At 39.4% G+C, this 60809-nt stretch overlaps 11 protein-coding genes and 2 long non-coding RNA genes across 19 annotated transcripts; 7 read left to right on the top strand and 6 right to left on the bottom strand.

Annotated features, from left to right (window-relative positions):
- Positions 1-255: 255 nt before the first annotated feature.
- LOC121052570 lies at positions 256-926 on the top strand. Its single transcript, XR_005809490.1, has 2 exons — positions 256-430; positions 603-926. It is a non-coding gene; the product is annotated as an uncharacterized LOC121052570 (long non-coding RNA).
- A 6461-nt stretch (positions 927-7387) lies between these two features.
- Positions 7388-12560, bottom strand: LOC112201000 (probable protein arginine N-methyltransferase 6). Its single transcript, XM_024342004.2, has 13 exons — positions 12238-12560; positions 12079-12144; positions 11903-11971; positions 11591-11626; positions 11371-11436; positions 10805-10873; positions 10576-10653; positions 10259-10337; positions 9345-9439; positions 8827-8911; positions 8386-8582; positions 7992-8110; positions 7388-7901 (listed from the first exon to the last, which is right to left on the bottom strand). Exons 1-13 carry the CDS (start codon positions 12490-12492, stop codon positions 7859-7861), a joined length of 1257 nt encoding a protein of 418 aa, XP_024197772.1. The 5' UTR covers positions 12493-12560; the 3' UTR covers positions 7388-7858.
- A 2139-nt stretch (positions 12561-14699) lies between these two features.
- Positions 14700-18331, top strand: LOC112197914 (mitochondrial import receptor subunit TOM40-1). The gene is made up of 11 exons (XM_024338880.2): positions 14700-14885; positions 15188-15269; positions 15353-15455; positions 15558-15653; positions 15762-15812; positions 16246-16311; positions 16541-16642; positions 16885-16953; positions 17020-17103; positions 17345-17440; positions 18054-18331. Exons 1-11 carry the CDS (start codon positions 14780-14782, stop codon positions 18108-18110), a joined length of 912 nt encoding a protein of 303 aa, XP_024194648.1. The 5' UTR covers positions 14700-14779; the 3' UTR covers positions 18111-18331.
- A 252-nt stretch (positions 18332-18583) lies between these two features.
- Positions 18584-19355, top strand: LOC112197915. The gene has a single exon (XM_024338881.2). The coding sequence runs from the start codon at positions 18712-18714 to the stop codon at positions 19177-19179; it is 468 nt and encodes a 155-aa protein (XP_024194649.1). The 5' UTR covers positions 18584-18711; the 3' UTR covers positions 19180-19355.
- Positions 19331-22794, bottom strand: LOC112197913 (calumenin-A). Its single transcript, XM_024338877.2, has 6 exons — positions 21936-22794; positions 21730-21832; positions 21570-21635; positions 21034-21207; positions 20841-20937; positions 19331-19832 (listed from the first exon to the last, which is right to left on the bottom strand). Exons 1-6 carry the CDS (start codon positions 22492-22494, stop codon positions 19707-19709), a joined length of 1125 nt encoding a protein of 374 aa, XP_024194645.1. The 5' UTR covers positions 22495-22794; the 3' UTR covers positions 19331-19706.
- A 511-nt stretch (positions 22795-23305) lies between these two features.
- Positions 23306-26172, bottom strand: LOC121052575. Of its 4 annotated transcripts, XR_005809503.1 has the most exons (5): positions 25947-26172; positions 25114-25415; positions 24958-25050; positions 24394-24453; positions 23306-23877 (listed from the first exon to the last, which is right to left on the bottom strand). It is a non-coding gene; the product is annotated as an uncharacterized LOC121052575 (long non-coding RNA). The 4 variants fall into 4 exon arrangements; XR_005809504.1 differs by having other exon boundaries at positions 24958-25524; XR_005809502.1 differs by having other exon boundaries at positions 24958-25415.
- A 168-nt stretch (positions 26173-26340) lies between these two features.
- Positions 26341-34349, top strand: LOC112197198 (probable inactive serine/threonine-protein kinase scy1). Of its 2 annotated transcripts, none has more exons than XM_024337798.2 (21): positions 26341-26619; positions 26727-26825; positions 26909-27060; positions 27192-27264; positions 27367-27489; positions 27726-27834; positions 28538-28617; positions 28784-28865; positions 29468-29607; positions 29687-29797; positions 29962-30078; positions 30208-30297; positions 30427-30480; positions 30650-30724; positions 30826-30901; positions 31044-31143; positions 31403-31472; positions 32141-32214; positions 32912-33021; positions 33176-33427; positions 33691-34349. In XM_024337798.2, the coding sequence occupies exons 1-21, from the start codon at positions 26494-26496 to the stop codon at positions 33969-33971; spliced, it is 2394 nt and encodes a 797-aa protein (XP_024193566.1). In that variant the 5' UTR covers positions 26341-26493; the 3' UTR covers positions 33972-34349. The 2 variants fall into 2 exon arrangements, with proteins under 2 accessions (XP_024193566.1, XP_024193565.1); XM_024337797.2 differs by having other exon boundaries at positions 33688-34349.
- Positions 34350-34993: 644 nt separating this feature from the next.
- LOC112197717 (transcription factor SRM1) lies at positions 34994-40301 on the top strand. 3 transcript variants are annotated; one of them, XM_024338516.2, is made up of 3 exons: positions 34994-35149; positions 36503-37265; positions 39510-40301. In XM_024338516.2, the coding sequence occupies exons 2-3, from the start codon at positions 36892-36894 to the stop codon at positions 40009-40011; spliced, it is 876 nt and encodes a 291-aa protein (XP_024194284.1). In that variant the 5' UTR covers positions 34994-35149; positions 36503-36891; the 3' UTR covers positions 40012-40301. The 3 variants fall into 3 exon arrangements, with proteins under 3 accessions (XP_024194284.1, XP_024194285.1, XP_040374282.1); XM_024338517.2 differs by lacking the exon at positions 34994-35149 and adding an exon at positions 35646-35706; XM_040518348.1 differs by lacking the exon at positions 34994-35149 and adding an exon at positions 35804-36015.
- Positions 40302-41177: 876 nt separating this feature from the next.
- LOC112199817 (UDP-N-acetylmuramoyl-tripeptide--D-alanyl-D-alanine ligase-like) lies at positions 41178-42615 on the top strand. The gene is made up of 3 exons (XM_040518349.1): positions 41178-41382; positions 41696-41782; positions 41976-42615. The coding sequence occupies exons 1-3, from the start codon at positions 41272-41274 to the stop codon at positions 42339-42341; spliced, it is 564 nt and encodes a 187-aa protein (XP_040374283.1). The 5' UTR covers positions 41178-41271; the 3' UTR covers positions 42342-42615.
- Positions 42616-44572: 1957 nt separating this feature from the next.
- On the top strand, positions 44573-45869 carry LOC112200197 (GEM-like protein 7). The gene is made up of 2 exons (XM_024341220.2): positions 44573-45011; positions 45213-45869. Exons 1-2 carry the CDS (start codon positions 44798-44800, stop codon positions 45683-45685), a joined length of 687 nt encoding a protein of 228 aa, XP_024196988.1. The 5' UTR covers positions 44573-44797; the 3' UTR covers positions 45686-45869.
- Positions 45870-46080: 211 nt separating this feature from the next.
- LOC112200195 (F-box/LRR-repeat protein 4) lies at positions 46081-48122 on the bottom strand. Its single transcript, XM_024341217.2, has 2 exons — positions 47373-48122; positions 46081-47146 (listed from the first exon to the last, which is right to left on the bottom strand). Exons 1-2 carry the CDS (start codon positions 47704-47706, stop codon positions 46245-46247), a joined length of 1236 nt encoding a protein of 411 aa, XP_024196985.1. The 5' UTR covers positions 47707-48122; the 3' UTR covers positions 46081-46244.
- A 381-nt stretch (positions 48123-48503) lies between these two features.
- On the bottom strand, positions 48504-52112 carry LOC112200194 (transmembrane protein 53). Its single transcript, XM_024341216.2, has 6 exons — positions 51865-52112; positions 51398-51670; positions 50421-51253; positions 50163-50268; positions 49343-49548; positions 48504-48969 (listed from the first exon to the last, which is right to left on the bottom strand). The coding sequence occupies exons 3-6, from the start codon at positions 51155-51157 to the stop codon at positions 48699-48701; spliced, it is 1320 nt and encodes a 439-aa protein (XP_024196984.1). The 5' UTR covers positions 51158-51253; positions 51398-51670; positions 51865-52112; the 3' UTR covers positions 48504-48698.
- Positions 52113-52338: 226 nt separating this feature from the next.
- LOC112200196 (FAD synthetase 2, chloroplastic) lies at positions 52339-55095 on the bottom strand. Its single transcript, XM_024341219.2, has 5 exons — positions 54793-55095; positions 54410-54462; positions 53678-53813; positions 53088-53263; positions 52339-52962 (listed from the first exon to the last, which is right to left on the bottom strand). Exons 1-5 carry the CDS (start codon positions 55041-55043, stop codon positions 52436-52438), a joined length of 1143 nt encoding a protein of 380 aa, XP_024196987.1. The 5' UTR covers positions 55044-55095; the 3' UTR covers positions 52339-52435.
- Between the last annotated feature and the right edge of the window lie 5714 nt (positions 55096-60809).

The raw sequence follows: 60809 nt of genomic DNA, 5'->3' as shown, positions 1-60809 counted from the left end.
CGCTGCCCAGAAGTTGTCTGGAATGCCTCTACCGTTATTGACCGATGAGTTGATTTTTTCTTGGTCCGCTGAGTTAAGAAATTTCTTTGAGAATGTTGAGGTATACGAAAAATCGAATTCGTGGACACGTAGTTTGTCTAAATCGGAGTTATTACGGGGAAGTTGTGATTGAATAATTGAAGTTACTATTCTTATTTTCTTAGTTTAATGGTTTTTAAAAGAGGAAAGTGGGTAAATAAGAGAGAGAGAGAGAGAGAGAGAGAGAGAGAGTGAGTGAAATCGGGAGAACCCGACTCCAGCCCCCTCCCCCTTTTCTTTTTCTTTCTTTCGGACCCGGAACCCTTTTTCCGGTGAAATCACTGCCGCCGGACCACTGCCGGGCTCGACACCAACCATCACAGGATCCTCTCTTCCTCCTCTTGTATCTAAGGTAAGATTTTCGACTTGGGTAGTTTTGTTTTGGGGGAATCGAGGAGGAAATTTCCAGAAAAAGGGGGAGTCGGAGATTGCTTCGATCTCTGATTTTCGAAGGTTTTCGGCCAGATTTCTTTGGGGTTTTGGTGGCTGGGACGGTACTAACCTTCATCCCTAACCTCTTGCAGCTTCTCACGATCGGTGGAGGAAGAATTGAAGGTGTTTAAGTGCTTGAACAATAGCGTGAACAGTAACTGACGAAGTCTTGTTTTTGGGATTGAATTTCCGGCTATTTCTGCTTGTTTTTGGTTGTTGTTGCAGGTATAGAAATCGTTGGGATTGTTGTGGAGTTTGTGTGGGTGTAATTTTCTTGGCCGGTTTGTTGGTGGCGTGTAGAGGCTCCAGCAGTTCATTAGGAATGCTTTACTTCAGTTGTTAAATTATACTTAAATGTTTGGGATCCTTGATTGTCACTGTTTTTGCATAATTTGGTGTTGGTTTTGGTTTCTGAATTTTATGGTCCAAAACCTTGATTAAATGCTCTTGGTTATATTTTTGTATTGAATTAGTGTGATGAAAAATTGGAAAAGTGATTGTGGATTGAAAAGAAAATTTAAGAGAGAACTTGGAAATTTTGGGGAAGGATTTATTTTATAATTTGGTGGTTAAATTATGGTTGAGGAATCGAAATTAAAATCGGTTGAGTTGTTAAAGAGTTTCGAGGGCATTGGAATTGTAAGGAATTCCGAAATTTGAGAATTGAATCCTAAATTGGAGAATTGGTCGTTAGAAGAATTTTGTGTAATGGGTAATAATTTTAGAAGGATTAAGCTTTATTTCTTAGATTAATTCCTTATTGAGGTTAATTTTATTCTGCCAATTAATACAGGACGTACTGAGCCTTCAAGCGAGGGGGACATGGGCAGGCAGCATGATTAGCTGTGAGACTCACCTGTGAATGGACTTTTGTTTTATTAAAATGATGCATGCAGCATGGCATTAAATTTATAACTTGAATATGGTATATATAAATGTGGTTTTCGTGGAAAGAAAGGAGTTTAAAGAAATGAGTTGGCAAGGAGGCTATTTTCGGCGCATGCGTACATTACCTAGTCGGCAGTCCCCTCTAGGTAATAGTCTGGTCGGCAGTCCCCTCCAGATGACATGAGGTAGTTAGTCGGGAGTCCCCTCTAACCACTGCCTCCTAAATCCGGTCGGCAGTCCCCTCCGATGCGTCATCTGGGCGGTAGTCCCCTCCAGACGGCATGAGATGATTTGACAGTAGTCCTCTCTAGTCATCAAACAATTTTCATGAATGGATGGTTTTCAAAGGAATGAGTTGGAATTGTTTTATAAATCTCGCTGCTTGTCGGATTTTTATTAATTAATGAAAAATGGGAAAGCATTCAAGTATTGGTTTCATAACTTATTTCAGTTCTGTCCACTCACTCTAACGGATTTTAAATGTTTTCCCCTGGGTCCTTCGGTTTCAAATGCCCAGATTTCAGATTTGCTGAGATCGCGTCCAGGAACTTGGTGGCATATATAGGAATCAGCGCTTCCGTTTTGACTGTAGGTTAATACTTATTAACCTACCTGGTATGATATCGGCTTAGTTATGTAAAACTGCTCTGATAACCATTTTAATTTGGAGAATGTTAATGCTTGAGAATCTGTTATCGTATTGTAGTTAAGGTGACATTCGTGCTTTCGGAATGTAACATATAGACTTGGAATGTAAATCTTGGAATGTGTATATTGAGTATGAGTTTAGTTTTAATTATGTCCAGGCTTTGTAAAGTTTTGGATAGTCCATTTTAGGGGAGGTTATTCCGATTTTTTGGTAGGATTTCACTTAAAGTGGGCCCCACAGGCTTGTACCCGAGTTTCGGGGTGAAATTTGGGTCGGGTTCTGTCAGCCGTCACGGCCTGAAACGCTGCAGAAGATCGACGTCCGCACTTTAGCGAAAGTGCGGACGTCCGTTTTGGAATGGGCCTTTTATATATATATATATATATATATATGTATATATATTTGAATACTTTTACTAAATAATCCAAATGACAGAATAGAAAATTGTAGCTAGCGCGCATGTCCGATGTTTCCACTATTATATATCGATGGATGATCAATATCCCACTTCCAATATGCATGTTTCTTAAATAAATACATGCACAAAATGTATCGACAAGCTAGGTTGATTGAGTATGAGATTAAACAATTATAAAAGAAGAAGAGATTAAGATACGCAGGGATATTCATGAATTAATGCTTGTTAATAGGACAAGACCAACCAAAATGATAGGATAAGAAATTAGGGTTTGTATATAGAACAATAATCCAGCTAGTAGTGGATGGATTTATCAGAGAATAGAAAATTATCTTGATTGAGCACGATCGATCGACATTCCAATAATTGTACCATTATGGCACCTAAAAGTTGTCCTCATTTTTAATATGTCCATGTTCATCTTTCTCTGCGTCTCCTTCTCTCCCGCTCAATCACTTAATAATGCATGTTATAAAAGTCATCAAGATTTTTGATGTCTCGTGAAAGATTATTTTTGTGATAGGCAAAACTTATGCAATCAAGCAAATTGATCCAATAATTGATTATGTATTAGCTTCTTGACAAATGAGCCGGTTAGTATTTGGCGATCTATCATAAGAAATGCCGGCCAATTCATTCGTAAATAACAATATATATTACACATGCCTACTACGTAATTACACAAGTAATCAACGCAATATCACTTGATGTGAACCAGTAATATATAGGTGCACATACGTATATTAATTTCTGCATGCAAGAATAATTGAAGAATCATATACATTACTAGGCTAATTTTCACGTTTTAGGCGTTGAATCAACCTCAACAATTGAGGGCGCATTGCGTATTCTATAGAGTTATCAAGATGCTTCATAATATTGGGAAACCGGTCGTCCCCCAAGAAGCAGCAATTCTGCTGCTGCTGTTCCTCCTCGTCGTAGTACCAGTGACAGATTACTCTAGCAACAGATATCACATATAAACCGCAGTCGTACAGATTTGTCTGCTGAGGCATAACATTCTCTTCTCTAAACCAAGGATCATTATCATCATCCTTATCACTAGTACCAGTCTCTTCATCATCTCCATTATTATTAACCAAGTAGTTTTGCAGGGCATGCCACACCTTCTTCCAAGTCGTATCCCTTGTCCTTGTATTCTTCGTAGGATGATAATTTGTATAGTGACGCAAGCACTTCTTATGCAAGCTGTAGCCCCTAACACCCCCCAGTATATTCTTCTTCTTGTGATAATTTCTAAATTGATGAAACTTGTTAGAGAAGGTGCGCCCCATCATAACAAAAGCCCCCGATACATTCTTCTTCTCCTGCTTCTTCTTATGATGATGATCTCTAATTCGCAAGTGCTTAGAGTAGTGCTTGCCGATAATAGACCTAGTGGTGGCAACCAAACTACTAGTCCCAAACGTTGGTGTTTGTGTTGCTGCAGCTGCCACATATTTCTTAACTGCTCCGTAAAACTTCCTGGCAACCAAGCTATTCAAACCCCCCAAGCTGTCGTAATGCACAAATGCATTGGATTTTCTGTAATACACCAGCAAACTCCAATGGTTTCCGCCATCATTTTGGCTCATGTCTTGATTATCATTCACCGTGAATATCACAACTTGCTTTTCACCAAGTTGATTAGACTCCTCGAAGTCTCTAAAATTAGCCTCCGAATTCTGAGAATTTGCCAGCCAAAATGAGACTGTAGGTGAAACCAGAAGGATGTCATCATCACAAAGGGAAGAAAGATAATTGAAATAGAATTCAATTATGCAATCGTTCAAGTAATGTGGGCCTCTAAGCAGTGCCAAGTCACTCATTCTCAGCACAACACTTTCGTAAGTAAGGACCTTCGGATCCATTGAGCAAGCACAAGCAAGCAAAAGGAGAGCTTATTAATGTTTATGTAGTCGGAAAAGGCCTGAAATATTCCAGTGATCCATGTAGTCAGATAAAAGAAAAAGATGAGAGCTATTATAGAACTGTTTACGCTGTATGTTTCCGTTTCCTTTTAGGATTAGGTCAGGATTTTCTAAATTTATTTTGTAAGGATTTGGTTTCATGCAGGATCGGGATTTGGTTTCCTTGCAGGATCGGGATTTCCTTCTCTGTCAATTAATTTGCTACTTGCCCGCCATGTAATATAGATTTCAAATTAGCATATCAAGTAAACTCAAAGCTTGAGCTCAGAAGGTAACAGGCTAGCAAAATATTATGCCTTGTAGGAGAAGAAGAAGAGTTGCTATAGGCCAATCTAATTGGTGGAGCTTGAGCTACGCTTATTTTTCTTCACCTAAAAGTCTAAAACCAATCTAATTTTACTGAGCTTCGTTTTTCTAATTTTCTGTCTTACACTTTTCTTCCCCCTTGAACTCCCTCCCAAGTTTAAGAGAATCTGCATATCATCAAGTAACTGGTAACAGAAATATGTTCAGCAGTTTAACGCCTTATAAGATAGGGTTCTTGACCAAAACCCCAAAAATGAGCCAAAGTTATCCCACTTACCCCAGCAATAGATTTTTATTTCCATTCGGTAGCCATAGTTCAGCAGTTTAACGCCTTATAAGATAGGGTTCTTGACCAAAAGCCCCAAAATGAGCCAAACTTATCCTACTTACCCCAGCAATAGAATAGTCATTTCCCTAAACCCAATTTAAAGGAAAATGATTATTCTGCCCTCTGCTTAATTAATAAATTACATACTGCCACTCGGTAATCTCTTTCTCATCCCCGATCTCTCTCTCTCCCCCCAACTGACCTCTAGCTCCGGCAATGTTCCAGGCCCTCCGGCGCTCCACCCAGCCCTTCCGGCATTTGCCCGTTGACCCAGGCCCTCTGGACCCAGCGTCTCCAGGGTACGACATAGGCCCTCCGGTGCTCGACGAAGGCTCTCCGAAGCTCGATAAAGGTTCTCCGGTGTCGATGAAGGCTCTCCAGCGCTAGATCAAGGTTCTCCGGCGCCAGATTTTTATGGCATCGAGCTCTCTCTCCTCTCTCCCCTCCGATCTGACTCTCTCTCCTCATTTTTTTATTTTTTATTTATTTTATTTATTTTTTTGGTGGTAAAATGGGGCAGAAGCCCAAAATGAAAGGAAAATGAAATAGGAGATGGCTGAGTGTGCGGCCTTCATGCTCTGGAGACGAGCTCATGCCCTTCCTGTTGTGTATTTGGTGTGAAGGACGAAGAAGGACAGAGCTACTTGGTTGGTCTCCCAAGTCCTAATTGAAGTCAAGGCTGCTGATGGTTGGGCCCAATTTGTTTCTGGGAAGATTTGTGTTAGGAATGAAAGGATTTGAGTAGGTAAAATGATGTGACTGCTTTGTATCTATTGCATTTAGTTTATGGTGCATTATTAGCAATTTTATGGTTCCCTTTGGATAGGAGTAGAATCTGAAAAAGATTTTTTTTAGGAGGCAATAGAGGTCTATTGGGGGGCAATAGACGTTTTTAAATTGATGTAATCTCCTCGTTTTTTCTTTAATCAAAGTTTTATTTGTGTAATTTTAGAAAAATTAGTTCTCATTTCGGTAATCGAAACGTCTATTGGGGGGCACTAGACCGAAAGTTCTATTAGGAGGCAATATACGTCTATTGGGGGGCAATACCGAAGATTCTATTGGGAGGCAATAGATGTCTATTGCCCCTCTATTGGGGGGAAATAGATATCTATTGGGGGCAATAGAGGTTTTCAGAAAAGTCCGATGGGCGGTGGCCGGTGACCGAAATCCGGCAAAAGTTGGCCGGAATCCGAAGACCGGGGCGGCCGGTGACCGGGCTCCAGCGAAGTCCCCTATGGTTTCTCTCTCTTCCATTCTCTCTCTCTCTCTCTCTCTCTCTCTCTAAGTAACAAAGGTGAGGGTAAAATGGTATTAAAAAACCAAAAAAAAAAAAAATCTTAATGGGACATTAGGGAAGACCTCCTTAGAGTGTTTTCTCTCTCTCTCTCTAAGTAACAAAGGTGAGGGTAAAATGTTAAAAAACCAAAAAAAAAAAATCTTAATGGGACATTAGGGAAGACCTCCTTAGAGTGTTTTAGGTAAGAGAGAATTAAAAAAACTTAATGGGGTAAGTGGGAAAAAAATCTCTAGAAATTGGATAAATGGACAAAAACCCTATAAGATAACCTCTAACTCCAATAGCTTTCCTATAATTTTTGTATTATAGAGAAGCAAAAGTCAAACCTTTATCCTATTTTTCTTCTCTAACTCCAACAGATTCCCTAGTTTACAGTAATCTATAAAATCTCTATATTCTTCTTTAAAATTTTGGAGTTTGCTGTAAATATAGGGAATTTGATTTTCTCTCTCCTCATTTTCCCTAAAATAGAGATAGTTAGAGCAACTCCAACAGCTTCCCCATATTTAGATTTTTCTCTACTTTAGGGAAAAATAAGCCTCTTTTGCTCCAACAGATTCTCTATAATTATCTCTATTTTAGAGAAAGTGAGGAAAGAGAAAACCAAATTCCCTATATTTACAGCAATCTCTAAAATTTAAGGAAGAATATGGAGATTTTAGAGATTGATGTAGAATAGAGAATCTGTTGGAATTGGAGAAGAAAAAGATGCTAAAGCTTTGACTTTTGCTTCCCTATTATACAGAAATTATAGGGAAGCTGTTGGAGTTGCTCTTATAGGGAATCTATTAGAGCAAAAGAGGCTCATTTTTTCCTAAAGTAGAGAAAAATCAAAATATAGGGAATCTGTTGGAGTTGCTCAACAAGCTCAAACACAACTCCCAACCCCAAATAAAGTATGATAAAGTGACCCTCACAGCGTACTTCTATTACTTCTTAGTTCTTACACCCCTGCAAGGCAATAATAAGACAGCATGTTAGGAAGCTGGTATACTGGATCCTCTCCTTTGTATTGTCTTACGTCTAATGCATAAAAGGGGAAGAAGAAGAAATGCTATAGGCCATGTCAATCAAAATCAATAATATGAATAGAGTAGAACAAAGTGTATTGTTGTAATTTGTTACAGATGATGTCACTCACAAAATTTTAGTTAGTTGTCTGGTCAGTACACAATTCCTAAACCGCACAAGACTTGACAATGATACAAGTACATGATCCCTTTGTCACAGCTCAAATCTGTGTCTGAACTGTAACATAACCTCAACAAATATATCTGTATTAATATTCTTGAAGCACAAACACAGTTAACATCAAATTTTTCCTAAAAGCTAATTCACCTATGTCTCTAATAAGTAGCCTTTTCTTCGGGGCTTTGCAAGGAAAAGTTATTGCAAGGACACCCAGAAGTATCTGTAAAGAATCAAGGTCTGCGGAGAGTTGGGGGATTCAAGAAAGAGAAAAGTAAACCAATGTAATGACTTTCCCATGCTTCTCTTCAACTAACCACACAGAAAGCAATTAGTAGAATCACCTCATCACTGACTCTTTGACAAAGGATCTTCCACCCGAGCTGCAAGAGCAAAGATTAATTATGAGAAATTCAAGCAATCTGCAATTCGACTAATGATAAAGAGACAATGGCTTCAAGACTAAAACTCACGCATATTCGAGATGGATATTCATGAATCGACGATTTTCTTTGCTTTGTGATAATGTAACGGAACCTTCAATCAGTTGATCTTGCTCCACCTCTATTGGGTCATAAAAGTATAGCACAGTCTGCAATAGCAATTCATTAGACAAACCTAAAGAAGCTGACTGGTTATCATATATTATATGGGAGGAAGGGATAACTACAAAAGAACATACTGAGTTGCAAAGAGACTGAATGATCCTCTGGATACTGGCAAAAACTAAATATCATTTATTTTGAAAATGTTTAAGCCTTGTAGACCCTAACCCAGCTGGCTAGGCCAAAAGGTGCGCATGTGGGGTCAAAAGAACACCATCAAACTCAAATGGTACTGAGGCCAAAAAAAAAAAATGATATGTACCTGTTGCCAATGCGTTGGGGGGTCCTCAGGTGCAGTCGACAGCACCAACGCATCACTGGGATTTGCCCGTTTCCTCCTCTGCTGACCCTCCACTGTATGATTGTTAGGAAGTTGGGATGGTGCATGATTATTTGTGAGAGCTATTGCACGTCCATTGAATTCAACGTCAAACCAAAATGCAAACCCATGTAGTGGAGCTGTTAATTAAGGAATAGTTAGGACCACAACTTCATCCACTAGAAAATGGGATAAAAAGACTATACTTAACAACTGGAAAAAAAAAAAAAAAAGCGTTCTTAATCCATAAACCCAAAACAATTAAAAAAAAAAAAAAAACCATTGCCTCACATCAGGATTTTTAATCAGAAGAACCCCATCAAAGTTTGAAAACAATAATATGAACAAAATTGAAATATTAGGTGGCCAGAGAGAGAGAGAGACCTCGCATCATTGATTTGAACTTATAGCTTGTTGTAACAGATTCCAGCTCATGAAGTGAAATTTTATGGCAGTCCACATGCTTAACCTACACCCAATCAGGAACAGCAAGATACATTAGATCATACAGAAACTTAATCCTCATGTAAAGAGATTTATTATCAAGCAAAACGATTGACATCCACTGAAAGAATTAACACTGCTGCGATGGACTTTTAGGTCAAAGCATCAGTTAATGTACCACATCACGTTGGGAACTGTTAAATTATCTTTTGATTCATCAGCAACTTTAAGCTGTAGGCTTCTTGCAATACCAATAATTGCCACTACATCTAGATGAGAGTCCGAGTATTTAGAACTTTCCAGAGAGAGTAAAATAGTCATTGCGGAAACAAAAGAAAAAGACATACAGGAAAGTTGAAAGAAAAACCATCGACAGATAAATCATTTCAAGAAATCATAAGTATGGAAAACTATAAAAACAAATGATTATGTGGAATGCCTCAATTTAGAACACTCACCACATGTGGCCATGTTAAAACATTCTCACCCACGATTGTCTCAACACATGGCTCTTCAAACGCACATTGCTTTGCCAAAGGCAACATGGCAGACACTGGAACAAAAAGAGCAGAAGAAATGCAAGACATGAAGGACGGCATACATGTAGTATTAGAGAAGTAGCAGTAACAGGTAGCAAGAAATTTCATTCAGCATTTGAGCGTCAATAGGCAAAAGTGTAAGCATCATCTCTTCAAACTGAAAAGGCCCAACTCAGTTCGGCAACCTATGACCCCTACCCCCTTGATAGATCCTCAAAAAGTACATACGAAAGAAGGATACAGGGGTCAACAACTAATTCTTAACTCTGATACCACAAGCTATAAACCATGGATAACAGTAGCGAACATAATCTGCCCGATGATCCAAAGCATCGTATTCAATTTTTGCCAAGGAGACTAACGCCCAATTATTTTCCTATTGTCGACAAGTAAGACTCCCAAACGTATCAAAAATTCTTAGACGATACAAGTAGAATGTGTCTAAATGAATGTGACTAGCCTGCTACTTAACCCACATTGTGTGTTGTGCTTCCTCCTGAACTTTTAAATTAATTATAAGTCTGTGGGGATAGGTGTCGCTACCGATTGTTATGTCCCGTCCACAATTCAATAGATGCTGGTAGAATCTGAATAGGGTTTAAACTACTGATTCAGCAACCTCATTCAGTATCTACGGGAAAAGATATATATTGTATAGACAATCATATTCAATGGATCTGCTTTCACAAACAAGGATACAAGAAGAGGAACTTACAAAACCCGTAACACATGGAAAAAAAGCATCGTCTTTACAGATCCAACAAACCAAATCCGTGGAATTCCAAATTTTTTCACAACTGACAATCATGTTAGTAAGTAAGGTGTGTACTCACTATCAATTCCATAAACATTGCGCCAGAAATCAATGCTTTCACTGTATCTATCAGCATGTGTGATAGGTGCTATGTACAACTGCAAGCATTCAACAACAAAATCAGCATGATGGAACCAAATTCATTTAGCATCTAATGTTGTACAAAAATGTCCTTGACGAAGCCGCATACTTTAGTTGATAATACACAAGTTAACGACATATGAGGTTGACATGATCGTCAATCCAGTGACATTAAAGCAGCGACCGTGAATAGATCTTATAACTAAAGATGTACAGGTCACAACAATTGAAAGACCAAAGGATAAATAAAACTACCGTTGCATTTGAAGGAAGTATAAGACCTCCAGGTTTTAGCCAGCGATCTCTGGCTGTAATGACACTTCCAAGCATACTCTGTGTTGAAAAGTAAGCAAGTCAACAAAATAATTTCAAACCATATATGCCCATGTATGTAATTCAGAGGTACAATTATAAATGAGCAGTAATTATACAAATCAGTGACCAACATTTTAAACATATAATATGCAAAACTTTTAAAAGCTACCTCATACAGAAGCATGTATCCCATCCACTCTGAAATTATAACATCAACCTCCTCATCAATATCAACATCCTGCAGAACTAAAAATGTTAGCCGTAACATTGGTTGGCTTATACATGTGTAAGTCAGATTAATAAGTCGGTGCAAGGGAAAGCAAAGTCCTTATGAGAATACAATAAAGGTTACTTTTTTCTTTTTCACAGCTTCCAGTAGAAGTTGGGGTAGTAATGAGCTGCAATAAGAACCTCTCCCCCTATACATTTTACTCACATTGTAACCATTTCTCGATACTGATCTACTCAATTCCATCCTAGATAAGTAGAAACTTTCTCTATGGGACCCATTTCCACAACAAACAGAAAACAAAAATGACAATGAACAACACAAACTCAGAGGCCAGAGAAAATAACCAACAGCTTTCGTCCCATAAGAAATAGAAAGGTACAAAACTTGTGACAATTGTTATCTAATAAAATGAAATAGATATCAAAGCCTGCTCGACTCATGAGCTTAATACTAATAAAAAGTAAAATCAGATCAACAAACTGGCCTGGTGCCTACAAGCCTACCTCAACTCGCCCATGTAGTACGATGATGGTATCAGATAGATTGTTTGCTTTTACAACTTCATTTGCCTGCTTAAAAAAGAAGCAGATCAATCGGAATGCCAAACCCAATCTCAAATCCATTTCTTACATAGTGCATTTTCATGACGAGAAATTTGGGTATTTTAAAAACATAATGTGTATACAGTTATGTTCATAAGCATAAAGTGAAACAAGAAATTACCTGCACTGCAATGTCACTTGCATCGACAGCATATACCTGTAAGACAAAACATTGGAAAAATATTTATGCACAGAGAAATATATAATTCCAAGATGACACAACATGGAAACGGCTAATCCTAACTTACAAATATTAACACGAGTACAAAATGAAAGAAGAGTAAGAAAATAAATCATAATCATCAAGTATGAGATGAAAGAAAGAGGAAGCTATGGTGGGAAAATGTTATGTCTTAGTATAGGATGGAAACATAACAAGACATAAACTTGTTGAATTAATATGTAGAATGCAAAGATAAAGTAAAGAGCTTACACGTTTTGCTCCAGCTTGAGCGCAAAAGATAGAGAGAATTCCTGTGCCACAGCCAACGTCCACTACCACCTGCAAGAGAAGAGAAGAGAAGAGAAGAGAAGAGAAGAGAAGATCAACAAATAACACTTGAGAGAGAAAAGAGTGATTAGTTGTTGGAAGACAAGTTTCTGACTCACTTTGCCAGCAATACAACTCTGGTGCTGCATAATTGCTGCCCTGTAAGTTTCAGTGCGCACACGATCCTGTATGTTACTGAATTAGTTAGCAGTAGCAGTAGAATTTCCACTCGAAAGCAAAGCAAATCAAAACCCAAAGAAAGAAAGAAAGAAAAGAACCTTGATCATCTCTTCGTGGATGCCAACGTGGGCGTAGGAGTGGAAATAGGCCATGTCGAAGTCCGTGCAAGGCGCACCTTCCGGCTGCTTGGTAGCCTCAGAAACCCTAATGTCACTTCCATGGCCGTCACGTGACCTGCCACGTGGTCCCCGGCGAACTCTGTTCATTCCTTGGTGGTGGTGGTGCTGGCGCTGGTGCTGCGGCGGCTGTGCATAGTAGCCGTTACTGTTACTGTATGCGGGGTTGGAGTTCATTGTTTTTGGTGCCGCCAACTCGCCTACAGGCTAGGCTACACACCCAAATTATACAGAGCTCACACAAAAAAGTATGCGCCTTTTAAATACTTCCTACCCTCTATGCCAACAATATATTATATATAAAAATTATTTTCTGCTACCAAACCAAAATTAATAACCTTTTTTTGTTAAAAAAAAATTCAATATTTTCAACCCAAAAAAAAAAAAAAACAGAGATTTCTTTCTTCTTTTATGTTGTGCCATCTAAATGCCATTATGCAACAATAGCAATGGACACGAGATAGATTATGTATTTTTTTTTCCTATCATATTATATTCGTAACACGCCTAACTTATTATTCAATATTGAAGTTGATTTTGGTAATGAATGGATAATCAGTGATGACATACGCTCAAGGTTTTTCATACTCTTTAGTTTTTGTCTCTGAAATTCATTAGTGTAACAAACAGAGTAGCTAAATTTGTCCTCATATTTTATCACAAGTTGTATTGGATAAATAACACATTTGATTAATTTTTTGGGTCCTTTACTCAAGCCCCAAAATGAGCAAAAATTATCTCACTTACCTCAGCAACAGATTTTTATTCCCACTAACTCAATTTAGGAGAAAATGATCAATCTACCCTCAGTCTAATTAAATAATTACACAAATGCAACTCCTCTCTCCAACAGTCTAGAACGTGCATTCTCTCTCCTCTCTCTCAGATCGCCTTAAGACAATTCCGGATCGTTGGTCACACAGTCGACTGTGGACGAAGCCGGAAAATCCATGGCCACCATCTCACCTCCGCGGCCATCTTCGGTCTGCCCAAAACCTTCCACCGGCGGCTCCAAATCTATGCCAGATCGGCTTTCACGACATCGCCGAAGCTTAGCTCGCTCCGGTTGCTGTGTGACGTGGACCACTGTCACTATCCCAGCCTTGATTGCGAACTCGATTCTGATTCCAGCCAGCTCCACGTCCGAGGCTCCCAGATAGATTCCAACGAATCGGAGACTCCCCGAATCTCAGTCCAACTCCTCCTATTCCAGCCTGTAGAAGAATGCCGAGATTGGGAAGATCGGCGGTGTCGTTGTCGTTCAGGTCACGGGTTAAACTCCACGCATAAGGCAAAGAAGCTCTGGTCCGAGCTACCTCGCCAAAGGCAAACTCAGGCCTTGATGCAAAGGAAGAAGTTAGGATTCCGGTCTGCAACAGTGGAAGAAGGGAGAAGAAAGAAGACTAGGTGCCCAAATATTATTATTATTATTTTTTTTTAGTAATGGGACAGAAGGAAAGAAAAAAAAATTGAATGTCTATTTGGAAGCAATAGGTGTCTATTGGAGGGCAATACACGTTTTAAAATTGATGTAATCTCTTCATTTTTTTCTTTAAACAAAGTTTTAGTTGTCTAAATTTTGGGAGATTAGTTCATTTTCTGACAACCGAAAGTTCTATTGAGGGACAACAAACGTCTACTGGGAGGTAATAGACGTCTATTGAGGGGCAATACATGACTGATAGGCGTCTATTAGGGGCAATAGACGTCTATTGAGGGGCAATACATGGCTAATAAAAGTCTATTGGGGGGGGGGCAATAAATGTCTACTGGGGCAATAAATCTTTTCGGTGAGGTTTTCTGAAAAGTCTGATGGGCGGCGGTCGGTGATCGTAATCTGATGATAGGTGACCGGAATCCGGTGAAAGTTGGCAAGATTCCGGCGACCAGTGACTTGATTCAGGCGGCCGGTGACGGGGCTCTGGCGAAGTCTCCAATGGTTTCTCTCTCTCTAAGTAACAAAGGGGTGAGGGTAAAATGATATTAAAAAAATCTCTAAAAATTGGGTAAATGGACAAAACCCTTAGTTTTTATCTATTTGCCATGATGGTAATCAATTGAAATAGGTTCAAAACACGAGCTTTATATGAATATAACAAATTGTGTCTTTCTATAAATATAATTAAAGTTGATTTTGATTTAAAGTTTGGAGTATGAATAAACCAAAACTATGGCTAGCCAATTAGTAATGAGTAATGAGTTTATTTTGTGCATTCAAAATTGTGTTTTTATTTTTCTGAACTAATTTTTTTTTAGGATTTTGAATGAATTTTTGTCTATCTCCTGAAAAAAAGGGTATATTTTTTTTCTCAGGTATTATTTGACCGGTTACTCATGTATTTTGTTACGATGAAAGGAGCGGTGAGGATTTCATAGCCAACAAAACCCAGCAAGAATGGACTAAACCCCAAAAGCCCCCCACCCCCAGGTCTGCGTCTGTTGGAAAGCAAAGCAAAGCAAAGCAATGGCGGGTGTTACTAGTACGAAGCAGAGTGAGGCAGCCGAGAAAGTCGACTACCGCAACCTGCCCTGCCCCATACCCTATGAAGAAATCCACCGCGAAGCCATGAGTTCAGTATCCTTCTCTTGAACTTGCCACCATGCCTTCTTCTTATCTCTCATTTCTTATCCATTATCCCCCCTTTGCTCCTTTCAATTTTATTTGATCACTCCTATCTAGTTCGATCATGCTCTACACATCTAGTTGCTGGATTCTACATTGGAATTTCATGGAATAACAAACAAAAATTAGAGTAGGAAGATTTCAGTTTCCCATTATTTTGGGGGCGGGCCTCTAATTCTACTGAATCAACCACTACCTTTGTTTTTGCTCTAGCTTCTCAGTATTAGTATTTTGCTGTTTGCATGGCAGTGTCTTTAAAGCCAGACCTTTTTGAGGGGATGCGCTTTGACTTCACCAAAGGACTAAATCACAAGTTCTTCCTTAGCCACAGGTCAGTCTTCTCTTATGCATTACATATTCTTTTTATTTATTTATTTATTTCTTTCTTGGCTCTTTTGATCTCCCTCCTATCAGTGTATTCATGGGACCTACAACCATTCCTTCTCAAACTCCTGAAACCATAAAAATCCCTACTGCTAACTATGAGTTTGGTGCAAATTTCATAGACCACCCAAAGGTTGGTAGCCGCTACCACGACTACTTGTTCGTTCACAAACCTCTGATCAAAATGGTGGAAGCATTCATTTTTGTTTTTACACTTTGGGGTTTCATTTTTCAGTGCCTGCTTTCTGGGAGAGTAATGACAGACGGAAGACTCAGTGCAAGAGTGAAGTATGACTTGAGTGACAATTTCACTTTGAAGGCTAATGCTCAGGTCAAATTTTGTTGGTTTCATTTTCAGACTACTCTTCCTTTGGTTTTTTGTTTTTGTGTGTGTGTGTTTAGAAATGTGTAATTAACTGAGATTCTTTTCCCTTTCCAGCTTACAAATGAGCCACACATGTCTCATGGCATTGTCAATGTTGATTACAAGGTCAGATCAATCACTCTTAACATACATATGTATTATATATTCTGGCATTTTAGTTGTTTTCTGATCCTTATATAAACTAAAGAATTGCAAGTGCCGACGTCTATTTTAAATTAATTAAAGTATCATGCAGAAATAGTTTACACTGTGGTGCTAGAAGTATATCTTCAATCTTCCATGCATCTCCTCTATAAATGTTTTCAAGAAAGATATCTATTATCTCCATATCTATCGTTCTTAGAGTTGGAACTTGCTGTCTTGATCACTGTATTCTGTTCTTATCTTTTCAATTACATGTTTCTGTTGTTCGGAAAGGACCTAGTGCGATAGGGCACACCAGCTTTGTTATATGTCAAATTAGGTGTAGGAGTACATGCTGATTCTCGTTTGTGATATGATGTTCCCAGTGATGACATTTTTATTTTTCTTTGTACAGGGTTCAGACCACAGAGCCCAAGTTCAGATGGGAAATGGGACCCTAATTGGGGCGAATTACGTCCAGGTAAATCATGTACTTTTCCGTCTCCTCCAGACAATATAGAAACTGGTACCAAACAATTTGATTTTGTGCACATGTATTGCAATAGGGGTATCCACTTATCTTGAAATAATCTTAAGAGTTCCATATCTAAACAATTGGGATGTTTTTAAACTAAGCCACTGCAGATGCTTTATTCAAATATTCGATTAGAGACAAGAATTTCTGATTGAACTTGCTTATACTTGTGCAGTCTGTGACTCCACATTTCTCTTTGGGTGGCGAACTATTTTGGGCTGGTCAGCATCGAAAATCGGGTATCAGTTATGGGGCACGATTCAACACTGACAAGATGGTATTCCAGCTTGGTTATTATTCCAGCTTTGAAATTACTATCTTAGGTTTTGCTGGTGCTTTCTTGGTTTCTTAGTTTCAGTTTGTTTTTTCCCTTCAATTTATTTCTGTGTTTTTAAGGGATTTAGAGTTAGGACATTACCCCAGATCCCAAATTGACCTGTTTTATGTCAATAAAAGTCTGTTTCTAATTAAAAAGTAAATTGCTTTATGTTCATGGGGTGCTCAATGTTATATCTTTAGGTTGCTACGGGGCAGGTTGCTAGCACTGGAATGGTTGCATTGAACTATGTCCAGCGAGTGTCTGAGAAGGTAAGGAAATCTGTATTATTCTTGTGTTGTTTATAGGTCAGTTATTCTACTGTCTTAATTATGCAGGTTTCACTAGCATCAGACTTCATGTACAATTACATGTCAAGTGATGTCACAGCAAGTTTTGGCTATGATTACATTTTCAGACAGGTAGATTCTGCTACTGCAATCAGACTATTATTTTTTCAGTTAATGGTTAAATTTGCAATTTGTATTGGGTAGAAAGTACTCACCTGAGTTAACCTGCCCTTCCCAAATGAAAGGTGGCATTAATTGATTTTCTTGCCTTGTTATTAACAGTTTCCTTGTATATATCACATTAACCTTGATTTGCAGAATGGCAATCACAAAATGATATACATATATAACCAATTTGTTTTGCTTGTTTCAGAGTCGTATTAGAGGAAAGATTGATACCAATGGCTGCACAGCTGCTTTTCTGGAAGAGAGATTAACTATGGGTCTTAATTTTATTCTTTCTGCAGAGGTGAGAAACTTACTTGTTTAAGTCTATACTCGAGTGTTTTAATAGAATAGAATCATTGAGAAGGAAATATTTTTGAACTGAGATCTTGATTATTCATGTGCTTGTGTGTCAACATACAAACTGAGATTCTTTTTTTGTTTCATTATTCCTACAAAATTGATGTAGAAAAGCTTTGTCTAGGTGCAATGAAACACAAAATCAATCTTGTGAATTGAAATTTCATTTGAGTTTGTCAGCAGCCTCCTGCATCTTTGAATTGTGTAGTTAGGCTGTATGAGATGTTTTTCCATCAACCAGTGCCATCAGTTATGCTTTAAATACTTGTTGCAGTGGCTTCCTTACTGTTGCTACACCGAGATATTGAGGATGTGAAGCTGAATCTTCTATGTAGGAGATTTGCTAACCCATATGCTTTGACGTTACAGTAGATGCTTCATGTTGATCCTTTGTCTTCAATGAATAAATCTCCATAATCTTAAACCTCTGAAAAATATAGGCTTTGAACTTTAATTGTTGCCATATTGGGTTTGCTGCACATGTAGATGTGATGGAGAGATGAATCTTTTCCTGCTCTAAGTTATATTTCCTAACTTCAGAAATGTCTACTCTGCAGATAGATCACATGAAGAAAGACTACAAATTTGGGTTTGGGATGACAGTTGGAGAATAGATATAGGCTGTGAATCTGTACTCCCAAATCTTATATGAGGGGAGGTATTCTGGCATTTTTCCCTTGGTCGAGTTACAGTTTTGTGTAGAGGAAGAGGTTCTCAAATAGCCAAATTCAATTTGGGTTTAACATACTTGTGTGATATTCAGGAAGTAGTCTGATAAGTGTAGTGTTATGTGGCAAAAGATTTTCTTGGTATCTATATTGTTCAATTTTCTCCATCTCCGGGAGTTCATTATGGTTTCCTTTTCTGCTGGTATTCACTATTCCAAGGAAAAAAACGAAAGGGAGAGCAAAGTACTACTCTCAACATTGTAAAGTTTGTTTGTGTTTTTTTTTTTTTTGGGTTAAAACAAACAATTAAAAGTCCAAAATTCCAAATGATATATTGATTCGTAAATCAAGGAATTGTAAAGAGTAAATCACCCTACATCTATTATGATAAATTATAAATCAAGTGATTGTGTGGTGGTAAACAATGTTTGGGCTTGTAGCTTTGTTTTAATTGGGAGGGCCTAATAGCAAGGACGGATCAACTAGATTTTGAGGGCATAAAAGAGCTACCAGCGACGTAAGAAAGAGATAAGAGAGAGAGAGAGAGATGAATAGGAACAAGGGGAAGACAAAGACGAAGACGAAGAAAACGGAAAAGGATGAGGTTGAAGAGTTGCTCCAAGCAGCACAGGACGATATGCTGCTCGGTCTATCCGTAGACTCTCACATATCCCGCCTTTCTGACGTGGACCGCCGTTTCCAGGCCCTCAAACTCAAGTCTCCGACTCCACCTAAAGTTGCCGATGCTAATTCCAGTGCGCCTGCTGTCACATCGATTCAAGTGGATGAAGAGCTCAAAGCAGTCCTCGGAGATGACCTGTCCACCAGATTCGCAGCTCTCAAGGCCTCAGTGCCCATGCCCTCCTCTTCTTCTTCCATCATCGCCGCCAGCTCGGCATTGCACGACGACGACGACGACGCTGTTGATGAAGATGATGAAGTTGAAAAGTTGATACGGTGGGCCAAGGACGCCGCTCGCCTTGACCCTTCTCCACCCTCCGACGATGAAGAATGACCATGGACAGAACGCATCATCAATTTGAGGCTTCAGTGCTTTTTCTGTTTCTGTGTACTTCTGTTTCTGTGTATCAGTCTTTTACTTTGACGGGTGAGACTGGCTTTGTTTGGTTTACACCAAAAGCATACAAGCATACATTCTTCTTTGATTATAACAACATCAAAATTGAACTCCATTTCAACTGCTAACAAATGAGGATCACAATTGTTTTATCTAGTGTAGTAGACAACTGACAAGTAAGTGGGAAGGTTCTTCAAATTAGCCACCATTCTGAAAAGCAACCCCCAAGGATGAAGAGCACTTTGGAATCCCACCAAACCCAGTTGGTGTTGCTTGAGTTTCAAGAATCAACTCCTTCCATTCTAACTCATTCCATATACATATATTTAGGAAAGAAACAAAAAATCAAAATCAAAACCAAAACAAAGATTTTGAATCCTATCCAATTTGTGGCAGTAATTAGGTAGTCTGGAAATATGCAACTAAAAGAATAGGGCACAATAGGCTCTGATGGTGGTTGAATATTAACGGAACTCGTCATGGAACCCATAGTCCTCTTCATCATCATCATTGAAAATGGCGCTGTAAAATACATATGGGTTCTCAATCATCTCGCTCAGTGACAAGCCCCCATCTTTATTTGTATCTGCCTGCAAGGTCACAAAAGTGATACGACAATACAATCAATTATCAAAGCTCATCCCAGAGTTAGCAATTCATACTTGGCAGCAAGCACATCACAACCAGAGCTATCTGTATAATTAATTGCAAGTTACTTATAATAAATGCAGAATGCATATGATAAACATTACCAATAGAACTCTTTCTTCCACATACAGCAGGACTTTACAATACATCATCTTCCCATTTTTCATACCCTTCTAAGCTTTACCTATGCAACACCACATCTTTACCGTGGAACTTCATCTGTTACAGTCACTATGTAAAGGTTCCTTTTCTTTTTTCCTCTCTGATATCTCTAAAGAAAATCAAAGGAAATTTTTTTGGGTCTGAAAACGTAGACTTTGGCTGTCCTAAATATTGGAGATCTTGGCAATATAATTTGCACCATACTTATTTCTCGAACTGTTTTTCAACAACCGCATGATTGATAGCTGATAATCCCATCTTATAATGTTGAAATCTACTGGCAAAATGATGACAAGAGAAGTAAAACAGAAAACAAGGGAAGAAGCGCTCATAACTTCTCGAATACAAAACAAATAAGCTGCTATTCCTCAACCACTATAAACTGCTAGCAAATTTCAAAGCCATATGTACTTCAATATGGTTTTTAGAAGAAAAAGAATTCTGATATTCACAGATCCCCAAAACCCACTTTGCGGACCTGAGCTCAAAACTGGAGCCTCCTTGCAGAGATAAATAAATAAAAAATCATTTAGCGTTTAGACTACAGCTTCCTTTAGCTTTGAATATGGCATGGTTCAAAGAAAATCACTAAAATTTTGATAATTCCCTGGCTGCATACTCATGAAATAAAACTTAAAACGATGTCAATTTCACAATTAAGAATATTATTTGATCAATTTACATATATGAATCATCAGCGTACATCTAGAGGACATAGCAAGCACCGACTGACAGGTCACAGGTCCGTTAAAACCAAGAAAGAAAATACTTTTTATTAAAATGAATACCTGTGATATGATGTAATCTGCTTGTTGTTTCGCATAGTAATGTTCTGATGGATGTATTTTTCCAATAATGGGAAGCAACTCAACATCTGACAAGTATCTATGAATAAAAGAAGGCAAACCCAAGTAAATAAATAATAGTGAAAAGAAAACCCTCAAGTAGCTCAGAAGAATTACACATGATAATAGCAATTACCCGTCACCATCTTTGTCAAGCTGTGCAAACAAAGTTTTAGCCGGGGCCTCCATCAAATCATCAGACTGATGTGTGGAATTGTGATCTTCTTCATCATAGTTCCTCACCAAATCAAAGAGGCCATGGAAAAATTCTTTGAAGTTAATCTTTCCATCTTTGTCTGTATCCCTCTCTCTGAGGAAGCAAAGGAATGAGCAACCAATTAGACAAGCTAGGAAACCATGTTGGAATGAGATCAATTCAAATGACAAATGAAGTGAACTTTACTAGAAAAATGAATCAGCCATTTTGGAAGTCAACAGAGAAAGTTACTTCGACATGAACCACCCATGAACTGGAGTTTTTTTTAGTACAAGTAAACACAGAAGTTTGAGAGTTGAAGCAAAAGACTTTTCAATCAAGTTACTTTCAATGGCTGGTCCTGAGGTGTACCCCAAACTACCTGCAAACTTATGGTGTGCCCTGAACTATATCTTTACAAGCAGACATGAGCCACATGGATACTAGACTTCCAAAGAAGAGAAATAATAACATACCTTACTTCCTCCTTGCACAACCACTGAAGTAGCTTTGGGTTTTTGCTGTCAGCCGGGTGCAGGAAGCTAGAAAAAGATGAAGGAGAAAAAGCATCAAGATGAAAGAAGTAAGTTGAAAGAAAGAAAGAAAGAAAGAAAGAAAGAAACAAGTAGAACGCACTCATTGAACTCAGTTAGATTGAGAAGACCATCTCCATCTGCATCTGATGCATTAAAATGCTCTTCTTTCCACCAGCCCATATCATAGCCAAATGAGTTGTTATCTGATACATGGTTCCTTTTTAATTATATGATTGGCAACATATATATATATATATATATAATAGTGGGGAAGGAAGGAATGAATTGAAATAGAGAGCTACCTACCTGCATTCTGAACCCAGCTAGGGGGTTTGTACTCTTGGAAGGAAACAAAGCCGTCACGATTCTTATCATGAAGCTCCATATCCCTCTGAGTCCTATGCAAAACTTCCCTCTGAGCCTGGTTCAGGTTCCAGAGAGTCAGCTCGTGCTCGGTGATAAAGCCATCGACGGGGTCCACATCGACCTTGGGGAACAACAAGACCAGCCTGTTGGTGACATTGAACTTGTCCTCGTCATTCAGGTAGTCCTCGGCGTCCATGAAATCCTCCCACTCGGGCTGGGACTCGGCGGCGGGGGCGGAGTCGTGGTGATCCAAATCGAGGTCGAGGTCGAGGTGCTCCTTCTCCCACTTGCGGTCCTCGCGGCGGCGCTCGATGTCGGCGACGAGAGGGTCGAAGGGGATGGGATTGTGAGAATGGTGGAGGGGAGGAGCGAAAGTGAAGTTGGAGCGGAGCTTGAGGCGGCGGTGGCGGTGGTTGGCGGGTTTCTTGGGGGACCAGGAGATGAGAAGCAACACCAGGAGAGCTATGGTGATGTATATCAATACCGACGCCCTCCCCATTTCAAGATTTACTTACACTAAGTAATCAAATCAAATCTCTTTCTGTTTTTTTTTTTGAAAAATCAGGAATGAGTGTTTAAACACTCAAAAGTAGAATAGAGTGAGAGGTAGATGATGCGGAGAGTGTTTGACTGATTGGACTAGGTCTCTCTGAGAGGAGAGTCTCTACTCTGACCAAGAAGAGAAGAGATTCTCGAGAAGAGGAGAAGTTCTCGTCTGAAAATCTGAGAAAAGAGAAGAGGTGTCGTCTGCGAGTCGGGATCTGCTTAGTGTTTGTTTGTGTATGACACCTGTTTTCCGTCTCCCGAACGAACTTTATTTATTGTTTAACTATATTAAAAAAAAAAAAACTGGACTTCTAAAGGTTAATGATGGGGCCGTTAAGTTCGAAGCTGAGGCCCAAACCAGACTAGGGCTATGTTTGGTACGGCTGGGCTTTTCAGAAAAGCTGGCTTCTGCTTATTTCTGAGAATAAGTGGCTGAAAAGCAAAGTAGCTGAGTGTTTGGTAAACTGGCTTTTTATAAGAGCTGTCAGTGGCAAAAGCAGTGACAAAGTGTTTGGTAAACTCAAACTGGCTTGTGCTTTTTGTTTGTGGAATGACTAAATTGGACATGAGAGATTATTTTACTTTAATTGTTTGATAATACAATGTTGTTCAAATACTCTTGTTATTATTTTTAATCTTTATTATATCCTTATTAATTTTTGTCGACTTTCAATTTTTATAAATTATGATAACCATATGATTAATATTAGACAATTTTAAAAATAACTTATACAAATATATTAGTAACATTGACATGCATCAAATGCCAGTCAAATTGAAGCGTTCACTTTTATTCCAAGAAAAAATATATAGAGATGTAGCATTGATTAACTAATATCCAACATCAATGTACTAAATAGACAACAACATAAACATGTTCACTAAAAGATACTACCAAGTCTAAATATTAAAATTGTGGCCTTATAAACTACTTCCTCATCTTCGTGTTCTTCCTCGTCCTTATCCTTAGGCATATCATCATCCATCACTATAATTATATACAGTATAGCCTCGGACAGTAGCAACTTGACCCCCAATCTGCTCCATGTTCCTCGAAAGCTTTTCCATTGTACTTGTCAGCTAAGAAGAAGAGATCTCTGCCTCTAAGGATCATAGACCAAACAATGAATGGCTCTGCCCTTCATGACCTCTACCCATATTCACCAAGATATTTACTTGAATAACTTTTCACTTTTAATTACAATTCATATACTTCTTCATTTAAGAGGTTACTCTTCGGTTCCTTGAATAACTTTTCACTTTTAATTACAATTCATATACTTCTTCATTTAAGAGGTTACTCTTCGGTTCCAATAGAAGCTTTCCTAAAAGATCACTGGAGCACACATTAGTTAAGCAAACATTTTACTGAGACAAGCACTATCATAATAAGAACATTTATGGTATAATGCGCATCAAATATTTTAGCTCCAAATGTAAAGAGACCATAACATAAAACTTCAAGACATTACTGAACTTTGCAAGAAAGTTATAAGGCCCGGTCCAAGAAAGTAATGATGAAGGAAACTGTACATAACTATGATCTAATGGTCTTAAAGAAAGAACAAGTTGATTGCTGAAACCAAATAAAGCTGAAACACACAATTTAAGTCCTGTCCAGCAGTTGCAGCTATCCAAACTATCAGCCAAAATACACCAATAATAATACTATGAAAATAAGAAGACAGTTCAGCTTGGAAACCAAAAAATCCACAGCTATCCTTAATGTAATAAAACTGACGAGAAAGAAAACAAAAATTTTAAAAAGTAGTACAGAGAGAGAGAGAGAGAGAGAGAGAGAGAGAACTGATTTCCTTAAATATGTAGTTTGTACAATAAGTAATAAACTTACAGCTCTAGTGGATGTCCTAGCAGGTTCGATGCTGTATTAGTACGTGGCCGGATTGAGCTCCTGAAAAAAATAATTAGTGGTCATAACATATTCTTTTGGCTTTATACGGATTAGGATATATATACCATGCCACCATTATCTTGAGCTATTTAAGTTCTATCATGAATTTGCAATGTTGCAGAACTTTGCCCAAAAACTTTCTTTTCAAAATTCAAACCACAAAAGGGCAGCAGCAATAACACAAAGGGAGAAGATCGAACACAACAATCTAGTTCTTCTATATATAACCACCCAACAAGCATTGACTCAATTATATTTTCCTCCCTGACTCAATTACATTCTTTGTAAATTAGGACCAACTATGCAGCGAACATCATGAGCTTTATACATTTGATGTCTATGATGAATCATATCAAAATGTGAAAGCTATTACAACCTACTTGGCTACCTTCGCCTCAAAGTTGTCATCAATAAGAATATTAGCAGCCTTGAGAAACTTAGAGTCAACAAGAATATTGTATGTAGTTCCCAATATAAAAAAGCTAGCACTCAGAGAGAACTTACAGTCCTCATGGAGATATGCCAATCCTTTTGCAGATCCTCTCAGAGACCAGATAGGCAGATACAATACATAATACAGATCCTCAGCTGGTCCATCTTCAACCCAATCAATATAGTAATAAAACTCTATGATGTAAATTCATATATAAAACAACTGACCTGAATTCTAGCTAACTTGGAATCATATTCTAGTAATACAAAACAATACCACCATGCCAGATCAACACATAAACCACAATGCAGGGAAAAGAAAGACTGGCTTTATCAATAGTCAGCATTTGTGATTTCGCCCAGTTTTCATTCTAATTGTGGAAGTCCATTCCCAAATATCTTCTTTGCATAAGCTCTGAACTTGGGTTTCGGATATAATCCATCTTTATTACTGAGTATCTCCTTGCACAACTTGGCTTCCGTCACCACCAACTCAGCCCGAGTAACATGCCACTGAAGATAATTCTTCCCTGTTGCAACACCAAGGTCTAATTTTATTCCTAAATTTGAATCAAGATGACCATATCACCAGAAAAGAAGGCTAAAGGAATCATGAGCTCCCAATCATTCATAGCCATGCTGCAAAAATTAAACCAATTACCATCTCTGTATATGCCTTACTCACATGTTCAAAACATGATAGCTTGTTTCGATTACATTAATGATTCTGCGATGACTGATAATCGAATAGTCATTGTCTTGGAAATTAATTCTTGCAGCTATTCTTTGTTAATACATTAGCCCTTTCTTAGAAAAACTAGAATCGGGCATAACAATTGAAACTATATTGACACATAATCATCAACCCAGATCAAGATATCAAACTACAATCACACACCTCACTCTTAACAGAAACCCAGAACAACCCAGATCAAGATACAGTCAGAAAGCCCAGAATTTTATCGAACCCAAATCAAGAGACTATTTAATTTTAGGTTTTCAGGACAGAGAGAAATGAAATCAAACCCCAAGAAATCAAAATCACAAACAAAACTCCTTACCGAACTCGAGGTGGCCACAAGGGAGAGCAAAGGCGGAGGCGCCGATGGATGCACAACGTCGTCCTGAGCACCGAGAGAGAGAAGACAGAAAGGGAGAGTTGAGGAAGAGAAGAGGCTGGTCGTGTGTGTAATTCCTTGAAGTTCATAAGGGTACCCAATGGTATTTTGAAAAATTCATTAAACCTTCGCTACAGTAGCCGCGGCTTCTGGCTTCTAAAAGCAAGGGTCTCCTGGCTTCTGCTTTTCCAGCTTATAAGCCCTGGCTTCCAAAAGAAGCCCGCGTGAAGTTGATTTACCAAACACCAAATGGGACATTGCTTATAAGCACAGGAGGTTAAAAGCTGTACCAAACGCAGCCTAGACTATACGAATGAGATTAACTAAATTAATATAACCCTGGACGGACGGACGGACAGACAGACAGAAAGTTCCGATTGGGAATCTCATAGATTTGAACTTAAGACAAGAATCGGAGATTGAAGGAGGGCGGAGAGGGAGTATGAGAAGGGAAGAGCGGTGGATCTAAAGGAAAGAAGAAGAAGAAAGGATGTTGAAATTCTTGAATCGAGTGGTGGGTGGATCTGGGAGCGGACCCAAAGATCTGCCATACAACATCGGCGAGCCCTATCCCTCCGCTTGGGGTTCTTGGACACACTTCAGGGGCACCTCCAAGGTTTGCTTACCTCTCTCTCTCTCTCTTGTTTTTCCATCTATGTGCAAGTTTCGTAAACAAATGAATTAGGATCTGAAGACGATGATGTTTGAATTGGTTTATCTCAGGACGATGGGTCTCCGGTGTCCATATTTTCCATTAGTGGAAGTAATGCTCAGGATGGCCATTTGGCCGCCGCTCGCAATGGCGTCAAGCGTCTCCGTACTGTAAGTCCTTCCCTTCTATTCTATGCTTGCTGTTGCTGCTGCTGCTGCTTTTGAGTCCTCATATGCAATTCCTTTCTTTTCAGGTCAGACATCCCAACATCTTATCATTTCTCCACAGTACTGAAACCGAAACCATGGATGCTTCTACCACCAAGCACACTATCTACATTGTCACCGAGCCTGTTATGCCACTCTCTGAGAAGATCAAAGAACTCTGTTTACAAAACATCCAAAGGTAATAATCTCCTCTCCCGCCCTCGTTTTCTCTTTCATCCTTACTCCACCCCATTATATGGCATATATCACATGTCATTCTTCTCTGCATATCGTCTACCATGTTATAGCTTGCTTATGTATTCTTGTCAGGGATGAATATTACGCTTGGGGCCTGCACCAGATTGCTAAAGCTGTTAGTTTCTTAAATAATGATTGTAAACTGGTAAGTTATAGATAGTCAGCCGAGACCACACTCTATCTGTCTCTCACTACATTTTCCGTTATAGTCTCACTATTTCACAATCTCTGGCTTTGGCTACTACAGGTTCATGCCAATGTTTGTGTTGCCAGTGTGGTTGTAACTCAAACCTTGGACTGGAAGCTGCATGCTTTTGATGTTCTTTCCGAGTTTGATGGCACCAATGAGGCTTCTGCTGGACCAATGCTGGTAAGCCCGTTTTCAGATGTCATCCATCACCTTAAAGGATGTTTTTTTTTTCTTCCTTTTTATCTACTTTGTTGGGTTATGTTGGCCTAGCAGTTGTTGGAGCGTACTTGTGATCCCTCACTGGCCTGGTGTTTGTTTCTACTAAGATTATTTGTTCTGGATAATTTTTCATACAAAGTGCTTAGAATTAGTCACAAGCTGTGATATGACTCTCACCAATTCCATTTTTCCTTCAGCAATATGCCTGGCTTGTTGGATCACAATACAAACCTGTGGAGTTGTTGAAGTCTGATTGGGCGGCAGTCAGAAAGTCTCCACCATGGGCCATTGATTCTTGGGGCTTGGGTAAGTCTCTAGTTGACTTGTAGTCTGTTAGTGAACCTGATTATTGGTTTGTTATGTTAAGTTAATTTGTAAAGGACATTTTGATGCTCCAGCTAAATTCATTCTTCGAAGATATGTAGAAATGACAGTTAAACCGTCTTATTGAGAAAAATTAATCTCAACTTCTGTTGAATCTAAAACTTCTATTGTTTTGAGGTTTGTAGTATAGGTCGTTTTGGATACAAAGTTGAGCTGAGTGGTTCCTTATTCTCTGCATCATTCTCTATCGAGAGATTTATGGAGAGAAAAAGGCTAAAGTTGTGTTTAGAAATTTGTTGTAAAGTGACAATTTTGAGTTGTTTAGTTGAAGATGAGTAGAGTTTATAGCGAAAAGGTGGAAAGTAAGTGGATCTTTTTCTGGGGTTTTTGTTGTCAAATTTATGCTGTTGTGAAACTTAGATGTATTCCTTTCCTTTATCTTATCGTGGTTGGAGGGCTACTGTATCTCTACTCTTAAGTCAGCTGATAGATTTTGAAGGTCTTGTGCAACACATTCTGTACTGTGAATGTTGTTTTATTGGCTTTGATAGTATTTTCAGTGGCCACTGATCCACTTTGAAGTATTGCTGATTATTTTGTTCTATTCAAGTTATTATGCAAATTTGGGTTCTTCGGGTTGAATAGGCTTCCCTTGAGAATCTAAATTCTTTTATAAACTTGATAGGCTGTCTTATCTACGAGCTCTTCTCTGGTCTGAAGTTAAGCAAAACAGAGGAGCTGCGAAACACTGCTTCTATTCCAAAGGTTAGCCTTCTACTGTCCGGATGAATCAGTGATCGCAATTTAGTCTTTTTAGCTTTTCTTATACATATTTATCTGATATGTGTCTACAATATGTGTTAGTTTCCTTGCAGTTGATATTTCTAAAGATTCATTTTCATTTTCATCTCTGTATTTCCTTGCCTCACAGTCTCTGCTTCCAGATTATCAGCGGCTCCTGAGTGCCGTGCCTTCTCGTAGGTTGAATACGTCGAAGCTTATAGAAAACAGTGGTGATCTTTCCTTCTTAACTTGCGTTATCTTAATATCTTTAAGAAAACTGTAGTCTTGAGTATTCTAGTCTGCTTCATAGTTCGAGGATTGATCAGCATTGGGTAATCTATTGCACCTACTAGTTTTCTGACTGGATTATCATCTATGGCTCTGAGATGAGAATTATAGTCTAGATAGAAGTAGGTAATAACTAAGTCAGTATCTTTAATATTAATGAATGTTAGCCTTCTACTTCTTGTTTGCATGATTGATCACAAAGAAAATATAAAAAGCAGTATGAATTTTATAACTATGCGAACATGTTAGCTCGATAGTGATAAATCTTACACTGAGTATAGGTCATCAGTCTCACAGTTCCTGAAGCTCCTTGTCTTAACTGAAAGTTGGAAATGGCAGAGACGTGAGCCCTTTTCTGAAAAGATGTTTGAAAGTTTTATGCTTTTGGAGGTCATACTATTTTATTTTGTTTTTTTTTCCTGTTTGTGTTATACCTAGGTTGTTTTACTTTTCTATCTGTCATGGTCTTCCTATTGTGGTGTCTTTCTTTTTCTTATCTTAGTTTCTTCTATTTTACTAAGTGTTGCAACAAAATGATTTGCAGCCTATTTTCAAAATAAGTTGGTGGATACAATACACTTCATGGAAATTCTAAATTTGAAGGATAGTGTTGAGAAAGATACTTTCTTCCGCAAGCTTCCGAATTTGGCAGAGCAGCTACCTCGTCAAATTGTGCTGAAAAAGGTATTACGTGATTCATTTAGTTGAAATATATAGTGAACTTTCAGTATCAATTTATAATTTTAACTTCTGGTTTCTACAGTTACTTCCTTTATTAGCTTCTGCCCTTGAATTTGGTTCAGCTGCTGCACCTGCTTTGACTGCATTGTTAAAAATGGGTTCTTGGCTTTCAACTGAAGAATTTAGTGTGAAGGTCAGTGTTTCAGCATTCTCTGCATTGACCTTATACATTATGAATTTTTTCTTTGACTTAAACTTCTCTTGAACTGTTGCTCTTTCTTAGTCCTCAGTTTCTTACGATTCTTCTATTCTTTAATTATTTTGTGTCACTGACGTCATATAATTATTGCTCTTTAGGTGCTGCCAACCATTGTGAAACTGTTTGCTTCCAATGACCGAGCTATTCGAGTTGGTCTTTTGCAATATGTTGATCAGTTTGGAGAATCATTATCAGCACAAATTGTTGATGAGCAAGTATGAAGTCAATGGTTAACCATATTTCAATGATCAAGCAAATTCTTGTTACATTTTGTTGCTATCCTGGTAGTCTGCGCTTTAGTACTGGTTTCTAAGTTCTAAATTTGCTTGCGCTCTTTGAATTAGGTTTATCCCCACGTTGCTACCGGTTTCTCTGATACATCTGCTTTTCTTCGGGAACTGACTCTAAAGTCAATGCTCGTTCTCGCTCCCAAGGTTAGTGCAATTTCATGGTTCTAGAATACCTGCTATCAAGGATCCCTGCTCTGATTAAATCTTGCTGCATGGTGGTTATTGGAGTTATATAATTGTTATTTTCTAACAGGTTTGTCTGTTTATGTGTAGCTTTCTCAACGTACCATTTCAGGGTCGTTGTTGAAGTATCTTTCAAAGTTACAGGTATGACTCTTCTGAATTAACGGCCATCACTAGCATTCTCTCCCTCTCTCTCTCTCTCTCTCTCTCTCACACACACACACGTGTTCTATAGTGACTGATTGAAAAATTCAACACTTCAACTGCTTGGCTTTTATCTCGTATGTTTGTCTGTTTAATTTCCATCTTGCAGGTTGATGAAGAACCTGCAATTAGAACAAATACTACTATATTATTAGGGAACATTGCAAGCCACCTGAATGAAGGGGTTAGTGTCATTGAGTTGCCACATCTACTTTTTAATACGCATACTATTGTCATTTTATCAAAACTTGTAGACATGTCGATAACATTCTTATCTAAACACAGACAAGGAAAAGAGTTTTGATTAATGCATTTACTGTTCGTGCATTACGGGATAGTTTCTCACCTGCCCGAGGAGCAGGTATCAGAATGTTCTGTTTCATTTGTGATTTTTTTTTTTACCAGCTTCTTTTTTGAATGAGTCTTGGTTTTCTTGTTCTTCAGTTTTCTCCATCAGCCAACTTATTACTTCTATCATTAATTTAAACGTTGTATTCTGGCAGGGATTATGGCGTTATGTGCAACCAGCTCTTATTATGACATCACTGAGATTTCAACTAGGATCCTCCCAAATGTTGTTGTTCTAATCATTGACCCTGACAAGTAAGTATGCTGTAGATGGGTTACACGTTTCTATTTCTCTGCATTTCTATTATGTATGTGAGAAGGATGCATAACTTCCAGTGAACTTTAACAGTTCATCAAATGCTTCTACCTTGCAAAGTCTTCCCTCCATGTCCATGTTGTACACTTTCACAATTGTACAACTTAAATAAATAATAACGTTCGATCGAAGGCATTTCAATAGTTGTACAGAGGTTTACTCTTTTTCTTTGAACCTTTTCTTTTCCATTTGAAACAGTGATGTTCGATCGAAGGCATTTCAAGCAGTTGATCAGTTTCTACAGATAGTGAAGCAAACCTACGAGAAGGTGCATGTCAAAATTCTTGATGTGTTTTGCTTCATGTGTGTTTTGTTTGGCATATGTGTATGTAGATATATTAAAAGCAATTGGATGTGCATGACAGCATAAAAGCGTACCACTTGTTTTGGGGGTGGGGGAAGAATAGGATAGCTCATGGGGCACCTTGTGTAGAGGTATATTAAAAGCAATTGGATGTGCATGACAGCATAAAAGCGTACCACTTGTTTTGGGGGTGGGGGAAGAATAGGATAGCTCATGGGGCACCTTGTGTAGCTGAAAATTTCAATGTTTAATTGTCTTATGATTCAGTACCCATATATCTATCTTTGCTGTCATCAGTGGTGCAACACTTGATGTGTTGATTCAACCTTGGTTACATTCTTTTTAGGAGGGTGAAATTGGCACCCCCCTTTTTGACAAACCACAGCCCCCTCCATGCACATATCCTTTGGAAAATTACTCATGGATGAGGGTGTGGTTTGTAAAAAAAAGAAGTGCCAATTTCAATCCCTTCTTTTTATGGTGCCACATAATCTAATCATTATGTTCCCAGACAAATATAATATGTAGAGACATGTGAAGGTTCAGAGGAAATAATAGAAACCTCTGTTCATGAGTGATGTGTCACTTTGATGTTATTTATTGACTTTTTCCCTTGCTATTTTCTTTTTTAGACAAATTCAGGAGATGCTGCTGGGGCAGCAGGTGATGGACTGTCATCAATGCCAGGAAATGCTAGTTTACTAGGGTAAGTTGATTTGTACTTTTGAGCATATCAGGACAATAAGTAAATGTATTTTGTCAACACCAGCTATGCTGCTTGGTGGGATGTCATTCTCTAATGCCTTTTAGTTGTCAGTGCCTAGTCAACGAGACAGAGTATTAACACACCGTGAGGCCAATAGACTTTTTGAGAGAGCTCCATGCAGTGTTTTTTCTCATAGTTAATGCATGTTTTGCTGAATTAGTTTTTGTGTCCTTATAATATCTTTAATTCTTTGTCACATACTTCCATCTAATTGAGTTTTGTTGTTTTTCACTTGTTGAAGAAATGGTCACCTTATATATATATAGAGACACACATCTTATGATATTTTTTTTATATATGGAGTAGAGTTTACACGAGGAACTTGTTTTCAGATAAGACTAATGTTTCAGACAAGCGTGGTGTGGTTGCATTGATGTGGAATATGTGTGCTTCTTTAAGAATATGTGTACATTGATGCAGAATATGCGTAGTGTGGTCGCATTGATATTTTAGATTATGTGTGCTTCTTTTAATAATTCACTACCTTGATGCAGTTTTATATATCGTTATAATATAACTTGGTGCTCAACCTTATTGTTTGATGTGCCCACTGCTCTATTAAAACTGCATCTTCACATAATAAAGTTTCTTTATTCTCCTGAAATCAAGTTAAAGCAAATCTATAATTATCATGTAGATGGGCAATGAGCTCCTTAACTCTCAAGGGTAAACCAGCTGAACAAGCTCCACTTGCACTTGTCAATACCAGCGCATCTCTTACTAAAATGACTTCCAATGACAGCTCAGGTACACATTTTGGTAATTAGTTTAACTTCTATTGTGTTTAGCTTGTTGGAAACAATAAAATCATGGACGATTATCATGCTTTCTGTATTTTTTTTTCTCCCTATGGTAAGGTTCTTTCGCATTTATTCTGATATTGTTTCTCTTACAATCCTAGCAATGGATACTCCAACCACAGCACCCGCCCATGTAAGTTCGACAACAGATTTCCCAGATCAACATGTACCCGAGTCCCCTACGTCCACAGATGGCTGGGGAGAGCTAGAAAATGGAATACAGGAAGAGCATGAAAGTGACAAGGATGGTTGGGATGATATTGAACCCCTTGAAGAGCCAACACCACCTCCAGCTCTTGCTAACATTCAAGCTGCTCAGAAGCGGCCGGTCTCGCAATCGCGGCCAAAGCAAGGTACATGAACTGCTGTATCAAGAAATTCAAATTTATTTACCTCTGTTGTTTTGCTGCATACTGAGTGAGAATGGTTAGAAAGTATTGCAGAAATGCATAGAAGATTACTGATAATAAAAATAATGGGTTCTACGCCTTGTTTCTGAAACACATGCTTTTTCTTTCTTCTGTATGTAATTACGTGTCAGCTTTTGCTACTCTTGTCATCTGATTTTTTCTTTGTGATGATAATTAATTGGAGATTTCTGTTTTATTTCTAGCAGCAAGTTTGCGACCCAAAAACACGGCCAAAGTTATCAAAGATGAAGATGATGAGTTGTGGGGCTCCATTGCCGCCCCAGCACCCAAAACAAGTTCAAAGGCTTTGAATTTGAAAACAAGTCAATCAGTTGATGATGATGATGATCCATGGGCTGCAATCGCCGCTCCCCTACCTACTACTAAGGCAAGACCCTTAGCGGCTGGCAGAGGCCGAGGGGCTAAACCCGCTGCTCCAAAATTGGGTGCACAGAGGATAAATCGGACTTCTTCGTCTGGGGTGTAAATTTTACAGAGGATCGAGAGAAAATATATGGGTTAAGATTTACACAAGTAAATTTTACCCTTTTGGTGGCAGGAATTGTATTTGCACTCGACTTATTAATTGATTTGTACTGGTATTCTTTTAGTTTGCTTCAGTTTTACACACAAGCCACCATCTGGTATGTAGCTTCATTTGCTTATGGTGTGAGGTTAGGTGATATAGATGCAGAAAACTGGCTATCAATTTTGTGCCTGTAAATTTGGGATGTAATTCTCGCATTCTTGTAATTAAAAGCATTGGTAGTTTTCTGCCTGCTTGCTAGATTCTATTGGTCTCTCTCTGAACTCAGGTGTATGCACGACATTGAAAAGTTTCTGCTTGCAACTTTTTAACATGAAATTTGAATGGCTCCTTTGTGGTCTTCAGTGATCCTTATATAAGATTATACGGTCTGTGTTACCCCTCTTTGAAACAATAGAAGTCAAGGATCCGAGTTTTGTTTCCTTCCTCATGCGTTCTGGGCATTCTTAGTTTGGTAGTGTTTTAGCATGGACTAGTTGACGGTACCCGAAAGAGAGAATAACTAACGTGAGAAAACGTGATGCACTATTTATACATACAAAAAGAGAAGAGCGCGCACAATTTTGACCACAAGTCCATAACAAATTGAAGGTGCTTTATGCTTTTAGCCGCAATAGTGATAATGAATGCAAATTGCAAGTAGAGTAAAATCAAATCATGTGCCTGCCTGCCGGGCTTTAGCTCGTGAACTTTGAACATGCTCTGATGTCGCCACATCAGAGAATTGGTCCATTTTCCGGCGTGGCAACTTGACCTTTTTGGGATATCAATATCATGGTCGAAAAAAATGATTTTGTTCTTTTGCTAAAAATATTTACCTATTTCCGTCAAAACGGATAATTAAAAAGTAGATTATTATCCAAATTTGAAAACCTAAAAAGGTAGGAATTTGAATAACTTGCAAAAAACAAAAATGAGGATAAAGTGGTATTTTAATAGGATATAGGACCCAAAAGGTAGTCGAGGACGGGAGGGATCTGTCTCCGATGGTTATATAGAAGAAGAAGAAGAAGAATAGCCTCTTTTGACTCTTTTCTGTGCAACAACACCACTCTCAGCAAAAGATTGAAACTTTGCATTGATTTGCAACTTGCAACTTGCAACTGCAACCAGAAAAGGTGATGCTTCTTTCTTTCTTTCTGATACACCCTCTTGCATACAATTGTCTTTTGTTTTGCTCTGCTACAAACCAACTGCATATAAACAACAACACTGGGTTTTGTGGTTTGGAGAGAGAGAGAGAGAGAGAGGCCCAAAATTAGTTATACTCACTAGAATTGCAAGTTGGGTTCAATCCCAGCTGTCTTCCCTGTACGCGCAACTAGTAGTTGTAGTTGTTGGTGATGGGACCAACTGACCCATCATCATCATCCTCTGCAGTCTGCACCTCCTTGTTTGGCTTTCAGGATAACCCATCACGTCATTCATAATTTCGTTGCGTGCCCTCTGTAATTTTCCACTCTCTTTTGGGCCTTTTTTCTCCCCCCCTCCCCAACAGACCTGACTTTGTTGTGTTTATCTATATCCTGGATTCTCCCGTTTTGTTCTTATTAGGCTTCCTTCTTTTTTTTTCTCCTATGCCAATCTCAACTGTTGTAAAATAGGCTACAGCGAATCTCAAAATTTCACTTGTGGTAAAATACTGCTCCTTGAAGCAAGGTGTTCCACACTCAAGGTTAGGATTTTACTTTCCTGTTAATACAATCTTAAACCCGTTATCAAAGTAAAGTTCCTTGCTTGTTAGTTAAAACTGTCCGAATTTGATTTCATTGGTGGCTTTGAACTCACCCTTCTTGGATTACTCTTCAAAAAAAAGAACAGAAAAATCTTACCAAGTTGGTGCATTTACGAGATTTTCAACTCATAGTTGATGACCTGGGGGGATGTTTTATTGGGCTTTTACCATTCTACGAGGTTTTGTTCGGTCAGACTAAGGTGGCTAAGCTCATCTTTGATAGGGTTCTCGATTTGGAAAGAAAAGAGAGTAAGTTGATTTTCTATAGTCAAGCTGAAAGTAAGATTCATCAAGTTTAATTATATATTTGTCTTACTTTTCTGGGTTTTCTATTCTCTTCCATAAATTGGTTTTACTCTGCTTACTGGCGACTGGTGAATCAGGAGGGACTATGTGGCTGTTTTACTGTCTGCCTTATAAACTGTAAAATTGAGTTTCAAAACGGTGGGCCTGTGCTGTTAAAACTGTTCATATCTGTGGCTTGCCGGTAACTGGCAATTTGCTTTGTTAGAATGGAAAGTGGCAGTATGATTACTATCTTTGGACTTCTGGGGTTTTCTTGTTTTGTTTGATTACTCCATGGTCTCTTTCATATATCACTGTAAAACCCTAGTTACCATTCTACTGAATACATAGTCACATTAATTTATTGACATTTATTGCGTCTTCGATATTATGGTTTTCAGATATTTCTCATGGTCTAACTGAACTTTGTTGCCTTTTCATTCATCAATAGGTCAGCAATTCAGAAGAGTCCAATTCTTGAGTTCTGTAGCAAATCACCATTGAGATCTTCACATAGCTCACTGAGTTTTGTGATTTTTATTGGGGGTGGTCTCTGGTTTAGCTGTAGTGACGTTTTTCTGGGTCTCTTTGATTTTGCTCTTGCTTAACTCTATGGTCTGACACGTCTGCTTCCCCAAATTTAGCCTCTACCATCAACAAAGTTGTTACTGGGGGTACCCACTATTCAATTCAATTTAGATCCAAGCCCCAAGAACTGTTCTTGAAGATTGATACTCTTTAGAAGGGTGTAACATAAATTGGTGAGTAGTTTTCTCTATTCCTCCTCTCTTCTTCCTGTGGGCAATACTTTGGGTAGTGGAGTCAAACACGACTGCAAAGATGAGTGTGGACGAAGCGGTTGCTAGCGCCTTGTGGACTTGGGAGCAGGATAAGGCATTTGAGAATGCCCTGGCAACTTATCCTGAGGATGCTCCAGATCGTTGGGACAAAATTGCAGCTGATGTAGAAGGGAAAAACCTAGAGGAGATAAAGCATCATTATGAACTCTTACTTGATGATGTAAGCCAGATCGAAGCTGGTTGTATTCCACTGCCTTGCTACAATTCTTCTTCCGAGGGTTCAACAAGTCATGCCAGTGATGAAGGAACCAGTAAGAAGGGACACTACAGCAGTGAATCTAATCATGGAAGTAAGGCTTCAAGGGCAGATCAGGAACGCCGTAAGGGGATTGCTTGGACGGAGGATGAACACAGGTTAGTACATAATTCACGAGTTAATTATTTGCTTGCCCAAATGATATGTTTCATTTTTGGAAGTCTCTTAATCGAACTAAAGATTGGTGACTCTTTCAAGCCCATGTCTTTGTCTTTATAGTTACTAGTAGATATACTTTTGAAATACTTTCTTAGATTTTGTCAATAGTGTTGTCCCTGTGCTCCGTGATTATAAGTTTGCTTGTCTGGTAATAACTTGCTAAAGTTGCCTTTTGATAATAGTTGGTTAAATCATCCATGGTATATTTCAACTATTAGATTTTGATCTGCAAATATGCTATACTGTTGTACCATATTCTAATAGGAAAGTGCCATTCATGAGGGAAAGATGATTTTTTAAATTTTTTTTTCGTTCTCATTCTACCTTTTCAATTTGATGTAAGGTTTGGATGTTTTTTTATTTTTTTCCTATGAAGAACCTGTTAGTGTTTTATACATATGTACACATCGGGTTATCATTATAGGTTAGTGCTTAAATCTAGAAACATGGAAGCAAATAAACATGGTAATATAACCAGCATAATTGGTTGGCTGAAATGAGAGTCTTTTAGTTAGTCTGTATCTAGGATCCTTTAATATTAAATACCTAGATTTTTATATGATTTATTGTTCAGTGATGGACCGCTGTATCCCTTGCCTCTGCTATAGCACAACTGCATTGATATTAAGGAAACCGGTGATTCTAAAGTTGGGATTGGGATTAAATGAAAGGGAACTGCCTCACCTGCCTGACTCAAATTGTGATTGTTGATAGTTATTGTATTAGAAAGACATGATCAGTAAATTTATAATTCAGCATTATCAGAAAGAAATCATTTTATATGTAGATCTACAGAACTAAGGTGTCAAATGCAGTTAAAATCTCACTTTGCTGGTTTAGGATGGAGGTCTTTCTTTAGTCCTTTCTTTTTTTCTTCTATTATCTCTATTGTATATGATGAGGGCTTGGGGTTTTAGTTCCTTTTTTAATAGTGTCTTTATCACCCTCTTCAGTAGTTCTGTTTCCAAGTACATCTTCCTTTCCTTCCACTATCAAAGATGTTTCTTCATTTTCTTTTATTTTTCATCTTTTTTTGAGTTCTGCTGTATCCTGAAGCATATGAAAAGTGTATTTTTTTAGTGTTATTAGATTACACCACGCTGCTCATACAAAAGTGCACAATTTACTTCGTAGTAGGGCAAATGTTGACCTTGGTTGCGGTATTTACTAAAAAGTGAATAATTTCATTGGCAGTCACTTGATTGACATCTAAACACTGTTGGCTTTTGGTGCCGATCCCCTATTTTACTAACTATCAATGAATTCAGTTCGAAAGAGACCTGTAAGGATCTTAGGACTGATACAAGATACTAACATTTTGAGATTCCTGGTCATTTGTAACCATTGATGCTCTATCCTGCCACAAGGGAACAATAGAGGCCCTTTATGTGTTAGTGAATGTTTGTTGAACTTCTTTTTGGGTCAGTTTTAGTAGGCATTTGGTAATGGTTCATCTTTTGTTGTCACCTGGGTTCTTGTAATATGTTCAATCTTGACAGCTTAATTGCTTACTACTCTTTAACAGGGCTTGTATTTACTTTATCCTGTTGTTAGTCTTCATCTAACAAATTCTCTCAATGAGTTCATTTTCAAGCTTTACAAATGGTCCCAATGTGTTCCATTTCTCTTATCCCTAGATTTCCATATGTGAAAATTTTGTAACAGCTTTGTATTGACAAGTTGTAGAAATTGCTATCTTAGACCAACCTTGCAATGTCTTCTGGCTCTTTGATGGTGCAGTCAAGCGTAAATTTTGCTTTATCACCTCAGGAAAGCCTCTAAGCTTCACAATGTTATTTCAGCTATGCATTTAGAGTTGATCTATTTTATCTACTATAACCTAGCTGTGCAATTTTCTGATATTTTTCTGAGAGCTAGAAAAGAAATGCTGATATTGATTATTGACCTTTGTATTGAAGTTCTGTGATAAGGGGTTTAACAGTTTGTTATGAATGGTTTATTGAAGTGCTTCAACTTCAATAAAAAGTCCGAAAGTTGTTGCCTTGATGTATGTTTCTGAAATAGACTGAAGTCATAATATGGGCAAACTATATTTATCCCATTGCAAGAGATGGAAATCTGCTGTAGTTTACAAATGTTTAAATGTGGTTAAAAATCTGTTTACTGGAGTTGATTTCTATTGTACGTGAGAAGGAGTTGTGACTTTTTGTGGTCCTTGACAGGCAATTTCTTCTAGGATTGGAAAAATATGGAAAAGGTGATTGGCGAAGTATATCACGGAACTTTGTGGTAACAAGAACACCCACCCAAGTGGCAAGCCATGCACAAAAGTATTTCATACGTCTGAATTCAATGAACAAGGACAGAAGGCGATCAAGCATCCATGACATCACCAGTGTCAACAATGGAGAAATTGCGGCAATCCAAGGGCCGATCACTGGTCAAGGAAATGGTTCTGCAGTAGGCCCATCTGGCTCTGCGAAATCAACCAAACAATCTGCTGCTGGACCCCCGGGGGTTGGCATGTATGGTGCACCAAGTATCGGGCAACCAATTGGAGGACCTCTTGTCTCAGCTGTTGGCACACCAGTGAATCTTGCTGGCCATTCCCCACACATGGCATATGGTGTGAGAGCCCCTATGCCTCCTGGAGCACTTGTTCCTGGGGCACCAATGAACATGCCCCCCATGACATACCCTATGCCTCACACGGCTCATAGGTAATATGCACCATTTGCGTATTTTAGCTTCAAAATGTACAAAGAACAGAGAGAGACCAAGTAGCTTGAGCTCTTACCTCTTGTTGGGTTGGTTATTAGGATCATTTTGCTCTTAGCCGAAGTGCTTTACTTATTAGCAAAGCACGAGTTGTTTAATGATATTTGTCTATTCTATTCTTGTACCAAATAAGCCATGACCCCCAAAGAAAATGAGGAAGAAGTGCAATGACATGAATCTGTATAGACAATTGCAAAAGAGATGGTGGTATTTATTGGTAGATTAGAAGTTGGGTATCCGTACGTTTTCTCTTATAAGTCTGGTATGTGTTTGGGAATAATATTTTAACCATTGTGTTGGATACAAGTCTGGCATCACCGTATCAGTGTAGAGCTGCTCCATTTCTTTGGCAAAAGTAGCCTCAACCGTTTTAACTTGCGAAACATCAAACTTTATACAACTTGGGACACTGGATGTGAGTCAAACTCACCATCTTTGCAACGTTGGAATTATAATTTAATTACCAAGAACCAGCCAGTTAACTTGTATTTGCGAAACATCGAACTTTATACAATGCATGTTATATCCAACTCCAACCAAGAAGAGTATTCCAGATGCATACAAAAGGCAAGACGCGCGCATGCATCCCATCAAAGTAGTATTCTTGTCCTTGTCTTAAATAATACAGCAGTGGCTTCAGAAGGAGTGAGTGCGTGTTGAGGATGCAAACAGCAGCTCACTCTCACTTGGCCTCACTCATTCCCAGCACCCCAAAACTTCAATAAACAACAGTAGTAGCGTTTGGAGAGTCTCTGAGATTGCTGAAGCTGTCAGTGGCAGGATCCTGAAATGGGGTTCTGTCCTCCAGCTGGAACCATTTCTACAGACACCAGAACCAGTGGTTCTTCGCCATTTCCGGCCAAAACTTGGACGCCCACGATTGCAATTATCCCGAGATCAAGGCTGCGAGAACTGGGACGTTGAAACCGAGGCTGATACTCTGGTTTCACTGACCAACATGGCCAGCTATGCAAGGAATAGGAGGTTCTGTGGTCAAGTTGTAGGAGTGACTCACTGGCAGTGTGGGAAAGACCATGATAGCTCTGGTTTATGAGAGTCATGGCATTGGCATGGGAATTGGAACAACCGGATTGGGGTCCTTGATCGGGATTCCTAACACGTACTGCCGGGACTGCGGTTTTGGAGTGGCCGGCAAGGGAGAGATACTGGAGCTTGCGAGGACACTTTGACAACTTCTCCAGTGCTATGGCCAAAGGGAAGATTCTCCAGGAGGCAAAGCCCGGAGACGTGTGTGTTCTCCATTTTGATGATCCATTAGTTAGGAGCCTCCTCCCTCTACCATTTGGGGTTCAAAAGGTGTCAGATGCCCTTCCCTTGTTACCATTTATTTGATCTCTCATGATGTCAATTGCAGTAACCAACAAACACATTTATTTATGATATGGAAAATTTGACCAACTTGGAAAAGCAATGATCTAGCTGGTTTAAGTAACCCCACCCCACCCCACCCGGCCCCGTGGATTTATATTTATCATCTCAGCTAAAAGTTGAACAAACGCTGCAGCAACTTTGCTTATTTGAGATGCACATCAATTTCTGTTAATGGTTACGTCTTGACATGAATAGCACAATATTCATAAAGCAGTGTATTGTTCCTTGTCATAAACAGGTGCTCTTTGGTCAGACGGCGGGGTGTGATGTTGGTTTGGTTGCGTGCGAAAGCACACACGGAGGTCTTGGAGTATCATACAGAGATGTAAGCCAATAACAAGCATTTCTGATCCGTATTAATGAAAATGAAGTTGTCGACAATGAACATTCTAGCTAATTCCCTCACTATTGTTGAACAAATCCAAAAACTTTCGTCAATCACCAGAGCTGCCTGCCAGTTATTTTGTGGTATATCATTGTTGTGATCCATTCTACGTTCACCATTTTCTCATGATAAGAAAATGGTGATATGTTTCCTTTTCAGGGTAGAATTTGTGATACCCAGTCCAGGTCTGCATTTGGCTCTCAATGCTTGTGCAGCAGCGGCAGTTGCAACTCTTTTAGGAGTTTCTCTTTCTCAAGTTGGAAGTTGTCTATCAGCATTTACTCCCGTCAAAATGAGGTCAGAGCTTGAAGTTGCTAGAAATGGAGTCAAGATAGTCAATGATGTTTACAATGCCAATCCTGTGAGCTCCAGAGCTGCCATTGACTTATTGAAGAGTACTATTGATTGCAAGGGCCAAAAAATTGCCATACTTGGTGACATGTTAGAACTCGGGCCTAGTTGGGAAGAGGTTCTGCACGTACAGCAGCCAAGGATATGAATTTGCTTGAAAAGTTTAATATTGTGTGCTCTCTTCAGCCAGAAACTTTTGCAGAGGAAATTGTGAAGAGGATAAATTGTAATGATGTTATTTTTGTAAAGGGTAGTCGAGGGATGCGAATGGAGAAAGTTGTAAATGCAATCAAAGCAATGGAAATTTGAGATACACATTTCTCAGCTGTTGATGATTTTCCTGATGTAGACAGACATAGGCAGGAATGTATAGTATACGTGCAGAGTTGTTTTAACTGAAATAACTGTTTTTGTGTGTGTGTGTGTATAGCAAAGAAATGTTGAGATTTCCTGTTCTGAACATAACTGTTTTGGCTTATGTTTCCTAAACTGCCGTCGTCTTTCATCATGAGTGCAATTGTTAATTTGTTGCTGTATTATTGCTGGCTAGCTCAAAATGTTTTGGAATCTTGCACATTGGAAAAGTTGAAATATGCATGAGTTACAAAAAGGAGCCTTCGCCCTTAATTGTGGGATTCTGAGATCTCCCAAGGACTTCAACTGAAGCATATAAATATTGGGAGGGGGCTCTTTAAGACTGTTTTATCTATATATGTATGCACAAGTCGACCTTTTTTCTTTTCTTCATGTGATCTGTTGGGCAGCGCCAACATGAACATGTGGCCGGGGATCGATTTGAATGGGGGCTGATGTGTCTTTGACGTGTTAGTCCCCTTTTTTCCACATACCCAATTTGTGAGCAGTGACCACACGTAGGTGGGTTTGCCTTTTGCCGTTTGCTTAGTGAAGTTAACTATCTCTGCTTCTTTTTTATTCCTGGGAAAGGAAGGGAACCAGTCACTTGCAGCGTCTACAAAAAGATCCGAAGATGAATAAAAAATTTCTCTTTTTTCTTTCCATAGATGAAAGGAAGAATGACAAATTGGCAATGATGACTCTAATCCAGATAAGCAATGTTATACGCGCACTTGACCCGTCAAGTATATATCAACTTTTAGCCTAGTTCGGAGTTCATTCATATACCAGAATGAAGATTCAAGAATAAAGTAGTTTTGACTTTGACCAATGATCGAACACACTTTGTTTCCCTAGCTGGATAATATGGTCCTCCTATTCTCCATTTATAACTGCCGTCACCTTTTCTTGCAACTGCAAATATATATGTCGACTTTGAGTTCAGTTAACCAATTAAGAATCAAGAATCAATATATCTTAAAGAGTAGATCGAGTCTCCAGAAATGGGAACAGTTCATAATTCAATACTCCGGAGCTCTAGAGAACGTACACTCCCAAATCGTAGTAGACAACAAATTTCAGATAACCCAGCTGCTTGCAATTTTATGATCGAGATCACTGTAATATGTTCCAGCAAACAAAGCTCCCATCTGTTATAGCTTAATTATCATGCTGAGCTGAGTCGCTGAGATAAACTGACGTGACAAATTTGGTGTCGACACATATCATGAGGGACTGCCTTTAATTACTTTAATGCATGACCAATCTTAGTAAGTGCATTAGATGGAAGAGGCAATATTGTATGGCATCAGAAAGCTGAAATGCCAGCTCAAAAGGCTTCAACGACACATCCTCATTCCTCATACTCTCTCTCTCTCTCTCTCTCTCTCTCTCTCTCTCTCTCTCTGTTAAATTATCCAAAAACAGAAAACACGCAATCCATGATGCATGCCCTCGTCTTGTAATTCATTTCTATATACCCCTATATGTATAGCCGTATATGTATATGCATGACTGATCAAAAGCTTTAATCCCCAACTAATCAGGATGTTTTCTTTTTCTTCTTTTTCCTTGTAATTAACTAATCAAGGATATTCTCTACTCAAACAATGCTAACGGCAATTTATTTTAAGGTAATGCCTAACTAATTGCCTCCCCTGTTGTCAATCTAATTAATTATTAATGGTTTAATGGTCTTCCCTCATAGAAGAAATTAAACCCCTTTTCATTTTCTAAAATATAGATTGAGGAGAAGGAATTAATTCAAGATGTACACAAATGAAGACCTGGAAACCTTGAGCATTCATGCTTTAATTTAGTGCTTTGTATTTAAAGCAAGCAATTAATAAAGATATCCAGATATATCTAGCTAGCTAGCTTTTTGAAAAAAATTATCTTTAAGATGGAGGACGTGTGTGCCTCTGCCTTTATTCTCATTGATGAGCCATACCTGACTCATGCATCAAAAAGTCTATGATTCACCAACTAGTTGCACCCCTTTAAATACATATGTGTAGAAAACAAGAAACTCATCATCCTCATTCCTCCGATCGATATTCATCAGTACTACTACAAGCTTCATTCCTCTTCCTAGCTCACTAATCGAATTTGTTTTCTGATACTAGTGGAGCTACGTACAACTTCATTAATTCTCTACAAGCTCGATCGCAACTACTTCGATCTTCTGATTAAGTGGTTACTTAAACAACAAGTGAAAGAGTTTGGTTTCTGCTCGATCGATTATCAAAGATGAAGGCTTCATTTCAGGTTCAGCTTGGAGGACAAGTTCTTGGTTATTTCCCAATCAATTCAGCAGCAGCAGCATCATGCACATTTGAGAGGTCCCCTATGAATGCAAAGAGACTCCTGCTACCTGCTCAGCATCATGTTGCTATTCAGTATGATCATGTTCCATCATCTGATCATCGTCGTGATCAAATTGGGTCTTCAAAACGGACACAAAGTAAGTAATTCCTTTCTCTTACCTCGAGCATTCTTATTAATTGTATGTCTAACGAGATATAGCCAAATTTGGTATGCCTAATCTGTACTAGCTAGATATAGGATCTCTCCTGCTTGATAAGTTCCGTTAGGATGACCTTAACTACGTACGTACTTACTTGTAAAAAATATGCTGATTAGTAATTCATTTATATGTGTGCAGTGAAACTGAGGCCTAAAATCAGTGAGACAGTGAAGGGAAAGTTGAGACTTGGGGCTAAGATTCTTAGAGCAGGTGGAACAATGGAGAAGGTGTTCAAGCATTTGTTTAGTAATAATGATAAAGCAGCAGGAGAGAAGCTTTTGAAGACTTGTCACTGTTATCTATCAACCACAGCAGGTCCTATTGCAGGCCTCCTTTTCATCTCCACACACAAGATTGCCTTCTGCAGTGACAAGCCAATCAAACTGTCATCATCGCCAAATCCAAATGGACAACTCATCAGAGTCCACTACAAGGTTGTGATCCCACTCAATAAGATAAACAGAGTAAACCAGAGTGAGGATGTGAAGAAGCCATCACAGAAGTACATAGAAATAGTTACTGTGGATAATTATGACTTCTGGTTCATGGGTTTCTTCAATTACCAGAAAGCTCACAAATATCTCCAACAGGCATTAATTTCTCAGGCTTAGTTAAGAACTTAAAAGCTACAACTGCTAGTTGTTAAATTGTGGATTCCCTCTGCTTGTTTGCTAGCTTCATCAGCAGAATCAGATCATGTAATTATACGATTACGGAGTGAGACAATTTGTAAATCAGTTACTTTTTCTAATGACTGAATGAGAAATCTTCTTTACTGTTATTTGTGTAGAATAATGTGGCTGTTCTACATACCTAGTTACCTCCACAAAATCATCAATTTATTTCCTTGATCTACCTGTATACATTGGATATTTGTTTGGAGTCGCTTTATTGTTTGGAAGGGTTTAATCTATTTGGTAATGAAAATATTTCTTAGATGCGGTACAGTCTGACTTTGTTCTGGGTTGCAGTCCTCAACTAGAAGAAACATTCAGATTTACAACACTAGACAAAAACAGCATGTTTTATTTAACCCACAACTACAATAGGAGAAACATGTTCAAATTATATATTGTCAGGGACCCATACAACACTTGACAAACCAACATTTTATCAGATTCCAGATTAAAACAGGGCAGAACTTGCAAGCTCAAAAGCAAACAGCCATTCTCAAAGAAAGACATCAGGCTCCCCTAAACTCCCGGTGAAGTTGACTTTACAAGATTGAGGAAACTGCAATCCGGCCTCATCACAGCCCCCCTTTGTAATTTGTGGGCATGACCTTACATCTAAGTATTTTAGCATCTGGCATTTCTCCAACACCATAGCTATCCCTGCCACACTGATTTTCGGGCAGTTACTAACCTTTAAGACCTTTAAGGTCAGGGTCAGCTCAACTTCACCACCATTTAAACCCTGGAAGGCAGCGTCTGACACCTCCTCGCAGCACCCAATGTCAAGAGCCTCGAGGTTTCTGCACTGAAGCAGAATGCAGCTCAAGGAAGAGTCTGTGATATTCAAACACCAATCCATCCGTAAGTTCTTGAGACTACCCTTACAAGAAGAGGAGGCCAGCAAATTTATTGATGCGTCAGATATGTCCCGGCAGCCACCAATGATTAAAGTTTCAAGATTTTTGCAGAATGTGGCCAAGGATATTATAGACTCATCCCCGACTCTGTAACAGTCCAATAGCTTGAGTGTCTTGAGAGAAGATGAACATGCCTTGGAGACACTGGAAACGCCAATGTCTCCAATGTTGCTGCATTTGTTGATGTCTAAAAACTCGATCTGTTGACATCCATTTACAAGGTCACTAAGTCCAGAATCAGAGATATTAGTACAGCCTTGGAGAGCCAAGTGTTGTAAAGAGTGACAATTGTTTGAAAGAGCATGTAATAGTGCATCGGTTATAAATCTGCAGCCGGCAAGATGCAGTGCGCGAAGGTCAGAGCAGCCCTGAGCAACAGCTGATAATCCTTTGTCTGTTAACTTTCTGCAATACGATACATCTAGAGACTGTAGTGATGAAAGACCAGATCCAATTGCAATGATTCCAGCATCCGTAACTCCTATAAATAAACAAAAAGCACTAAATTGATGAGGGTTGAGAGATTTAGTTGTCTTACTCTTATGAAGTTGAAAAGAAAGAAAAACATTAACATACTGACATAGAATGAGTGTGAGAGGCCGTGTTACCTGTTGATCAACCCAACATATATAACAGGAAGGAAAAAAAACAGCCTGCCTGAAATTGAATTGACAAGAGAGAGAGAGAGAGAGAGAGAGAAGAGAGACCTTTACAGTTTTGGAGAGTGAGGAGCCTCAAGCAGTTGAAGCCATTGGCAATGACGGAGAGATCAGAGTCGGTGACACCTGGATAGAAGGACCTGGAAAGGGACTGGGAGAGGTCGAGCTCATGAAGGCGGGAGAACCTGGCAGCCATTTTGCGGAGCATGTGAGGCCCCGCACGTGCGGACAGCCTCCTCCTCTCAGTGCTCTGCAAGTGAAGCCACCTCTTGCACACCAACCCGAACACCTCCTTGTCCCGCTGACTCTCCAGCTTGGCCAGCACCGATCGAAGCTCGTCATCTCTCAGTGCCTCGTTGATGCTTCCTCCCATTTGATCCATCCTAATCCTAATCCTAATCCTCCACTCCACACCCCCAATAATTGAAGGACTAGATCTTTTTGATTTTGGGGCTGAATTGGTAAGGAGGATTAGGGTTCTTCTCCTCTCCTCAGGAGAGAGTGTGAGAATTAAATGAAGAACAAAAGTCGTTTCGTTTCCTTTTCTCTGTGCGTGTTGCCCTTTCTTGCTATTTATTTGTTTATGCTAGTAAAGATGCAGATATAATTGGGCGTTTTGGTAAATTTGCTCCCTCCCTCATTGCGTGCTTTGAACTTTGAAGGAAAAGAAAAGGGCAAAGAGGGTGGACAGGTGGGTGGAGTGTCACTGTTACGCCAACCCAACCTTCCTCGGCAGAGAAATTCCATTTCAGAACAAGCTAAGCTAGCTAGTAGGCAGTAGCTACCTCTTCTCTTAATCCATTCACGATCTCACCAACCATACCATACACATGATTGTTATTACTAAAGCAAGGAAGGAACATTAATTTTAATAATTCCAATCACTTGTGTTCCTTCCCTCTCCCAAAAGATCGAAACACAGAGGTCAAATGATACGTTACTCGCTACAAGTGTGCAGTGCACACGAGAGGACAGTTTCTGATTACACATTCGTTCCTCAGAGACCGTCCCGTCCTCATCTATTATAGATCTCCATGATATACAAAAGACTGATTCTTTCAGAAAGATGGCTTGGCCACAATGGGAATGTAATTACAATTGCATACATAAAGCTCAGGGCATGAAAAAGCCATTGCTCAGATAACAGAATGACATTGCCTGTAATGCGGCTACAACATCTGGTACGCAATCAAAGTTCAAGTTGAGGGACTCTTCTGTATTAATGAGAATAACCTGTAGTTTGTATATTTGCTTCTACAATGTGAACAACAAAGTACCAACCAAAAAAATGAGCGCTGATGAATCAATTGGACAGCGTATACACTTTTGGAGGAAAAAGAATTGGAGTCATGGTCAGTGGCTCAATAATTTAGGTTAACGAGACTGTTTGCAACAAGTAAGCACACAGTCCTCCAGAAAGTGAGTTAGCTCAGAAGTATACAGCTTCGGGTCATTTCTGAAATGATCAACATGAGGTGTCGAGACAAAGTTGCAAGCCCTAACCTCATGTCCAGCCCTCCGCTGTTGTTTTATGAACGACTCCACAGATCCTGCAGGAATGACTCTGTCTGCAGAGCTGTAGATATATAATTGCGGACAGCTTGGTTGTCGTGCTGACAGTAAGCCCAAAACATCAGAAAGCCTCCTGCAATTCCACAAGAGGTTAGAAAAGTTCTTGCAAATACTCAACACTATACATATTCTGACATATGGCTGCTATATTGGTTTTCCTAAGATATATACACATTTCAAGGAAAAAGGATCCAAATCATATCCTTTACATCAACTACATATTTGCATACAGCCATACAGTAACAAATATGTGCATATATACTATATAAACACAACGTGCAAAGAGAAAAAGAGGAATTTGAGAACAACATCTTAACAATCACTCCAATTAATCAGGCATCTGGTTTCATTTTCCCCCCAAATAATAAAGCCAAAACTTTTTCCAGATAGACTACCTGTTTCCTATCCAAAACTAAACTAGACTGCCTAATACCAAGATAGATTACCTGTTCACTGTAGGAAGATTCAAAACCACCTCAAAGAACTTCTCCAAAACTAAAAGCAAAGCTGCCTCAGTTACTGCAGGTTTGGGTGCCACTACTTCCTTGCTGTCAACCAAAGCATCCATCCCTAACTCACTAGTGTCTGTGGTTCCTTTCGTTGCTACACTATGCTTTTTCAGTAAGGCTGCAGAGAAACCAGAAGCCCAGACCTACACAAAGACAAGAATAAGATTGATTAGACAGTCAGCAAAACAGAAATCATCAAAAGAAACCTGGGAAGCCAAAAACAACTAAAAAAGCAGATAACTTTCATGAAAGACTCAAACAGCCATTTGAAAACAGGAAAAGAAACAAAAAAGGTAACTGATAACTCATCCAGTCCCCAGAAAGAAATAGACAGGGTTAAAGAAACCGGACAACAGATAAAGGACAGTAACTGGAATGAAAGTGGTGGGATTCACAAGTACTGGAGTTTTAAGACTAATGACAAGGAACACTGAAGTAACAAGGAAAACTCAAGCTAACCAGCTCTGTAAAACAACATTGGGGAAGGTCTTGGTGTTAACTTCGGCTGTTAGAATATGATTAACCGAATTAAAGTATTGCATTACTAGTAATTTCACATGCAGTCGATTATAGTATTGCACCACTAATATACAGTAAAACATCATCCATATCTTGATACCAATGGTGACTTGGACCAAAAAGAAAAAGAAAAAAAAACATTGAGTATGTGATTGTAGATATGGTCTTTCAGTTTTTAGCAAGCATGAGTACAAAATCTGTGTTCTTTCCCAGTTGCAGAAGTGCTATTATCATTAACCTGCGGGTCAGGTGCTGCAACAGGTGCGGAATCCACAACGCAGCCCCGAATCCTGCCCATTACAGAAGGATCATGCTTCTGGAACTTCTCCAACATTACACCATACCTGTAACATGAAACCCAACAAACAAATGAAGATAAAATCTTAGACAAGCAAATCAGAGATATTAACATATCATATTGAGTTTATGCATAAAAGAGAGAGAGAGAGAGAGAGAGAGAGAGAGAGAGAGAGAGAGAAAGGGAAAGAATACTGACGTTAACCATCCGGTGTTGCTGAAAGTATGAAAAAGCAGGTTCTTTCCCTGCTCCTCTTCTAACCAATCAGCCAAATGAGTGACAAGCAGGTCAATGTGGTCTTCGACTTTACCACCAGGCTGGTATTTGAGAATGTCAGCCATGGGTAAAGTAAAGGTGATGACGTGAAACCCCTGGGAAGTATACCAGTCGGCATACCTCTTGAGATGCTTTTGCTTCGCGCCTAACCATCCCAGCAAAACGACCACAGTCCGCATCTTTGCAGATGAACAATCAGAGGTGCGGGAAACATCAAGAGCATTTGGCTCAGGCAAATGCCATGTGTAGGAGACGTCAGGGACGGAAGTGGATGATGATATTATGTCATGTTTACATGCAGCTGGGTTGGGCGCTTTGGCCAAGTGTGCAGAGTGATAGAGCTTAAGAAGAGCGGGGGAAGATGCAACCGAAGAATAGAGGGAATTGCAGTGGGAATTGGGAATTGGCAAGTTGATGGTGGGAACAGGTACTTGAATTCTGGAGATAAAGGAGAGGCTTGCGGCGAGCTTAGAAAGCGAAATGTCCGATGACAAAGTTGTCGTTGAAGTAGATAAATCCGAGGAGGAGTGGTTGGATTGGGATTGGGATTGGGATTGGTGAGAGGGCAGTATGAGGGAGAAGTCGGAAGAAAAAGAAGCAAAGCCAACAGCGGCGGCGGCGATTAGAGGGCGTTGAAGGATTCCAGACAAGGAACCCATGATGAAAATCTTAATCTCCTTCTCCTTCTCTTTCTCATGCCAATATAAACATAATAATGGAAGAAACAAGAGAGATTGGGAAAGCAAGCAAGCAAGCTGCAATGGGGGAAAAGTGAATTAAATATGAATGTTGAACAAGGAAGGAAGAGAATCAGAATTAAACACGCGAGAGAATTGAAATATCAGATCAGAATAATAATAATAAATGGAGGGCCAGGTATATTCGCGAATTGTTCTTACCTGGCTTGGGTTCCCTTGCGTTGAAGATCGGGCTGTCAAACGACGCCGCTGACAGCCCGACTATTCCAACGCGGCACCACCGACCAACAAACTCTCTCTCTCTCTCTCTCTATCCCCCAATTGTCTTTCTAAAAAGCACAAGAGATTTGCAACTCCCGGGGAGCTTACAACACCAACCAAATGATGCCACGTGTTTATCCTAGACGCGATAGCTTTATGTAGATTAGCTCTGCTCTCCAAGACAGCGGGAGAGAAAAAGACTCGTTTTATCCCCTGCGACGGTGACCCATTTGACAAAAATCAATTTCAGATTGAGAGAACAACAAACCCGAGTCCTCCGATTATATATACAAATTGATTGACTGATTGATAGTTCAAAATGAATTGAATTGAAGAGGATTGATTTAAAAAAAAAAAAATTTGTTGAATGAAGCTGAGAGATCGAGCTAGGGTAGGGTGACCTTGACCTGAATGTTGTTGATGAAATTGGTGATGAACTGTAATGGATACCAGCTACTCAATACTCTCTGCTCCTTACGCTCTGCAACACCAACCTCATTCATGTCCATACTAAATGTGATTTTACTTTAATCACAGTGCACCCAAAGAAAATACAACAACAACAAAAGAGAAGATATTTGTAGAATATTCCAAGACAATGCAGAATATCCCATCTCCATGAACAAGCTAGCACAAGTTCCGTATACTGTTGGTTTATACCAATACACATAATGCCATTGTCAGTATCTTTTCTTATGAATAGACTGACGGACATGGTTGAGAATATATGCCGCTGCATCACCATTCACCACTAGTACCCTAATTTCTGAAAAGCAAAACTGAATCATCTCATCATCATTGCAGACCTACATACAAACAAACTGTATTTCATCATAAAATCGTGTCGTGTCCAAATAGGCGGCTATAAGCTAACTCTCTAATTCTGCACGCAACAAACTAAATGTACCCATTAGCATTTCGCGCATCCAACAACCCTATCAGGGAAGGCAATCATCAAAATGAGATTCAACATATACTCTAAGATTCCAAATCACCAAATTCAATACGTAAGAGCCTCACATCCTGTTTACTACTAACTATATCATCATACATACCTACACCTACCTCATCCATTTCTATGTGGATATATGCTGTGTCAATTACTACACTACATGGCACTACTAGCTCGCCTTCATCACCAATTAAGAGATCACACTTCCCATATAGACCCTCTTTTGGACCTAAATTTAACATACACGACTTTGGAACTGACAATTTATGTCTGCTCCAACGGAAACCTTCCTGCTCCTTTGCAATCAATATCATGCGGTGTTGGCGACCCAAAAGTTGAGATACATACTTCATATCTCCTACAGCAAGGGCGCGGCGAACACGAGTAGATGAAACTTGTCCTCTGTCTTTTGAATCTGAGTTCGTGCTGATGGAGTGTTGGTTCTTGTCCATAACAGATTTTATGATGTAAGCCCCCATACCGTATTCTTCACACAACTTCACCAGCTCTCTCGCATCACCAGCTGCTTTATATCCAAATCGGTAGTTTTCACCTGCCACAATTAGCCATTGCAACCATTATTTAACACGTATATCAACTCCGGTATGCATGTTTGACTCATACGATGAAGGATACAATGATCTGCAATGCCCAATAAGTGTCTTGAAATAAATTTACCCGCCACAACCCCACGAACTCCAAACTCTTTCAATAACTTTTCAACAAATTCCCGTGGAGTGAGTTGTCGAACACTTGAAAATTGAATTTCAAACTCTGCAGGGACCATGTTACCACAATATGGAGCCCAAGTTGAAAGAACCCGCTTTCGATCACATTTGGCAACTATTGGAGCCCTGTTCAATTTACCAAGATAAGTTAACTTTGATGAATTTCTACCGAAAAACTAGAATATAGCAAGCAAACAAAGAAGTGGAGTTCCAATCTCATGAATTTGTCTCCCTATTGGAGCTCATATTAATAAACATCTTCTTCACCTCTTTACAACACAGTTTATTATTAATATATTTCTACTGCATAGAAGAAATCAGATAAAAGACTGAGAAACAAATTCAGTTCAGAGGACAGAGACAGATGTTCAATAGAGATGGCAAGGAGTCTTACCAACCTTCTTAATCTTCATCATTATTAAAAAGTGATTCTAAATAACAGGATTCTAAGGACAAAAGAACCAGAAAATACGAACTAGAAAAAAGGAAGGCAGTTCAAACAAATAATAAACAAAGAACGAGGGCGCACAGCTACAATACCTAGGTTCCCAACCCAGTACTTCTGCCATTCCAACAAATGATAAAAGAAATGGAGGTCCGACCTTTGAGGCTTGAATGGCAAGCTCTCGATGACCAATATGAAGGGCATCGAATTTTCCCAGTGCAACTATTCCTCCTAGGAACGATACCAAAATAAAAGAAACAATAAGTACATGGCTTAACTAAGCAGATGGTTATACCAATTATAAATTTTCAGTACAGAAAGCACATATGGAAAGCCTAGACATCTATAAAGAAAACTTAGTGAAAGAATGTTAGGATTGCAGCGATACAACTTGCTAAATGACCGAAAACACTTGGCAATATCGGAATGGTGCAAATGAATCGAAGGAGAAACTTCACAAGACTCGAGAGTGTTCTATGTCTATAAAAAGGATATGCGTTGCAGTTACTTAGGTATGAGAAAGCTTGTTGTACTATACTGATTTTGTATTAGTTTCTGCTCAGCAGTTGGTTAATTGATTTTAAAATTGAGCTTAGTAGAGTACTTTGAAAGTGGCGTCTCTAAGTTGTCATGAAGCTACTAAAAGAAGTGTGATAGAGTACTTGATGAATCAGCTAGGAGTAATTTCATCGACTGCAACACACAAAAGCGTTCGTACAGATAGACTAATCCTATACTTGCACAACTTAGCAACAAGTTTCTTTATACAATGTGACGAGCATGCTGGTGAACAAATGAAACAGGGAAAGAGGTGGGAAGAAAGAAACCTGCGACTGAGGACAATACGTCGGAGGGAAGCTCGCGGTCGTCTTCTTGTTGGCTTTGCAAAAGAAAAGGAATCAGAGGTTAGACCACATACAAATATATATATTGCATGTGAAGGATTCAACATCAAAACCAAACCATGATAAGCACAATTGAATCAATTGATTTACGCTGATCCCTACATTGTATCTGTCCATGGAATCAATAAGACTACAAACATTATCACCCATTCTGGGTTACTTGCTGCCCCACAAGTCTTAAGAAATACATAAAAATAAACAAAGTTGTCAATTTCATTGTGTGATGAGTATCAAAATAAGATGAAAATAAATAATTGGAAAGGTTGAATGGGAATAGGGGATGGAGGAGTGAGTAATTCAAGTACCTGAAACAGTGGGAGAGTGTAGGAATGTCGGGGGGAGACTTGGAATGAATGATAGAGCGTAAAGACGAGATTCTACGAGCAGACAAGGGTTTGAGAGAGCGTCGTACTCGTAGCCCAGCGATTCGAGTACCCAATCCAAAGCCAAAGACGAACCCAAAACCAAGTTGGGGTTGGTGGTGGTGGCGGTGGCGGAGGTCGCAGTCTCGCTGACGTAGGTGATTCGAGAGACGAGAGCCACCACCACTCAACATTATTTGCTCTTTCCCTCAAAACTCAACCCACTCGCTCAAAAGTCGAAACTCACAACAAAACCTTTTCAACATTCGTCCCCCTTCTTACTTCTTACTTCTTACTTCTTACTTCTTACTTCTTACTCTCCTCCTCAGCCCAACTTTTAGTAGTCACCGCATTTTTGCTGTTTTCTTTTTCACTTTTTCTTATCTCCCATGTTACATTTCTCTCTCCTTTTTTTTTTTTTGCTCCCTCGGTTATTTGTTAGTATTCGGATCGAGGCAGTAAAGACAGATTAATCCCCACTATAGGCATATGAACCCGATTCGCCACAAACACATGAATCCAAAGGCCAATCTAGGCACAAACCAGTGGGAGTTGAGACTCAAACAGTATACATAGGGGTTTCATATTAGGCTGCTCAACCAACTTTATTTAATTATAAAATGGATATGTTGAAGGATATCGACATAATGTGTGCCTCTTCAAACTAGGGTTTAGAGTTGTAATAGGAAAGTACCCTAAGTATACTAATTGTATTCCGATTCTGTTACCTTTTGTGTACTCTGTAAACTCCCTATATAAAGGGCTCCTATTATCAATAATAAACACAATTCTATTCTCCTACAACACGTTATCAGCACGAGTTCTAACCCTAGCTTCAGAAAAAAAAAAAAAAAAAAAAAAAAAAAAAAAAAAAAAAACCTCTTTCTTCTCTGCCGCCAACCTAAAAAAACAAGAAAACAAAAAAAAAATTTGCGAACCCGGCCTCCTCCCCTGCAGCCTACACAAACCCGCAAGCTTTCTGCTTGCTACCGCCACCACACCAGCAGCCCACGCTGCACAGACGCCCTCCTGCGTCGCTGCCCTTGCAAACCCAGTAGCCCAGCCCATTCGGCCTCCTCCCCAGCGCCCCCACGCCCAGACGCCGCCACCCGCTGCTGCTTTTGCGCACCCGTCTGCAACCCAACTGCGTACCAGCCCGCCGAGTGACGCTCCCCCGCGCACCAGCCCGCCTACTCGCTCCCTGCAGCCGCCTGTAACCTGCCCGAAGCTGCTGCCTATCTTGCACTGCCCCCGCCACCTGCAGAAAGAAGAAGAAGAAGAAGAACAGAGGAAAGAAGGAAGAAGAAGACCGAAAAAAGGAAGAAAAAAAAGAGAGGGACCCGGCCCGAAAAAAAAAAGAAGAAGAAAAAAGAGAAGAGAAGGCTGGGCCCGAAAAAAAGAAGAAGAAGAAAAAAAAAAGGAGAAGAGAAGGCTGGGCCCGGAAAAAAAAAGGGAAGAAGAAGAAAAAAAAGGGGGGAAGGGAGAAGAGCAGCCACCAACTGCCAATTTCCGACAAGATTCCAACTACACGCCTGCATCAACACGCGCGTGTCTTCAAGTCAAGAACAATCACGTAAGTTTTTATAATTAAGGTTGCTGCTTTCTTGTATTTAAATTCCTTTTATTTTATGCAAATATTGGAATATATGTTGCCCAATGATTTTGAGTACTTAACGAAGCAGAATTGTGGGGATTCACGCTTAACGAACTAAGAGTGTTCGTATGAAAAAACGAACTAAGAGTGTTCGTATGAAAAAACGAACTAAGAGTGTTCGTGTGAACTAAGAGCGTTCACAATGCTTGGACTAAGAGCGTCCGTAAGCATCAAATTGTGACCATATTAAAACATCATTGTTGGTCTAATCCAAAAGAGATTCTTGGAAATTGATTTCTTAGTAGCATAGCTCGGAAATCTTATTATTTTAGTTTTCGTGGAAGTTTAGCTCCGAAACTAATTTATCTTCTCTTCTTATTTTCAGGATGTCGAATGAACCTAGACTCGACTTTCCCATGCTTGACTTAACAGGCTCGGATTACCACAGTTGGGTAACCGATGTTGAGAACCATCTCACTTCAAAGGGAATATTACCCATAATCCAAGCACCTAACCCGGATCTTATGTTCAACCGAATATCTACAAAGCATGCTCAAGCAGTTATCTTGATGCGACGCCATATGGACAAGGCACTCAGATTGGAGTATATGTCGATCAAGGATGCAAGAGAGCTATGGGTAGCGCTAGAAGAGCGTTTTGGCAATGTCCAAGATTCCCTCCTCCCTGACTTGAAGGTTCAATGGAACAATCTGCGTTTTGCTGACTTCAAGTCTGTTGCTGAATATAATTCAGAAGCTCTTCGCATACAGTCCATGTTGAAGTTTTGTGGACAACCTGTCACAGAGCAAGAGCTAATTGAGAAAACTCTCTCCACCTTCCCCGTTTCAGCCATTGTGGTATCAAAGCAATACCATACTGAAGTCAATGCTGGACGGATCACGAGGTTTCATAAGCTTATCAATATTATATCTGTAGCCTAGAAACATGATAACATACTCGTGAGGAATTATAATTTAAGGCCCATTGGAACTAAGAGCGTTCATGAGGCGAATTATAATGCGCCCAAAGGAGGGCGCAAGGAGCGGTACCCTAAGAATAAGGGATATGAGGGACGTATGAGTCCATATAACCGCCCTAACAAGGAAGGAAACCGCAAGTTTGGTGTGGATACACGTGGTGGTAATCCCACACGTGGGAGAGGTGGTCGTGGTGGTGACACCAACCCTCCTAGGGAACGCCCACAAGGTGCACAACGTGCACCTCAATTAAAGGGAGGCAACCGCAATGATGAGTGTCATCGATGTGGATCAATTGAGCATTGGTTCAAGCAATGCAAGGCAAGTGAGGAACTAGCTGAAAGATACAGGGCATATAGGGACCTGAGAGAGCAAGAAGTGTACCTTGCAGAAGAAGAAGAAGATGGTGGAGATGTCAATCTCACCATAGAGGACTTCAAAGCTGAAGATGAAGTGCACATGGATGCAACAGACTTTGATTAGATTAGTCATTTTTATTTTTCCGAGAACTTTTGTAATGGCAATTTGCCTTAGTCAATAAATGACAATTATATTAACTCTTTCTTATGTGGCGGACCTAATAAAATGTGATGTCTAGGAAAGTCATTGAGATTATTGGTACTTAAGAAAGCCTTGCTCCACCAACATCTCTCTCTACTTCCCTGGTCATATTTGATTGGAGTTACCAAATGGATAGAGTGACTACAATGTGTCTTACTTTGATTTTATTTTGGATTAGACTTTGGAAACTTTGATGTAATCATTGGCTATTAATAAAGTGTCAATTCTTTTACTTAATGTCTTGGACATACCTTAATTCGAACTTTATTATATAAGAGCCAATGGTTTTCATGTGGAAACACATTATGAGAATGGACAGAGTTCCTTTGCATCACCTCTAATGACTACGGACGTGAACGAGTATTAGAGAAACTTATGTGTCGCTCTAGTGGGTTGTATGCAACCACTATTTGAGTTATTGAATCCAACTATGTCATGAGAGACGACTTATGGGATTTTGACACATATAGGCTTTGACATGATGATCCGTGTATTAAAGACTTTACACGGACATCCATTTTCAGAACGAAGAAAAGTAAGAACCAAGAATTGGTTCGAGGAGCTGCACATGCGCCTCATGGCGCCATGATTGTGCAAAGACAGGCCATACATGGCCAGTGCCGCCTACCCCCTGCGGCAAATACATGGCATTGATGCCATAAACTCCTCTCTCTAATTCTCAAGTCTATTGTGACATTATGGCTTAACCAAAACCTTTATTGGTTGATTATAAAGCCCATGTTTCGTTCTGTAAAGCCTGTTATTTAGGATTGAGACCATCCTATGCAAAGGAGATTGAGGAAATAATTCCATTCTCACAAAGAATCTAAGGGAATTCTATGGATTTGATCAACCAACTTGCGGACCATATAGATGTTTTATGGTGTTGGTTGATACGCAAACACGCTGGTCACGTGTTGGGCCATTATCCACTCGTAATGCTGCTTATACTACACTCCTAGCACATAACATATGGCTACGGGCTCACTACCCAGATCATCCCATTCAGTCAATTTGACTTGATAATGCTAGAGAGTTTACATCGACAGTTTTCGATGACTATTGCATATCATTGGGTATTGATATCAAGTATCATATTCCCAGGTACACACCCAATTGGTCTCGCGGAAAAGCCACCATTAAACGACTACAATGGTAGCCCGGACATTGCTAATGCTCACCAATATTTCCGCTTGGGTTATGCAATAACGCATGCAGCTATGCTAATTCGTCTACGACTCATAGCAGCCACTCAACTTTTATTTGCGTTACAGCTAGTGACTGGGTTCGAGTTTAATATCTCGTATTTATGCATATTTGAGTGTGCGGTTCATGTGCCAATTGCGTCGCCACAGCGCATCAACATGAGTCATTGCAACGAATGCATATATATATATATATATATATATATATATATTTGTTGGACATGAGTCTCCAACTATAAGTTCGCTATGTAGAACCCTTGACAGGCGATCTCTATTTCGCTGGATTTGCGAATTGTCACTTTGATGAGACAGTCTTCCCGTCGTTAGGGGGAGATTAGAACGTCAATGTTCAACAGGAACGACAGGAATTGTCGTGGTCTGTCCCCACTATGTCTCATCTTGATCCCCTAAAAGTGACGAGATCACATATACCTGCTGCAAACATGCCTGCAAGGATTGATGTCCCCATAAGAGGACATGGTGCCACCCAGAGAAGATGGGTACTGCACCACTACCATGGATGGTAGTATGGTGACGCCACAAAGGTGGCATAATGGCGTCATAGGCCATGGGTTCCGCTAGAGAGAGTAGGAGACCCATAGGTTCGATGGATTCTCGCCCTAAGAAGAGAGCGAGTTTGGCACAACTTGATCCATTGATCATTGATACTCATAATCCGTCTCATGAGAATATTTTGGATTGTGGTTATGTCCAAGAGACATCGTTGGGGGACGCCTCAATGATAGAACCAATTCCTGAAAATATAGAGATCTCTACGAACTACACTAGTGTACATGAGGACGTGGAATTATTGAGGCCAATGACATTGAACCTTACTCCGTTGAAGAATGCCAACGTAGAGAAAATTGGCCTAAATGGAAAGATACGATCCAGGTTGAATTGGATTCACTAACGAAGAGGAAGGATTTCGTGCCTGAGATGCCAACACCTCCTAACATAAAACCTATTGACATTAATAGGTCTTCGTTAGATAGCGTGATGAGAAAAGGAGATGGTAATCTCGCCTTATGGCGCAAGGTTTCTCACAACGCCCTGGAATCGACTACGAGAAGACATATTCTCTCATAATGGATGTCATTGCACTCCACTACCTTATCAGTTTGGTAGTTTCCAAATAACTGAACATGCAGCTTACGAATGTGGTCACTATGTATCTCTATGGGGATCTAGATACATAATATAATGAAGGTTCTTGTGGACTTTATTTACCCAAGTCAAGTGGCTCTAGACCACGGAGCGCATTTACAACGAGGTTGAAATGCTCACTAAAATGACTACTTGATTGGGAAGGGATATGATGAACTATGCCCACGCGTTTCCATGACAAGTTCCGAATTTGCAATTGTCGCGGTTTATGTTGACAAACATAATTGGAACCCTTGAGAGTTAAGGGAAACCGCTGAACACCTGAAATCCGAGTTTGAGAGGAAGGACCTTGGGAGAACACGGTTTTGTCTAAATTCAGAACTTGTATACCGTGTCAAGAGACATTTTGATAAAGTCAAAGATGCACCATGGTCTTCCGTAGTCTTGGCCCTAAAAGGGATCCGTTTCGTCCCAGGGATGATGACGAAGACGTGTTAATAGCGAAAGTGCTTACTT

This window comes from Rosa chinensis, chromosome 4, assembly GCF_002994745.2.
Source record: "Rosa chinensis cultivar Old Blush chromosome 4, RchiOBHm-V2, whole genome shotgun sequence".
Taxonomy (NCBI): Eukaryota; Viridiplantae; Streptophyta; class Magnoliopsida; order Rosales; family Rosaceae; genus Rosa; species Rosa chinensis.
The sequence above is the reverse complement of the archived record's forward strand: the minus strand, read 5'-3'. Positions and strand labels throughout refer to the sequence as shown.

Coding starts and splice junctions, on each gene's coding strand:
- LOC112201000 (XM_024342004.2), bottom strand. CDS start 12,492: ATGAACTCCAACCCCGCATACAGTAACAGTAACGGCTACTATGCACAG. Junction 11,972..12,078: donor AGAGTTGTATTGCTGGCAAA/GTGAGTCAGAAA, acceptor CTTCTCTTGCAG/GTGGTAGTGGACGTTGGCTG. Junction 8,111..8,385: donor CCCCAACGCATTGGCAACAG/GTACATATCATT, acceptor TTGCTATTGCAG/ACTGTGCTATACTTTTATGA.
- LOC112197914 (XM_024338880.2), top strand. CDS start 14,780: ATGGCGGGTGTTACTAGTACGAAGCAGAGTGAGGCAGCCGAGAAAGTC. Junction 14,886..15,187: donor AATCCACCGCGAAGCCATGA/GTTCAGTATCCT, acceptor TTTGCATGGCAG/TGTCTTTAAAGCCAGACCTT. Junction 15,270..15,352: donor AAGTTCTTCCTTAGCCACAG/GTCAGTCTTCTC, acceptor CCCTCCTATCAG/TGTATTCATGGGACCTACAA.
- LOC112197915 (XM_024338881.2), top strand. CDS start 18,712: ATGAATAGGAACAAGGGGAAGACAAAGACGAAGACGAAGAAAACGGAA.
- LOC112197913 (XM_024338877.2), bottom strand. CDS start 22,494: ATGGGGAGGGCGTCGGTATTGATATACATCACCATAGCTCTCCTGGTG. Junction 21,833..21,935: donor TAGCTGGGTTCAGAATGCAG/GTAGGTAGCTCT, acceptor ACCATGTATCAG/ATAACAACTCATTTGGCTAT. Junction 19,833..20,840: donor CAGATTACATCATATCACAG/GTATTCATTTTA, acceptor GTGACCTTGCAG/GCAGATACAAATAAAGATGG.
- LOC112197198 (XM_024337797.2), top strand. CDS start 26,494: ATGTTGAAATTCTTGAATCGAGTGGTGGGTGGATCTGGGAGCGGACCC. Junction 27,061..27,191: donor TGTTTACAAAACATCCAAAG/GTAATAATCTCC, acceptor TATTCTTGTCAG/GGATGAATATTACGCTTGGG. Junction 31,144..31,402: donor CTAATCATTGACCCTGACAA/GTAAGTATGCTG, acceptor CATTTGAAACAG/TGATGTTCGATCGAAGGCAT.
- LOC112197717 (XM_024338516.2), top strand. CDS start 36,892: ATGAGTGTGGACGAAGCGGTTGCTAGCGCCTTGTGGACTTGGGAGCAG. Junction 37,266..39,509: donor TGGACGGAGGATGAACACAG/GTTAGTACATAA, acceptor GGTCCTTGACAG/GCAATTTCTTCTAGGATTGG.
- LOC112199817 (XM_040518349.1), top strand. CDS start 41,272: ATGGCCAAAGGGAAGATTCTCCAGGAGGCAAAGCCCGGAGACGTGTGT. Junction 41,383..41,695: donor TACCATTTGGGGTTCAAAAG/GTGTCAGATGCC, acceptor TGTCATAAACAG/GTGCTCTTTGGTCAGACGGC. Junction 41,783..41,975: donor TTGGAGTATCATACAGAGAT/GTAAGCCAATAA, acceptor TCTCATGATAAG/AAAATGGTGATATGTTTCCT.
- LOC112200197 (XM_024341220.2), top strand. CDS start 44,798: ATGAAGGCTTCATTTCAGGTTCAGCTTGGAGGACAAGTTCTTGGTTAT. Junction 45,012..45,212: donor GTCTTCAAAACGGACACAAA/GTAAGTAATTCC, acceptor ATATGTGTGCAG/TGAAACTGAGGCCTAAAATC.
- LOC112200195 (XM_024341217.2), bottom strand. CDS start 47,706: ATGGATCAAATGGGAGGAAGCATCAACGAGGCACTGAGAGATGACGAG. Junction 47,147..47,372: donor CACTCTCCAAAACTGTAAAG/GTCTCTCTTCTC, acceptor GTTTATTTATAG/GAGTTACGGATGCTGGAATC.
- LOC112200194 (XM_024341216.2), bottom strand. CDS start 51,157: ATGGGTTCCTTGTCTGGAATCCTTCAACGCCCTCTAATCGCCGCCGCC. Junction 50,269..50,420: donor AGCAACACCGGATGGTTAAC/GTCAGTATTCTT, acceptor TTCATGTTACAG/GTATGGTGTAATGTTGGAGA. Junction 49,549..50,162: donor TTGCAGCACCTGACCCGCAG/GTTAATGATAAT, acceptor GTCTTTGTGTAG/GTCTGGGCTTCTGGTTTCTC.
- LOC112200196 (XM_024341219.2), bottom strand. CDS start 55,043: ATGTTGAGTGGTGGTGGCTCTCGTCTCTCGAATCACCTACGTCAGCGA. Junction 54,463..54,792: donor ACACTCTCCCACTGTTTCAG/GTACTTGAATTA, acceptor TCTTTTGCAAAG/CCAACAAGAAGACGACCGCG. Junction 52,963..53,087: donor AGTTCGTGGGGTTGTGGCGG/GTAAATTTATTT, acceptor TAATTGTGGCAG/GTGAAAACTACCGATTTGGA.